General features: G+C 46.0%; 2 protein-coding genes across 4 annotated transcripts; both read left to right on the forward strand.

Moving 5' to 3' along the window:
- Window positions 1-8,030: 8,030 nt before the first annotated feature.
- On the forward strand, window positions 8,031-35,604 carry LOC139581801 (cysteinyl leukotriene receptor 1-like). 2 transcript variants are annotated; one of them, XM_071411981.1, is made up of 4 exons: window positions 8,031-8,103; window positions 23,525-23,607; window positions 32,912-33,097; window positions 33,321-35,604. In XM_071411981.1, the coding sequence occupies exons 2-4, from the start codon at window positions 23,527-23,529 to the stop codon at window positions 34,146-34,148; spliced, it is 1,095 nt and encodes a 364-aa protein (XP_071268082.1). In that variant the 5' UTR covers window positions 8,031-8,103; window positions 23,525-23,526; the 3' UTR covers window positions 34,149-35,604. The 2 variants fall into 2 exon arrangements, with proteins under 2 accessions (XP_071268082.1, XP_071268081.1); XM_071411980.1 differs by lacking the exon at window positions 8,031-8,103 and adding an exon at window positions 9,216-9,436.
- Window positions 35,605-39,136: 3,532 nt separating this feature from the next.
- On the forward strand, window positions 39,137-52,968 carry LOC139581803 (vesicle-associated membrane protein 7-like). Of its 2 annotated transcripts, none has more exons than XM_071411983.1 (8): window positions 39,137-39,503; window positions 39,965-40,152; window positions 40,277-40,334; window positions 48,096-48,233; window positions 51,413-51,500; window positions 51,618-51,685; window positions 51,792-51,884; window positions 51,991-52,968. In XM_071411983.1, exons 2-8 carry the CDS (start codon window positions 40,007-40,009, stop codon window positions 52,057-52,059), a joined length of 660 nt encoding a protein of 219 aa, XP_071268084.1. In that variant the 5' UTR covers window positions 39,137-39,503; window positions 39,965-40,006; the 3' UTR covers window positions 52,060-52,968. The 2 variants fall into 2 exon arrangements, with proteins under 2 accessions (XP_071268084.1, XP_071268083.1); XM_071411982.1 differs by having other exon boundaries at window positions 39,279-39,503; window positions 40,277-40,394; window positions 51,991-52,850.
- Window positions 52,969-58,357: the final 5,389 nt, after the last annotated feature.

The following is a 58,357-nucleotide window of genomic DNA, read 5'->3' on the forward strand; positions in this document are numbered from 1 at the left end:
GCTAACATCCTCTAACTACTGTAGCACACAGCAACGCTAACATCCTCTAACTACTGTAACACACGGCAACGCTAACATCCTCTAACTACTGTAACACACGGCAACGCTAACATCCTCTAACTACTGTGACACACGGTAACGCTAACATCCTCTAACTACTGTAGCCAACACACAGCGACGCTAACATCCTCTAACTACTGTAACACACAGCAACGCTAACGTCTTCTAACTACTGTAACACACAGCAACGCTAACGTCTTCTAACTACTGTAACACACAGCAACGCTAACATCCTCGAACTACTGCAGCACACAGCAACGCTAACATCCTCTAACTACTGTAACACACAACAACGCTAACATCCTCTAACTACTGCAGCACACAGCAACGCTAACATCCTCTAACTACTGCAGCACACAGCAACGCTAACATCCTCTAACTACTGTAACACACAGCAACACTAACATCCTCTAACTACTGTAACACACAGCAACGCTAACATCCTCTAACTACTGTAACACACAGCAACGCTAACGTCCTCTAACTACTGTAACACACGGCAACGCTAACATCCTCTAACTACTGTAACACACAACAACGCTAACATCCTCTAACTACTGTAACACACAGCAACCCTAACATCCTCTAACTACTGTAACACACGGCAACGCTAACATCCTCTAACTACTGTAACACACAGCAACGCTAACATCCTCTAACTACTGTAACACACAGCAACACTAACATCCTCTAACTACTGTAACACACAGCAACGCTAACATCCTCTAACTACTGTAACACACAGCAACGCTAACATCCTCTAACTACTGTAACACACAGCAACGCTAACATCCTCTAACTACTGTAACACACAGCAACGCTAACATCCTCTAACTACTGTAACACACAGCAACGCTAACATCCTCTAACTACTGTAACACACAACAACGCTAACATCCTCTAACTACTGTAACACACAGCAACGCTAACATCCTCTAACTACTGTAACACACAGCGACGCTAACATCCTCTAACTACTGTAACACACAGCGACGCTAACATCCTCTAACTACTGTAACACACAGCAACGCTAACATCCTCTAACTACTGTAACACACAGCGACGCTAACATCCTCTAACTACTGTAACACACAGCAACGCTAACATCTTCTAACTACTGTAACACACAGCAACGCTAACATCTTCTAACTACTGTAACACACAGCAACACTAACATCCTCTAACTACTGTAACACACAGCAACGCTAACATCCTCTAACTACTGTAACACACAGCAACGCTAACATCCTCTAACTACTGTAACACACAGCAACGCTAACATCCTCTAACTACTGTAACACACAGCAACGCTAACATCCTCTAACTACTGTAACACACAGCAACACTAACATCCTCTAACTACTGTAACACACAGCAACGCTAACATCTTCTAACTACTGTAACACACAGCAACGCTAACATCTTCTAACTACTGTAACACACAGCAACGCTAACATCTTCTAACTACTGTAACACACAGCAACGCTAACATCCTCTAACTAATGTAACACACAGCAACGCTAACATCCTGTAACTACTGTAACACACAGCAACGCTAACATCCTCTAACTACTGTAGCACACAGCAACGCTAACATCCTCTAACTACTGTAACACACGGCAACGCTAACATCCTCTAACTACTGTAACACACGGCAACGCTAACATCCTCTAACTACTGTAACACACGGTAACGCTAACATCCTCTAACTACTTTAACCAACACACAGCGACGCTAACATCCTCTAACTACTGTAACACACAGCAATGCTAACATCCTCTAACTACTGTAACACACAGCAACGCTAACGTCTTCTAACTACTGTAACACACAGCAACGCTAACATCCTCTAACTACTGTAACACACAGCAACGCTAACATCCTCTAACTACTGTAACACACGGCAACGCTAACATCCTCTAACTACTGTAGCACACAGCAACGCTAACATCCTCTAACTACTGTAACACACAGCAACGCTAACATCCTCTAACTACTGTAGCACACAGCAACGCTAACATCCTCTAACTACTGTAACACACGGCAACGCTAACATCCTCTAACTACTGTAACACACGGCAACGCTAACATCCTCTAACTACTGTAACACACGGTAACGCTAACATCCTCTAACTACTTTAACCAACACACAGCGACGCTAACATCCTCTAACTACTGTAACACACAGCAATGCTAACATCCTCTAACTACTGTAACACACAGCAACGCTAACGTCTTCTAACTACTGTAACACACAGCAACGCTAACATCCTCTAACTACTGTAACACACAGCAACGCTAACATCCTCTAACTACTGTAACACACGGCAACGCTAACATCCTCTAACTACTGTAGCACACAGCAACGCTAACATCCTCTAACTACTGTAACACACAGCAACGCTAACATCCTCTAACTACTGTAGCACACAGCAACGCTAACATCCTCTAACTACTGTAACACACAGCGACGCTAACATCCTCTAACTACTGTAACACACAGCAACGCTAACATCCTCTAACTACTGTAACACACAGCAACGCTAACATCCTCTAACTACTGTAACACACAGCAACGCTAACATCCTCTAACTACTGTAGCACACGGCAACGCTAACATCCTCTAACTACTGTAACACACGGCAACGCTAACATCCTCTAACTACTGTAACACACAGCAAAGCATTAAGACAGAGAGACAAAGTGGAAATGTTCTGCTAACCCGAATCCCGGACCAGGCCAGAAGGTTGTGTTGTTTCTGGACCAGGCCAGAAGGTTGTGTTGTACCCAGACCAGGCCAGAAGGTTGTGTTGTACCCGGACCATGCCAGAAGGTTGTGTTATACCCAGACCAGGCCAGAAGGTTGTGTTGTACCCAGACCAGACCAGAAGGTTGTGTTGTACCCGTACCAGGCCAGAAGGTTGTGTTGTACCCAGACCAGGCCAGAAGGTTGTGTTGTACCCAGACCAGGCCAGAAGGTTGTGTTGTACCCGTACCAGGCCAGAAGGTTGTGTTGTACCCAGACAAGACCAGAAGGTTGTGTTGTACCATGCCAGAAGGTTGTGTTGTACCCAGACCAGACCAGAAGGTTGTGTTGTACCCAGACCAGGCCAGAAGGTTGTGTTGTACCCAGACCAGACCAGAAGGTTGTGATGTACCCAGACCAGGCCAGAAGGTTGTGTTGTTCCTGGACCAGGCCAGAAGGTTATGTTGTAACAGAACAGGCCAGAAGGTTGTGATGTACCCGGACCAGGCCAGAAGGTTGTGTTGTACCCGGACCAGGCCAGAAGGTTGTGTTGTACCTAGACCAGACCAGAAGGTTGTGTTGTTCCTGGACCAGGCCAGAAGGTTGTGTTGTTCCTGGACCAGGCCAGAAGGTTATGTTGTAACAGAACAGGCCAGAAGGTTGTGATGTACCCGGACCAGGCCAGAAGGTTATGTTGTAACAGAACAGGCCAGAAGGTTGTGTTGTACCCGGACCAGGCCAGAAGGTTGTGTTGTACCATGCCAGAAGGTTGTGTTGTACCCGGACCAGGCCAGAAGGTTGTGTTGTACCATGCCAGAAGGTTGTGTTGTACCCAGACCAGACCAGAAGGTTGTGTTGTACCCAGACCAGGCCAGAAGGTTGTGTTGTACCCAGACCAGGCAAGAAGGTTGTGTTGTACCCAGACCAGGCCAGAAGGTTGTGTTGTACCCAGACCAGGCCAGAAGGTTGTGTTGTACCCAGACCAGACCAGAAGGTTGTGTTGTTCCTGGACCAGGCCAGAAGGTTGTGTTGTTCCTGGACCAGGCCAGAAGGTTATGTTGTAACAGAACAGGCCAGAAGGTTGTGATGTACCCAGGCCAGAAGGTTGTGTTGTACCCAGACCAGACCAGAAGGTTGTGTTGTTCCTGGACCAGGCCAGAAGGTTGTGTTGTTCCTGGACCAGGCCAGAAGGTTATGTTGTAACAGAACAGGCCAGAAGGTTGTGATGTACCCGGACCAGGCCAGAAGGTTATGTTGTAACAGAACAGGCCAGAAGGTTGTGATGTACCCGGACCAGGCCAGAAGGTTATGTTGTAACAGAACAGGCCAGAAGGTTGTGTTGTACCCAGACCAGACCAGAAGGTTGTGTTGTACCCAGACCATGCCAGAAGGTTGTGTTATACCCAGACCAGGCCAGAAGGTTGTGTTGTACCCAGACCAGACCAGAAGGTTGTGTTGTACCCGGACCAGGCCAGAAGGTTGTGTTGTACCCAGACCAGGCCAGAAGGTTGTGTTATACCCAGACCAGACCAGAAGGTTGTGTTGTACCCGGACCAGGCCAGAAGGTTGTGTTGTACCATGCCAGAAGGTTGTGTTATACCCAGACCAGGCCAGAAGGTTGTGTTGTACCCAGACCAGACCAGAAGGTTGTGTTGTACCCGGACCAGGCCAGAAGGTTGTGTTGTACCCAGACCAGGCCAGAAGGTTGTGTTATACCCAGACCAGACCAGAAGGTTGTGTTGTACCCGGACCAGGCCAGAAGGTTGTGTTGTACCATGCCAGAAGGTTGTGTTATACCCAGACCAGGCCAGAAGGTTGTGTTGTACCCAGACCAGACCAGAAGGTTGTGTTGTACCCGGACCAGGCCAGAAGGTTGTGTTGTACCCAGACCATGCCAGAAGGTTGTGTTGTACCCAGACCAGGCCAGAAGGTTGTGTTGTACCCGGACCAGGCCAGAAGGTTGTGTTGTACCCAGACCAGACCAGAAGGTTGTGTTGTACCCGGACCAGGCCAGAAGGTTGTGTTGTTCCTGGACCAGGCCAGAAGGTTGTGTTGTACCCGGACCAGGCCAGAAGGTTGTGTTGTACCCAGACCAGGCCAGAAGGTTGTGTTGTACCCGGACCAGGCCAGAAGGTTGTGTTGTACCCAGACCAGGCCAGAAGGTTGTGTTGTACCCGGACCAGGCCAGAAGGTTGTGTTGTACCCAGACCAGGCCAGAAGGTTGTGTTGTACCCAGACCAGACCAGAAGGTAAGTTGGATAAATACCATCTGAGCACAACACCATGTCAACAACGTCACAGTCCTACAAAGGCAAAGTGCATTAACTGCAAATCAAATCAAATCAAATTGTATTTGTCAAACACAACAGGTGTAGATCTTACTTTGAAATGATTAATTACAACCCCTTAACCAACAATGCAGTTCAAGAAATAGTGTTAAGAAAATATTTTTTTAAATAAGCTATAGTAAAAAATGCACTTAAAAAGTAAAACAATAAAATAACAATAATATAGGCTCTACTGTATACAGCGGGTGCAGGTTAGTCAATGTGCGGGTTACACGTTAGTCGAGGTCATTTGTACATGTAGGTAGGGGTAAAGTGAGTAGCAGCAGTGTAAAAACAAAGGGGTCAATGTAAATAGTCCGGGGGGCCATTTTAATTGTTCAGCAGTTCTTATGGCTTTGGGGTAGAAGCTGTTAAGGAGCCTTTTGGACCTAGACTTGGAGCTCTGGTACCTCTTGCCGTGTAGTAGCAGAGAGAACAGTCTATGACTTAGGTGGCTGGAATCGTTGATCATTTTTTGTGCCTTCCCTCTGACACCGCCTGGTATAGAGATCCTGGATGGCGGTGTTCTTACTCTGCTTATTTAGAACTCAACGGACTACTGGTCAAATCTCAAACCAAGTTTATTCACCCACTGGGTCAGCTGTTACTGGCCCAACGCTCTAACCACATCAATTATATTTATACCTTCCACTGGGCGGAGTCAACTCCTTGAACATCTAGACATCTCCGTTGCTAGGCAGAAACTTAAGTGATGCGTGTGTGTGACAAAATGAGATGTGTGTGTGTGTTCTTTCTCCCTTCATGTGACCTGACCTGATGCTGTGATGTGTGCGATTGTCCCAGATCCCAATGGTCGGTTATCCAGCACTTCATCCGGAAACGGAGAGAACTGGTATGATGTTCTGCTCAGGGAGGAGGCAAGGGCCTGGTCAATAAACTTCCCAGCGGCACCGACCCCAGGAGATGGATGATCATGTGGCTGTCCCTCTGCTCTAGCGGCTCCCGGGTTGGGATGTAGCTGACACCATTGAAGCTGGTGATGACCACACCAGGGCCCCAACTGTCTCCAACGGCGTCGCTCAGCCGCTGGGAGGCGTGTGGCCCCTACCTGGGCCCCTGCATGGGTTCAGGCTCAGACATGTCAACAAAGGATGGAGAGAGGCGAAGCAGGTTATCCAGAAAGATGGCCAACGCGATGAGAGCGTCCAATGAGAGAGTGTCGTCTCGGCATGCCAACTCCGTCTGGACCTCCTCGTTCAATCCTCTTCTGAATAAGGTGCGGAGCGCCGGCTCATTCCATCCGCTGGATGTTGCCACTGTACGGAAGGCGAGGGCGAACTCCGAAGCAGTCTGGTCCTCCTACCATAGTTGGAGTAGGTACTCACCCCCCTCTCTGCCACCCCTGATCGAAGACTCCTCTGAATAGAGCCATGAACCTCCCATAGGAACCCAGCTCCTCCTCTCCTTTCTTCCGGACGGCTGTAGTCCATTCCAACGCCTGCCCGGTCAACAGGGAAATAACCGTGGCAACCTTGGACCTCTCGTGGTGGGGGCTCCCGTTTGATGAGAAAAATAGAGGGAGCACTGGAGGATGAAGCCACGGCATTTGGATGGAGTCCCGTCATATTTGTCTGGAAGGGACAAACAGGCATCGCTAACCTGGGCGGACTGCTGAATGGGCTGGGGTGCTGGCTCGCTGTGTCGACTCATGGTAGAGGATCCTCGCTCATTGAAGAAGATCTAGAAGTTGAAGAATGCGGAGGACCTCATCCATCGCCGGCCACAGTTGCGCCAGGTGGTCGTGGTGTCGACCATCTGGGAGATGTCTCTGTTTGTCACACCCTGATCTGTTTCACCTGTTCCTGTGATTGTCTCCACCCCCTCCAGGTGTCGCTTATTTTCCCCAGTGTATTTATCCCTGTGTTTCCTGTCTCTCTGTGCCAGTTCGTCTTGTATGTTTAGTCAAGTCAACCAGTGTCTTTTTCCCGTACTCCTTTTGCTATTCTCTTTTTGATAGTCTTCCTGGTTTTGACCCCTGCCTGACTCTGGACTACTTTCCCGCCTGCCTGATCATCCTGCCTGCCCTGACCTTGATTCTGGCTGCCCTTCGGTACCTTTTACCTCTGAACTGGTTTTGACCCTTTTGCCTGTCCACGACCATTCTCTTGCCTTACCATATTGGATTAATAAATATTGTAAGACTCCAACCATCTGCCTCCTGTGTCTGCATCTGTGTCTCGCCTTGTGTCATGATACTGTTGGTTGCTGCTTCCATTTTACTTCCTTGTATTACTACTGCTGTATCATCAAATGAATTATCTAAGTGAGTCTCAGAAATTGCTAATATATGAATGTTATCTTATGTTAGCAAGTTATTGATTTCATGAACCTTATTTGTAAGGCTACATATATTGATATGGACTATTTTCAGCCCTTTCCTGGGTAGCTTATCAGAGATAGACATAATACTGAAAAGAGCAAACAAAACAAGAGAAAGACATACATTCCATTAATCAGTTGTTGTGTGTGTGTGTGTGTGTGATGCAGTGGTTGAAGCTACGAACTCAGAGGGAGGGAGGGAGGGAGGGAGGGAGGGAGGGAGGGAGGGAGGGAGGGAGGGAGGGAGGGAGGGAGGGAGGGAGGGAGGGAGGGAGGGAGGGAAGGAAGGTATATGTAAGAAAGGGAGAGAAAGAGGGAGAGTCAGGGAGTGAGTAAAAGAGAGAGGGAGAGAGAGGGTAAGCGAAAGAGGGAGAGTCAGAGAGCGAGTAAGAGAGAGTAAGAGAGAGAGAGAATAAGAGAGGGAGAAAGGGAAAGAGAGAGTAAGAGAGAGAGAGAATAACAGAGGGAGAAAGGGAAAGAGAGAGTAAGAGAGAGAAAGTGTGTGTGAGAGAGAGAGTCCGAGAGAGGAAGTGGAAGAGAGAGAGACCTAGGAGGAGCAGCAGCAGTAGTCTGAGGCTGATGCAGAGCAGCAGGTCCTGTCATCTATCAGGCAACAGTCTGCAGGTTACGGTAAGAAACTTTCTGTTTATATGAACAAACCTCTGGATACTGAATGGTATTAAATGAGTTACTTTATATTTACCCATTGATTGAGCTGCCCTTCTTTAACAGGGCTCCCTTTTGAAAAGTTTCAATAGGAAACCCTTAATCCACTGTTTGATAATCCCACTGTTTAAACTGGAGCTTCTTCCTCAGCAGCAAAGTGTCTGAGCAGAGATCACATGTCTAAGGCCATAAATATGTCAACACCTAAGGAGCTTACTGGTTCACACAGTGTTAGTAAACAAATCGGTTTGTATTTTTTTATTTAACTAGGCTAAGTCAGTTAAGAACAAATTCTTATTTACAATGACAGCCTACCGGGGACTGCCTTGTTCAGGGGCAGAACAACAGATTGTTTTACCTTGTCAGCTCGGGATTCAATCCAGCAACCGTTCAGTTACTGGCCCAACACTCTAACCACTAGGCTACCTGCCACCCCAGGTGTTTGGCTGGGCTGTGTGTGTGAGATTAGAAATGAAAGGTGTGTGAGTCTGACCTAGGACAGACAGACAGACAGACAGACAGACAGACAGACAGACAGACAGACAGACAGACAGACAGACAGACAGACAGACAGACAGACAGACAGACAGACAGACAGACAGACAGACAGACAGACAGACAGACAGACAGACAGACAGACAGACAGACTTAGAGATAGACAGACAGACAGACAGACAGACAGACAGACAGACAGACAGACAGACAGACAGACAGACAGACAGACAGACAGACAGACAGACAGACAGACAGACAGACAGACAGACAGACAGACAGACAGACAGACAGACAGACAGACAGACAGACAGACAGACAGACTTAGAGATAGACAGACAGACAGACAGACAGACAGACAGACAGACAGACAGACAGACAGACAGACAGACAGACAGACAGACAGACAGACAGACAGACAGACAGACAGACAGACAGACAGACAGACAGACAGACAGACAGACAGACTTAGAGACAGACAGACAGACAGACAGACAGACAGACAGACTTAGAGATAGACAGACTGCTGAGTTGCAGAACTGAGATGTGTTCAGATGGTGATATCTGATTGGTGGCTTTACAGCAGAGAGAAGAACCCTGATGATATCTGATTGGTGGTTTTACAGCAGTGTAGCAACGTATCATTTTAATGTCATATGTTGAATAATGTTGAACATCCTTTTACTGTCTGTATGTAATGTTGAACTGTTACGGAGTTTCTCTAAGCTCTCAATTCAGGGCGGCATGATGACAAAGTCTCATGACAAAATTTGCCCACAAGGGACCGCCGCACCACCTTCACAAGGTGAGTCCAGAAGTGTATTTTATGATGTTGTATAAATGATGTAATATGCCAGGGAGATATGTATACTATAGCTAAGAAAGTAATACTAAGTGTATGTAGTGTAGTAAGCTGTTAGTAGCCCGTGTGCCTCACCCTAATAATTTGGTCTATTTTCACCAACACATTACTGCAAACACATCGTTTGTGGCCGGTGTGTGCTTGTTTGCCAACTTTTTCTGTACAGCTTTGACAGTGCTTCTGATAGTAGTGGTGGCGCCTGGCACATGCAAATTCAGCACACACAACATTCTATAATAGAATTGTGTTATTTGACGTGTCAAATTAAACGGTGTTCAATGTGCCTCACCTTAATAATTTAGTCTACTTACACCTCTTAATTTCGAATACTGCTCTAACTTGGTGGTGCACATGTACCCTATAGCCTGTTTTAGAGAAATGTCATCATTGAATATTGTAAGAGCTTTCATTTTCTGTTTAAATGCCCCCTTTATTTATCCTACGGTTCTGACTTGTTGTACAGAGAGAACACTGTAATAATGGCCCATGTTCTGAATTCTGTCCCTGTACATTTCAAAAGTGCTGAACACATAGTTATATTGACTACGTCCGTTGTCGCTCGCTCATTAATGTCTTAATCGAAATTACGGATGGCCTCTTATCCGCTTGTCGTAGCCTCATGCCATAATTTGTACATCTCAATTGTCAGTAGAAACCACATTTGTTGAAGTAAGTCAGCCATATCAGCTCTGGTTTTTTAAAAGCCAGTAAATGAGGCTGAATGAAGTGTTTGGCTGCCAGACAAGGCTCCTCTGATAACCAGGTGTAGCAGTGGTAAGGTGTTGGGACTTTATGTAGGTCCTAATATTGGCATCCATATAGGGTCAGTCTGGGGTCAGTCTGGGGTCAGTCTGGGATCAGTCTGGGGTCAGTCTGGGGTCAGTCTGGGATCAGTCTGGGATCAGTCTGGGGTCAGTCTGGGGTCAGTCTGGGATCAGTCTGGGGTCAGTCTGGGGTCAGTCTGGGGTCAGTCTATCATACAATGCATCCATATGGGGTCAGTCTGGGGTCAGTCTGGGGTCAGTCTGGGGTCAGTCTGGGGTCAGTCTGGGGTCAGTCTGGGGTCAGTCTGGGGTCAGTCTATCATACAATGCATCCATATGACAGAGGGAGACACATTCATAACTAGAGTGCAGAACAACAACCCAAAATGATTTACTAAAACACTACAGGTGTTAATTTAACCAAATGATTTACTAAAACACTACAGGTGTTCATTTAACCAAATGATTTGCTAAAACACTACAGGTGTTCATTTAACCAAATGATTTGCTAAAACACTACAGGTGTTCATTTAACCAAATGATTTACTAAAACACTACAGGTGTTCATTTAACCAAATTATTTACTAAAACACTACAGGTGTTCATTTAACCAAATGATTTACTAAAACACTACAGGTGTTCATTTAACCAAATGATTTACTAAAACACTACAGGTGTTCATTTAACCAAATGATTTACTAAAACACTACAGGTGTTCATTTCATCTGTTTGGGGCGGCAGGTAGCCTGGTGGTTAGAGCGTTGGGCCAGTAACCAAAAGGTTGCTGGATCGAATACCCCGAGCTGACAAGGTAAAAATCAGTCCTTCTGCCCCTGAACAAGGCAGTTAACCTACTGTTCCCCTAAACAAGGCAGTTAACCTACTGTTCCCCTAAACAAGGCAGTTAACCCACTGTTCCCCTAAACAAGGCAGTTAACCCACTGTTCCTAGGCCGTCACTGTAAATAAGAATTTATTCTTAACTGACTTGCCTAGTTAAATAAAAATAAAACAAATCAAAGGACTTTATTGGCATGGTGAACGTGTTTACATTGTCAAACCAAGAGAAAGTGTCATAAACCTTAATCTTACTGCATTTGCTGTACAACGATTTTTCTATTGTGTTATTGACTGTACGTTTGTTTATTCCATGTGTAACTCTGTGTTGTTGTTTTTGTCGCACTGCTTTGCTTTATCTTGTCCAGGTTACAGTTGTAAATGAGAACTTGTTCTCAACTGACCTACCTGGTTAAATAAAGGTTTATATATATAATATATAAATACCTGGTTAAATAAAGGGTTAGGGTTATATATATATAATATATAAATACCTGGTTAAATAAAGGGTTATATATATAATATATAAATACCTGGTTAAATAAAGGGTTAGGGTTATATATATAATATATAAATACCTGGTTAAATAAAGGGTTAGGGTTATATATATATAATATATAAATACCGGGTTAAATAAAGGGTTAGGGTTATATATATAATATATAAATACCTGGTTAAATAAAGGGTTAGGGTTATATATATAAATACCTGGTTAAATAAAGGGTTAGGGTTATATATATAATATATAAATACCTGGTTATATAAAGGGTTAGGGTTATATATATAAATACCTGGTTAAATAAAGGGTTAGGGTTATATATATAATATATAAATACCTGGTTAAATAAAGGGTTAGGGTTATATATATAATATATAAATACCTGGTTAAATAAAGGGTTAGGGTTATATATATATAATATATAAATACCTGGTTATATAAAGGGTTAGGGTTATATATATAATATTTAAATACCTGGCTAAATAAAGGTTAATTAAATAAAATAATAATAAAAGTGTCCCTTCACACCTAGGTACGATACCATGTGACCTCACTGGACTAGAAAATCACTGCTCCCCCTTCTCTCTCTTAGCCTCTCTTATCCTGTTGGATCTCTCTCTTGCTCTCTCTTAGCCTCTCTTATCCTGCTGGACCTCTCTTAGACAGCTGCCTCTGATTGAGAACCATACCCGGCCAAACACACAGAAATAGAAAACATAGAACACAAAACATAGAATGCAGACCCCAACTCAAGCCCTGACCAAACCAAAATCGAGACATAAAAAGGATCTCTAAGGTCAGGGCGTGACAAATTGTTTAATTTGTCTGGGAGCAAGAATTTGCCTGTCCGCGACAGGGCTGGTTTTCTTTTTGTTAAGAAAAAGTTTTAGTTTTGTTAGTGTCGTGTCTTTGGCTATGCCGGATTAAGTTTTATGACATGCTATTCTATAAAATACTTTCTCCGTAATTAATATGACCTGATTGAACTAATCATGTAAATGTAATTAACTAGAGAGGGACACCACGAAATAATATTTATGGAGCTGTTATCTTCCGAATAAACTCTTAAAGATTTAGTAATATTTTACATCCATAGCAGTCAATATTAATCGTCATCTTATTCAGTCTCATCTGAAAGTTGTAAATTCTTGTTTATCTGCAAGAATCCTGGCTAACAAGTTGAATCAGCAATACAAAATTGGGTTTAATTATTTATTTACTGAATACCTAACTAATCACACAGAATCACACATACACAATTAAATCATAACTTGATTACAAATTGCTGTCATAAAGGAAAACGTCCCTAGCGGGCGGAACAGATATGACAGCTTGTTACACAAAGGAAAGGGGGCTGGATTTTAGTGAAAGAGCGGGAGACTGGAACAGAGGCGAAGCTGTGCTATCATAAATACAGTATCTTATGCATTCTAAATTACCGCCCATTTGGAAAAGGAAAATGCAATAAATATTTACTCTGAGCTGCGCTTCAGTAGGTTGGTGGTAGATGGAAGACCGTATCGCCAAACCGAGTCCTCTGTCCTTTAAAGAATGTCTCTGGTGGTCACTGGATACGTTGGAGTAACGTTGTGTGTAGTAGACGGGATACTCTGACTGTCCTTCCTAACCTGCGTTTGTAGCAGCTGTTGCTCAACAGCTAGGGAGGTATCACTTCTGTAGTGAATCCGAGTTCAAAGTTCATACCATTCACAACCAAAGCTCACGCTGATGTTGGCTTAGTTCTGTAGTTATTATCTGAACCATTCTGACATAGGACCGTCGTCCTCGGAACAGAAGGTTATATTTTTGACAATGGCTTATATAGTGGAGGGAGAGGGGTGTGTCTGAAAAGTTTATAACCCATCTCTTCACAGGGGCGGGCCACTGGTTGAGCAGAGGCCCAAACTTATGAAAACCCAAATCTCTCATTTGGAAGCTAAAATTACATTTAATCTCTTCACAAATAATTTTATATTCAAACATTTGAATTAAACAACAATTCCATGTGAATCCGATACCTCTGATTTTTAGACTTTCTACAGTAGAGTTTATGTCATTCTATCATTGATGAGAATGTGTCAGAGGGCAACCGAACGGACATAATATACCTTAAGTACCACCGCATATGTTCAGTTGGTCGGATTACCAGAATATAGTTCATTTCCCCCCAACTTCTGATGCTCCCAGAATCTCTATGTTAACCAAAGGGGCTGTCTAATGTCACATCAGTAGAGTAGGGAGAGGAACGGAGGAGGGGGGAAAGAGGTATTTATGACTGTCATAAACCTACCCCCAGGCCAACGTCATGACACTAGTAAGATGTTAGGGGCCAAGCAGACAGGTCTGGAAGTCATGTGTGTTGTAAGAGCCTTCACAAAAGCCCACAAGGTACCGATGGACCTCGGACATACTCTTTACCAAGAGATCGAGCTATTCCCCTTGGGGCAACGTTACAGGAAACCAGGGCACAAATGAAATGGGGCCGAACAATCAATTGTAGTTAAACCACCAGGAGGACCAGTGTTCTGGTCTACAGCTAACATTGTAGTTAAACCACCAGAAGGACCAGTGTTCTGGTCTACAGCTAACATTGTAGTTAAACCACCAGGAGGACCAGTGTTCTGGTCTACAGCTAACATTGTAGTTAAACCACTAGAAGGACCAGTGTTCTGTCGTGTATAGTTTATTTAACTTAAATGTAGTTTATATTGTTTATATTGTTTCCCTTCTCTGTCCTGCTGATATTTGCACAACTTCACTTGGAAACCTTCTTGGCAGAAACTTCAGTCAAGCACACAAGCACACACAGACACACACACACGCACAGACACACACACACACACACATACGCACACACACATACACATACACTTCCTTGTACCTGAGCAGGATGTTTGTCTGTCTTATATTTCCCAGCTGTTTACTGAAAAACTGTAATCTCAGAGGTGAAACAAAATAACTAAAATGAAAAGTGTCAGGTGTTTAACATAGTTACTAACAGCATGTAGCTACAAACAGGATGTAGCTACTAACAGGATGTAGCTACTAACAGGATGTAGCTACTAACAGCATGTAGCTACTAACAGGATGTAGCTACTAACAGCATGTAGCTACTAACAGCAGGTAGCTACTAACAGGATGTAGCTACTAACAGGATGTAGCTACTAACAGCATGTAGCTACTAACAGGATGTAGCTACTAACAGGATGTAGCTACTAACAGCATGTAGCTACTAACAGGATGTAGCTACTAACAGGATGTAGCTACTAACAGGATGTAGCTACTAACAGCATGTAGCTACTAACAGGATGTAGCTACTAACAGGATGTAGCTACTAACAGCATGTAGCTACTAACAGGATGTAGCTACTAACAGCATGTAGCTACTAACAGCATGTAGCTACTAACAGCATGTAGTTACTAACAGCATGTCTGTCAGGTGTTTAACATAGCTACTAACAGGATGTCTGTCAGGTGATTAACATAGCTACTAACAGGATGTAGCTACTAACAGGATGTAGCTACTCAACTTCCGGCGCCGAAAAGAGATGGCCGCCTCGCTTCGCGTTCCTTGGAAAATATGCAGTATTTTGTTTTTTTATGTGTTATTTCTTACATCGGTACCCCAGGTAATCTTAGGTTTCATTACATACAGTCGGGAGGAACTACTGAATATACGATTAACGTCAACTCATCATCGTTCCTACCAGGAATATGACTTTCCCGAAACGGATCCAGTGTTTTGCCTTCCACCCAATACAATGGATCTGATCCCAGCCGGCGACCCTGTGCGACGCCGTAAAAGGGGAAAACGAGGCGGTCTCGTGGTCAGGCTTCGGAGACGGGCACATCGCGCTCCACTCCCTAGCATACTACTCGCCAATGTCCAGTCTCTTGACAATAAGGTTGATGAAATCCGAGCACGGGTAGCATTCCAGAGAGACATCAGGGATTGCAACGTGCTCTGCTTCACGGAAACATGGCTAACTCAAGAGACGCTAACGGAGTCGGTGCAGCCAGCTGGTTTCTTCATGCATCGCGCCGACAGAAACAAACATCTTTCTGGTAAGAAGAGGGGCGGGGGGGTATGCCTTATGATTAACGAGACGTGGTGTGATCATCATAACAACACACAGGAACTCAAGTCATTCTGTTCACCTGATCTAGAACTCCTCACAATCAAATGTCGACCGCATTATCTACCAAGGGAATTCTCTTCAATCATAATCACAGCCGTATATATTCCCCCCCAAGCAGACACATCGATGGCCCTGAACGAACTTTATCTGACTCTTTGTAAACTGGAAACCACACACCCTGAGGCTGCATTCATCGTAGCTGGGGATTTTAACAAGGCTAATCTAAAAACAAAACTCCCTAAATTCTATCAGCATATCGATTGTGCTACCAGGGCTGGAAAAACCCTAGATCATTGTTATACTAATTTCCGCGACGCATATAAGGCCCTCCCCCGCCCCCCTTTCGGAAAAGCTGACCACGACTCCATTTTGTTGATTCCAGCCTACAAACAGAAACTAAAACAACAAGCTCCCGCGCTCAGGTCTGTTCAACGCTGGTCCGACCAATCTGAATCCACGCTTCAAGACTGCTTCGATCACGCGGATTGGAATATGGTCCGCATTGCGTCCAACAACAATATTGACGAATATGCTGATTCGGTGAGCGAGTTCATTAGGAAGTGCATTGACGATGTCGTACCCACAGCAACGATTAAAACATTCCCAAACCAGAAACCGTGGATTGACGGCAGCATTCGCGTGAAACTGAAAGCGCGAACCACTGCTTTTAACCAGGGCAAGGTGACCGGAAGCATGACCGAATACAAACAGTGTAGCTATTCTCTCCGCAAGGCAATCAAACAGGCTAAGTCCCAGTACAGAGACAAAATCGAGTCGCAATTCAACAGCTCAGACACAAGAGGTATGTGGCAGGGTCTACAGTCAATCACGGATTACAAAAAGAAAACCAGCCCCGTCGCGGACCAGGATGTCTTGCTCCCAGACAGGCTAAACAACTTTTTTGCCCGCTTTGAGGACAATACAGTGCCACTGACACGGCCCCCTACCAAAACCTGCGGGCTCTCCTTCACTGCAGCCGAGGTGAGTAAAACATTTAAACGTGTTAACCCTCGCAAGGCTGCAGGCCCAGACGGCATTCCCAGCCGCGTCCTCAGAGCATGCGCAGACCAGCTGGCTGGTGTGTTTACGGACATATTCAATCAATCCTTATCCCAGTCTGCTGTTCCCACATGCTTCAAGAGGGCCACCATTGTTCCTGTTCCCAAGAAAGCTAAGGTAACTGAGCTAAACGACTACCGCCCCGTAGCACTCACTTCCGTCATCATGAAGTGCTTTGAGAGACTAGTCAAGGACCATATCACCTCCACCCTACCGGACACCCTAGACCCACTCCAATTTGCTTACCGACCCAATAGGTCCACAGACGACGCAATCGCAACCACACTGCACACTGCCCTAACCCATCTGGACAAGAGGAATACCCATGTGAGAATGCTGTTCATCGATTACAGCTCAGCATTTAACACCATAGTACCCTCCAAACTCGTCATCAAGCTTGAGACCCTGGGTCTCGACCCCGCCCTGTGCAACTGGGTCCTGGACTTCCTGACGGGCCGCCCCCAGGTGGTGAGGGTAGGTAACAACATCTCCACCCCGCTGATCCTCAACACTGGGGCCCCACAAGGGTGCGTTCTGAGCCCTCTCCTGTACTCCCTGTTCACCCACGACTGCGTGGCCATGCACGCCTCCAACTCAATCATCAAGTTTGCGGACGACACTACAGTGGTAGGCTTGATTACCAACAACGACGAGACGGCCTACAGGGAGGAGGTGAGGGCCCTCGGAGTGTGGTGTCAGGAAAATAACCTCACACTCAACGTCAACAAAACAAAGGAGATGATTGTGGACTTCAGGAAACAGCAGAGGGAGCACCCCCCTATCCACATCGACGGGTCAGTAGTGGAGAAGGTGGAAAGTTTTAAGTTCCTCGGTGTACACATCACGGACAAACTGAATTGGTCCACCCACACAGACAGCGTTGTGAAGAAGGCGCAGCAGCGCCTCTTCAACCTCAGGAGGCTGAAGAAATTCGGCTTGTCACCAAAAGCACTCACAAACTTCTACAGATGCACAATCGAGAGCATCCTGTCGGGCTGTATCACCGCCTGGTACGGCAACTGCTCCGCCCACAACCGTAAGGCTCTCCAGAGGGTAGTGAGGTCTGCAGAACGCACCACCGGGGGCAAACTACCTGCCCTCCAGGACACCTACACCACCCGATGTCACAGGAAGGCCATAAAGATCATCAAGGACAACAACCACCCAAGCCACTGCCTGTTCACCCCGCTATCATCCAGAAGGCGAGGTCAGTACAGGTGCATCAAAGCAGGGACCGAGAGACTGAAAAACAGCTTCTATCTCAAGGCCATCAGACTGTTAAACAGCCACCACTAACATTTAGCGGCCGCTGCCAACATACTGACTCAACTCCAGCCACTTTAAAAATGGGAATTGATGGAAATTATGTAAAAATGTACCACTAGCCACTTTAAACAATGCCACTTAATATAATGTTTACATACCCTACATTACCCATCTCATATGTATATACTGTACTCTATATCATCTACTGCATCTTGCCATCTTTATGTAATACATGTACCACTAGCCACTTTAAACTATGCCACTTTATGTTTACATACCCTACAGTACTCATCTCATATGTATATACCGTACTCTATACCATCTACTGCATCTTGCCATGCCGTTCTGTACCACCACTCATTCATATATCTTTATGTACATATTCTTTATCCCTTTACACTTGTGTGTGTGTATAAGGTAGTAGTTGTGGAATTGTTAGGTTAGATTACTTGTTGGTTATTACTGCATTGTCGGAACTAGAAGCACAAGCATTTCGCTACACTCGCATTAACATCTGCTAACCATGTGTATGTGACTAATAAAATTTGATTTGATTTGAACAGGATGTCTGTCAGGTGTTTAACATAGCTACTAACAGGATGTAGCTACTAACAGGATGTAGCTACTAACAGGATGTAGCTACTAACAGGATGTAGCTACTAACAGGATGTCTGTCAGGTGTTTAACATAGCTACTAACAGGATGTAGCTACTAACAGGATGTAGCTACTAACAGCATGTAGCTACTAACAGGATGTAGCTACTAACAGCATGTAGCTACTAACAGCATGTAGCTACTAACAGGATGTAGCTACTAACAGGATGTAGGTACTAACAGGATGTAGCTACTAACAGCATGTAGCTACTAACAGGATGTAGCTACTAACAGGATGTAGCTACTAACAGCATGTAGCTACTAACAGGATGTAGCTACTAACAGGATGTAGCTACTAACAGCATGTAGCTACTAACAGGATGTAGCTACTAACAGCATGTAGCTACTAACAGCATGTCTGTCAGGTGTTTAACATAGCTACTAACAGGATGTAGCTACTAACAGGATGTAGCTACTAACAGGATGTCTGTCAGGTGTTTAACATAGCTACTAACAGGATGTAGCTACTAACAGGATGTAGCTACTAACAGGATGTAGCTACTAACAGGATGTCTGTCAGGTGTTTAACATAGCTCTAACAGGATGTCTGTCAGGTGTTTAACATAGCTACTAACAGGATGTAGCTACTAACAGGATGTAGCTACTAACAGCATGTAGCTACTAACAGCATGTAGCTACTAACAGGATGTAGCTACTAACAGCATGTAGCTACTAACAGGATGTCTGTCAGGTCAGGTGTTTAACATAGCTACTAACAGGATGTCTGTCAGGTGTTTAACATAGCTACTAACAGGATGTAGCTACTAACAGGATGTAGCTACTAACAGCATGTAGCTACTAACAGGATGTAGCTACTAACAGCATGTAGCTACTAACAGCATGTAGCTACTAACAGGATGTAGCTACTAACAGGATGTAGCTACTAACAGGATGTAGCTACTAACAGCATGTAGCTACTAACAGGATGTAGCTACTAACAGGATGTAGCTACTAACAGCATGTAGCTACTAACAGGATGTAGCTACTAACAGGATGTAGCTACTAACAGCATGTAGCTACTAACAGCATGTCTGTCAGGTGTTTAACATAGCTCCTAACAGGATGTAGCTACTAACAGGATGTAGCTACTAACAGCATGTAGCTACTAACAGGATGTAGCTACTAACAGCATGTAGCTACTAACAGCATGTAGCTACTAACAGCATGTCTGTCAGGTGTTTAACATAGCTCCTAACAGGATGTAGCTACTAACAGGATGTAGCTACTAACAGGATGTCTGTCAGGTGTTTAACATAGCTACTAACAGGATGTAGCTACTAACAGGATGTAGCTACTAACAGGATGTAGCTACTAACAGGATGTCTGTCAGGTGTTTAACATAGCTCTAACAGGATGTCTGTCAGGTGTTTAACATAGCTACTAACAGGATGTAGCTACTAACAGGATGTAGCTACTAACAGGATGTAGCTACTAACAGGATGTAGCTACTAACAGGATGTAGCTACTAACAGGATGTAGCTACTAACAGCATGTAGCTACTAACAGCATGTAGCTACTAACAGGATGTCTGTCAGGTGTTTAACATAGCTACTAACAGGATGTAGCTACTAACAGGATGTAGCTACTAACAGCATGTAGCTACTAACAGCATGTAGCTACTAACAGGATGTAGCTACTAACAGGATGTAGCTACTAACAGCATGTAGCTACTAACAGGATGTAGCTACTAACAGGATGTAGCTACTAACAGCATGTAGCTACTAACAGGATGTAGCTACTAACAGCATGTAGCTACTAACAGGATGTAGCTACTAACAGGATGTAGCTACTAACAGCATGTAGCTACTAACAGCATGTAGCTACTAACAGCATGTAGCTACTAACAGGATGTAGCTACGAACAGCATGTAGCTACTAACAGGATGTAGCTACTAACAGGATGTAGCTACTAACAGGATGTAGCTACTAACAGGATGTAGCTACTAACAGGATGTCTGTCAGGTGTTTAACATAGCTACTAACAGGATGTAGCTACTAACAGGATGTAGCTACTAACAGGATGTAGCTACTAACAGGATGTAGCTACTAACAGGATGTAGCTACTAACAGGATGTAGCTACTAACAGGATGTAGCTACTAACAGGATGTCCATTAGGTGTTTAACATTTCTGCATGGATTTCGGGCTGAGTCGTGTGTGTCAATGAAATATAATCCTACTCAGACGCGATCTGCCTACAACAAAATCTCTTGCATAGTTCAATTAGTTTCGGTGTGTTGGATTGAAAGTGGATAATATTGCGTTGACTGGATCCAAATTGCCGCAGTGAAGGGAAACGTTGATAGTGTGAACAGGGAAACGTTGATAGTGTGAACAGGGAAAACTATAGAACTGTGGTCACCAACCTTTTATGAGATCAAAATGCAAATCTTCCGCTCAAATTTATTTTCAACATGACTTAAAATATCTAAGCCTATGCAACATTAACAATTTAAAACCAGTTATGTAGCGATGATGTTTGTGCAGTGAGCTATAGGCACAATACATTATCACCACATACTGGCTTTGATAGAACTGCCCTGCCAATGCATTGTTGCTCGAGGAAGATTTGAGGTAATCTATATGATCACACTGGTAATTGATCCGTTGTTGTATTACTTGTGAGGTACAGCTGAGTGAGAAAATATTTAAATAATTAGCTTTTGAATCATATTTTACTGGGCTGATGGTGCATCTGATGGTCAGCAGAGGGAGAGAGCAGCAGATGGTCAGTCTCAGCAGAGGGACAGAGCAGCATCTGCTGCTCTCTCCCTCTGCTGAGACTGACCATCTGCTGCTATGTCCCTCTGCTGAGACTGACCATCTGCTGCTCTCTCCCTCTCCCTCTACTGACCATCTACTGCTCTCTCCCTCTGCTGAGACTGACCATCTGCTGCTCTGTCCCTCTGCTGAGACTGACCATCTGCTGCTCTCTCCCTCTGCTGAGACTGGCCATCTGCTGCTCTCTCCCTCTCCCTCTACTGACCATCTGCTGCTCTCTCCCTCTGCTGAGACTGACCATCTGCTGCTCTCTCCCTCTGCTGACCATCAGATGCACCATCAGCCCAGTAAAATATGATTCAAAAGCTAATTATTTAAATATTTTCTCACTCAGCTGTACCTCACAAGTAATACAACAACGGATCAATTACCAGTGTGATCATATAGATTACCTCAAATCTTCCTCGAGCAACAATGCATTGGCAGGGCAGCTCTCTTCATGCCTTCTGTCTTCATCTCTCTTCATGCTGTCTGTCTTCCTCTCTCTTCATGCTGTCTGTCTTCCTCTCTCTCCATGCTGTCTGTCTTCCTCTCTCTCCATGCTGTCTGTCTTCCTTTCTCTTTATTCTGTCTGTCTTCCTCTCTCTTCATGCTGTCTGTCTTCCTCTCTCTTCATGCTGTCTGTCTTCCTCTCTCTCCATGCTGTCTGTCTTCCTCTCTCTCCATGCTGTCTGTCTTCCTCTCTCTCCATGCTGTCTGTCTTCCTCTCTCTTCATGCCTTCTGTCTTCCTCTCTCTCCATGCTGTCTGTCTTCCTTTCTCTTTATTCTGTCTGTCTTCCTCTCTCTTCATGCTGTCTGTCTTCCTCTCTCTTCATGCTGTCTGTCTTCCTCTCTCTCCATGCTGTCTGTCTTCCTCTCTCTCCATGCTGTCTGTCTTCCTCTCTCTCCATGCTGTCTGTCTTCCTTTCTCTTCATGCCTTCTGTCTTCCTCTTTCTTCATGCTGTCTGTCTTCCTCTCTCTCCATGCTGTCTGTCTTCCTCTCTCTTCATGCTGTCTGTCTTCCTCTTTCTCCATGCTGTCTGTCTTCCTCTCTCTTCATGCTGTCTGTCTTCCTTTCTCTTTATTCTGTCTGTCTTCCTCTCTCTTCATGCCTTCTGTCTTCTTCTCTCTCCATGCTGTCTGTCTTCCTCTCTCTCCATGCTGTCTGTCTTCCTCTCTCTTCATGCTGTCTGTCTTCCTCTCTCTCCATGCTGTCTGTCTTCCTCTCTCTCTATGCTGTCTGTCTTCCTCTCTCTTCATGCCTTCTGTCTTCCTCTCTCTTCATGATGTCTGTCTTCCTCTCTCTCCATGCTGTCTGTCTTCCTTTCTCTTTATTTTGTCTGTCTTCCTCTCTCTCCATGCTGTCTGTCTTCCTCTCTCTCCATGCTGTCTGTCTTCCTCTCTCTTTATTCTGTCTGTCTTCCTCTCTCTTTATTCTGTCTGTCTTCCTCTCTCTTCATGCTGGCTGTCTTCCTCTCTCTTCATGCTGTCTGTCTTCCTCTCTCTCCATGCTGTCTGTCTTCCTCTCTCTCCATGCTGTCTGTCTTCCTCTCTCTCCATGCTGTCTGTCTTCCTTTCTCTTCATGCCTTCTGTCTTCCTCTTTCTTCATGCTGTCTGTCTTCCTCTCTCTCCATGCTGTCTGTCTTCCTCTCTCTTCATGCTGTCTGTCTTCCTCTTTCTCCATGCTGTCTGTCTTCCTCTCTCTTCATGCTGTCTGTCTTCCTTTCTCTTTATTCTGTCTGTCTTCCTCTCTCTTCATGCTGTCTGTCTTCCTCTCTCTTCATGCTGTCTGTCTTCCTCTCTCTTTATGCCGTCTGTCTTCCTCTCTCTCCATGCTGTCTGTCTTCCTCTCTCTTCATGCTGTCTGTCTTCCTCTCTCTTCATGCTGTCTGTCTTCCTTTCTCTTCATGCCGTCTGTCTTCCTCTCTCTTTATTCTGTCTGTCTTCCTTTCTCTTCATGCCGTCTGTCTTCCTTTCTCTTCATGCCGTCTGTCTTCCTCTCTCTCCATGCCGTCTGTCTTCCTCTCTCTTCATGCTGTCTGTCTGTGTTACAGATATGGATCTAGACGAGTTTGACAACGTGACTCTGAGGTACAACATCACCAACTGTCCATCTATCGATGAATTCCGCAACCAGGTAACCGTATGTCTCCCTATCTGCCCCCCCCTCATGCATAGGCCAGATGCCCACTCATTGATATGCTTCTATTCTATGGGAAAGCTGTGCAATGACAGATACCACTAGCCAATCAATCTAACAGAAGCAGCATGTTCAGAGTAATCATGGTCCATGTTGTGAACAGGCATGGGTCTATATAAGGAACTGTACAGTATTTCAAATAAGGATGACTGTACATCGCTTTGCATAAGTGTCTGCAAAATGACATAGCTACCATATATTCATTACATGGCGAAAAACCAGACCTCTTACCTGAAAATAGATGACCCTCACTGAAACCCTTAAAGAGTTGCAGTCTGTTTTGGAATGGGTGGCCAGTAATAAACTGGTCCTGTACATCTGTTACGTACGCCTCTTGGCGTACGTCTCTGCCTCTGCTACAACTCAACTCCCCGTGGAGTGGAAAAGGTACGTGATGTTAGGTCCGGGGGATGGACGACAGAGGCAGAGAAAAATACTGTTTACAGGGAATTTATTATTCCTAACACGGTATTGTGGGGAAAAGGGGCTGGACGGAACCAAAGCAAAGAAAGTAAAAGTTTGAGTCCCCTCTCCTACCTTACCTGCCTACCCACCTAATCTTTTAGCACCACCTGGCGCGCTAACTAAAATACAGGGGACGGTCCCCCCGGGTCTTACCTAGTGTGCATAGACAGAGTAAATACTACAGGTTATGTATGCCCACATGCCTCTTGCCTAAACACTCCCAAGGCGCGGTCCCCTTCCCCACCCGGGAACAAATAAAATAATTACTAACTTAAAGTGAACAATTTCAATAATCACAAACACTAAGTCCTATTGGCAGACACATCCCTCAGGAGTAGCTGGTCCTATTGGCAGACACATCCCTCAGGAGTAGCTGGTCCTATTGGCAGACACATCCCTCAGGAGTAGCTGGTCCTTTTGGCAGACACATCCCTCAGGAGTAGCTGGTCCTATTGGCAGACACATCCCTCAGGAGTAGCTGGTCCTTTTGGCAGACACATCCCTCAGGAGTAGCTGGTCCTATTGGCAGACATCTCCCTCAGGAGTAGCTGGTCCTATTGGCAGACACATCCCTCAGGAGTAGCTGGTCCTATTGGCAGACACATCCCTCAGGAGTAGCTGGTCCTATTGGCAGACACATCCCTCAGGAGTGGCTGGTCCTATTGTCAGACACATCCCTCAGGAGTAGCTGGTCCTATTGGCAGACACATCCCTCAGGAGTAGCTGGTCCTATTGGCAGACACATCCCTCAGGAGTAGCTGGTCCTATTGGCAGACACATCCCTCAGGAGTAGCTGGTTCTATTGGCAGACACATCCCTCAGGAGTAGCTGGTCCTATTGGCAGACACATCCCTCAGGAGTAGCTGCTACAGAATACTTTCATAGACTAACAACCAACACAGGACATCCAAGAAGCTCTCCCTTCCTAACAAAAGACCACTGGCTTTCATCCAGCTGTAGAAGGAGTTGGTCATTGAAGACAGCTGTTTCCCCTGATGAGAGGGAGGGCTCAGAGCTCCAATCATTGATGAGGCCGACCAATCAGCTGCTTGAAGAATCCAGGATTCCCTGGATTTTGTAAGGCATTCCAAGACGATGGCGCAGAGTACATAAAAGCCCTTTTACCAAATTCAGTTTGGACATTTGGAACAGTTAGCAGGATAAAGTCTAGCGAACGAAGAGAGTACCCACCACATTTCTGAACAATAAAAATGCATTAATAAAATGGTAGTAATCCCAAAATGGCTTTGTAAATAAACGTGTACCAGTGACTGAGCCTACGAGTGACTCGAGAAGGCCAGCCAACCCTGGTATACAAAGTGCAGTGATGCGTAAGGGTTTTGCAGTTTATAATAAATCTCAATGCTCCATGGTAAAGAGTGTCAATTGATCTGAAACACTGAGCGGAAGCATTCATATATAAAATATCTCCATAGTCTAGTAAAGGCATAAATGTAGCTGATACTAGCCTCCTTCTGGCTTCAAAAGAAAAACAGGCCTTTTTCCTAAAATATGATCCCAACTTTTTTTGTAAATTCTTGAATATGCAATGTAAAAGAGGCAGTCGTTAATTCAAATTCCAAGATATTTATGAGGTTACAACCTCAATCTCCTTGCCCTGACAGGTAGTAATAGGTGAAAGGTTCAGAGGTCTATTTCTTGCTTTAGAAAACACCATTAGTTTAGTTTTGTCAGTATTGAGGATAAGCTTCAATTGACACAAGGTATGTTGAACAGTATAAAAAGCAGTTTGCAAATTCTGGAAAGCTTTTATAAGAGACGAGGCACAACAATAAATAACAGTATCATCAGCATAAAAGTGAAGTTGCACATTTTGCACAGTTTTGTCAAAATTATTTATATAAATAGTGAATAAGAGGGGACCAGGTACAGAGCCCTGGGGCACACCATTAAGGACAGACAATTTAATAGACATGAGCCCATCAAATTGAATGCACTATCAGACAGATAATTAGCAAACCATGCAACTGCATGCTCCGAAGGGTCTTCGCTCGACAATCTCTGCCTCAGTATAGCATGATCAACTGTATCAAAAGCCTTAGAGATCAATAAAAAGTGAGACACAGTACTGTTTTTTTGTCAAGGGCTTCAGTGATATCATTTAAATCCTTTGTGGCTGCTGTAATTGTGCTCTGCCTCTTCCTGAAGCCCGATTGGTACATTGATCAAATAAATTGAGTATATAAAAACTATTTTAGCTGTTCAAATCAAATCAAAATCAAATCAAATGTATTTATATAGCCCTTCTTACATCAGCTGATATCTCAAAGTGCTGTACAGAAACCCAGCCTAAAACCCCAAACAGCAAGCAATGCAGGTGTAGAAGCACGGTGGCTAGGAAAAACTCCCTAGAAAGGCCAGAACCTAGGAAGAAACCTAGAGAGGAACCAGGCTATGAGGGGTGGCCAGTCCTCTTCTGGATGTGCCACTAACAAGGGTTTCAAGTATTTTCACCAGGGGTGACAGCTTTGAGATTGGCCTATAATTATTTCAAACAGTTGGATCTCCCCCTTTTAAAAGTGGTAGGGCAAATGCTGATTTCCAGATCTTTGGAATTTCATTACATTCCAGGGTTAGATTGAACAGATATTTACGTGGTTCAGCTATGAAATCGGCTGCCAGTTTTAAAAAGCAGGGATCCAAAAGGTCAGGACCTGCAGGCTTTCTCTGATCTAAGGATTTCAGGGCTTTATGTACCACCTGCACTGAGAATGGCAAAAAGCTAAAAGTTTGACCAGCTCTCACTGGTTCATCCACACAGGGTTGGACAGAGACAGAGGACACTGGTTCATCCACACAGGGTTGGACAGAGACAGAGGACACTGGTTCATCCACACAGGGTTGTATAGAGACAGAGGACACTGGTTCATCCACAGGGTTGGACAGAGACAGAGGACACTGGTTCATCCACACAGGGTTGTACTGAGACAGAGGACACTGTTTCATCCACACAGGGTTGGACAGAGACAGAAGACACTGGTTCATCCACACAGGGTTGGACAGAGACAGAAGACACTGGTTCATCCACACAGGGTTGGACAGAGACAGAGGACACTGGTTCATCCACACAGGGTTGGACAGAGACAGAGGACACTGGTTCATCCACACAGGGTTGGACAGAGACAGAGGATACTGGTTCATCCACACAGGGTTGTACAGAGACAGAGGACACTGGTTCATCCACACAGGGTTGGACAGAGACAGAGGACACTGGTTCATCCACACAGGGTTGGACAGAGACAGAAGACACTGGTTCATCCACACAGGGTTGGACAGAGACAGAGGACACTGGTTCATCCACACAGGGTCTGTACAGAGACAGAGGACACTGGTTCATTCACACAGGGTTGGACAGAGACAGAGGATACTGGTTCATCCACACAGGGTTGGACAGAGACAGAGGACACTGGTTCATCTACACAGGGTTGGACAGAGACAGAGGACACTGAATCAAACAGCCTACCAGATGAGCCAAAGTGCTCATTGAAACAATTCAGCATTTCAGTTTAGTAATATACAGCAACAGAGTCCTTCAATACACATGACAGTAATTCATTAACATTACTGTTACCAGACATAGACTTAATAGCCTTCCAAAACGTTCTAGGGTCATTCAGGTTATCAGTTGTAAGACATAAAATATTCAGACTTGGCCTTCCGGAGAAGAAAAGAACACTTGTTTCTTAGCTGCCTAAAAATAAGCCAATCAGCATCAGAACATGATTTCCTTGCTTTAGCCCAGGCTAGATTACGGTCGTGAATAATACAAGACAGCTCAGAAGAAAACCATGGATTATCCCTCCCTTTAACTCTGAACCTGTGGAATGGGGCATGTTTGTTTACTATTCGGAGAAAACCATGGATTATCCCTCCCTTTAACTCTGAACCTGTGGAATGGGGCATGTCTGTTTATTATTTGGAGAAAACCATGGATTATCCCTCCCTTTAACTCTGAACCTGTGGAATGGGGCATGTTTGTTTACTATTTGGAGAAAACCATGGATTATCCCTCCCTTTAACTCTGAACCTGTGGAATGGGGCATGTTTGTTTACTATTCGGAGAAAACCATGGATTATCCCTCCCTTTAACTCTGAACCTGTGGAATGGGGCATGTCTGTTTATTATTTGGAGAAAACCATGGATTATCCCTCCCTTTAACTCTGAACCTGTGGAATGGGGCATGTTTGTTTACTATTTGGAGAAAACCATGGATTATCCCTCCCTTTAACTCTGAACCTGTGGAATGGGGCATGTCTGTTTATTATTTGGAGAAAACCATGGATTATCCCTCCCTTTAACTCTGAACCTGTGGAATGGGGCATGTTTGTTTACTATTTGGAGAAAACCATGGATTATCCCTCCCTTTAACCCTGAACCTGTGGAATGGGGCATGTCTGTTTACTATTTGGAGAAAACCATGGATTATCCCTCCCTTTAACTCTGAACCTGTGGAATGGGGCGTGTTTGTTTACTATTTGGAGAAAACCATGGATTATCCCTCCCTTTAACTCTGAACCTGTGGAATGGGGCATGTCTGTTTACTATTTGGAGAAAACCATGGATTATCCCTCCCTTTAACTCTGAACCTGTGGAATGGTGCGTGTGTGTTTACTATTTGGAGAAAACCATGGATTATCCCTCCCTTTAACTCTGAACCTGTGGAATGGGGCATGTCTGTTTACTATTTGGAGAAAACCATGGATTATCCCTCCCTTTAACTCTGAACCTGTGGAATGGGGCGTGTGTGTTTACTATTTGGAGAAAACCATGGATTATCCCTCCCTTTAACTCTGAACCTGTGAAAAACATCATAGACATAAGGTGCATCAGAGAAGAAAATACACAGGGGGGTATACAACAGCCAATCACAGATACAGAGAGCAGAGGGGGGTATACAACAGCCAATCACAGATACAGAGAGCAGAGGAGGGTATACAACACGCGGTAGCAGAGAGAACAGTCTGTAACTTAGGTGATTGGAGTCTTTGCCAATTTTTAGGTCCTTCTTCTGACACCACCTGGTATAGAGGTCCTGGATGGCATGGAGCCAAGCCCCAGTGCCTCGCGGTCGGATGCCACGCAGTAGGTGCCATACCAAGCGGTGATGCAGCCAGTCAAGATGCTCTCAATGGTGAAGATGTAAAGTTGAGGATCTGAGGGCCCGTGTCAAATACTTTCTAACCTCGTAAGGGGCACTGTCGTGCCCTCTTCACGACTGTGTTGGTGTGTTTGGACCATGATACATCCTTAGTGACGTGAACACCGAGAAACTTGAAGCTCATGACCTGCTTTACTACAGCCCTGTTGATGTGAATGGGGGAATGCTTGGCCCTCCGTTTCCTGTAGTCCACGATCAGCTCCTTTGTCTTGCTGACATTGAGGGAGAGGTTGTTATCCAGGCACCACAGTGCCAGGTCTCTGACCTCCTCCCTATAAACTGGCTCACCGTCGTCAGTGATCAGGCCTACCACTGTTGTCGTTAGCAAACCAGGTTTCTACTACGGTGTAATAACAGGTGTATCTATTGTTACCAGGCGATTCTGTCTCTCCAGGTGTATCTATTGTTACCAGGTGATTCTGTCTCTCCAGGTGTATCTATTGTTACCAGGTGATTCTGTCTCTCCAGGTGTATCTATTGTTACCAAGTGTTTCTGTCTCTCCAGGTGTATCTATTGTTACCAAGTGTTTCTGTCTCTCCAGGTGTATCTATTTGTTACCAAGTGTTTCTGTCTCTCCAGGTGTATCTATTTGTTACCAGGTGTTTCTGTCTCTCCAGGTTTATCTATTGTTACCAGGTGTTTCTGTCTCTCCAGGTGTATCTATTGTTACCAGGTGTTTCTGTCTCTCCAGGTGTATCTATTGTTACCAGGTGATTCTGTCTCTCCAGGTGTATCTATTGTTACCAGGTGATTCTGTCTCTCCAGGTGTATCTATTGTTACCAGGTGATTCTGTCTCTCCAGGTGTATCTATTGTTACCAGGTAATTCTGTCTCTCCAGGTGTATCTATTGTTACCAGGTGATTCTGTCTCTCCAGGTGTATCTATTGTTACCAGGTGATTCTGTCTCTCCAGGTGTATCTATTGTTACCAAGTGTTTCTGTCTCTCCAGGTGTATCTATTGTTACCAGGTGATTCTGTCTCTCCAGGTGTATCTATTGTTACCAGGTGATTCTGTCTCTCCAGGTGTATCTATTGTTACCAGGTAATTCTGTCTCTCCAGGTGTATATATTGTTACCAGGTGTTTCTGTCTCTCCAGGTGTATCTATTGTTACCAGGTGATTCTGTCTCTCCAGGTGTATATATTGTTACCAGGTGTTTCTGTCTCTCCAGGTGTATCTATTGTTACCAGGTGATTCTGTCTCTCCAGGTGTATCTTTTTGTTACCAGGTGATTCTGTCTCTCCAGGTGTATCTATTTGTTACCAGGTGATTCTGTCTCTCCAGGTGTATCTATTTGTTACCAGGTGTTTCTGTCTCTCCAGGTGTATCTATTGTAACCAGGTGTTTCTGTCTCTCCAGGTGTATCTATTGTTACCAGGTAATTCTGTCTCTCCAGGTGTATCTATTGTTACCAGGTGATTCTGTCTCTCCAGGTGTATCTATTGTTACCAGGTGATTCTGTCTCTCCAGGTGTATCTACTTGTTACCAGGTGATTCTGTCTCTCCAGGTGTATCTATTTGTTACCAGGTGTTTCTGTCTCTCCAGGTGTATCTATTGTAACCAGGTGTTTCTGTCTCTCCAGGTGTATCTATTGTTACCAGGTAATTCTGTCTCTCCAGGTGTATCTATTGTTACCAGGTGATTCTGTCTCTCCAGGTGTATCTATTGTTACCAGGTGATTCTGTCTCTCCAGGTGTATCTATTGTTACCAGGTGTTTCTGTCTCTCCAGGTGTATCTATTGTTACCAGGTGATTCTGTCTCTCCAGGTGTATCTATTGTTACCAGGTGATTCTGTCTCTCCAGGTGTATCTATTGTTACCAGGTGATTCTGTCTCTCCAGGTGTATCTATTTGTTACCAGGTGATTCTGTCTCTCCAGGTGTATCTATTTGTTACCAGGTGTTTCTGTCTCTCCAGGTGTATCTATTGTTACCAGGTGTTTCTGTCTCTCCAGGTGTATCTATTGTTACCAGGTGATTCTGTCTCTCCAGGTGTATCTATTGTTACCAGGTGATTCTGTCTCTCCAGGTGTATCTATTGTTACCAGGTGATTCTGTCTCTCCAGGTGTATCTATTGTTACCAGGTGTTTCTGTCTCTCCAGGTGTATCTATTGTTACCAGGTGATTCTGTCTCTCCAGGTGTATCTATTGTTACCAGGTGTTTCTGTCTCTCCAGGTGTATCTATTGTTACCAGGTGATTCTGTCTCTCCAGGTGTATCTATTTGTTACCAGGTGATTCTGTCTCTCCAGGTGTATCTATTGTTACCAGGTGATTCTGTCTCTCCAGGTGTATCTATTTGTTACCAGGTGATTCTGTCTCTCCAGGTGTATCTATTGTTACCAGGTGTTTCTGTCTCTCCAGGTGTATCTATTGTTACCAGGTGTTTCTGTCTCTCCAGGTGTATCTATTGTTACCAGGTGATTCTGTCTCTCCAGGTGTATCTATTTGTTACCAGGTGATTCTGTCTCTCCAGGTGTATCTATTGTTACCAGGTGTTTCTGTCTCTCCAGGTGTATCTATTGTTACCAGGTGATTCTGTCTCTCCAGGTGTATCTATTGTTACCAGGTGATTATGTCTCTCCAGGTGTATCTATTGTTACCAGGTGATTCTGTCTCTCCAGGTGTATCTATTTGTTACCAGGTGATTCTGTCTCTCCAGGTGTATCTATTGTTACCAGGTGATTCTGTCTCTCCAGGTGTATCTATTGTTACCAGGTGATTCTGTCTCTCCAGGTGTATCTATTTGTTACCAGGTGATTCTGTCTCTCCAGGTGTATCTATTGTTACCAGGCGATTCTGTCTCTCCAGGTGTATCTATTGTTACCAGGTGATTCTGTCTCTCCAGGTGTATCTATTTGTTACCAGGTGATTCTGTCTCTCCAGGTGTATCTATTGTTACCAGGTGATTCTGTCTCTCCAGGTGTATCTATTTGTTACCAGGTGATTCTGTCTTTTCAGGTGTATCTATTGTTACCAGGTGATTCTGTCTCTCCAGGTGTATCTATTTGTTACCAGGTGATTCTGTCTCTCCAGGTGTATCTATTGTTACCAGGTGATTCTGTCTCTCCAGGTGTATCTATTTGTTACCAGGTGATTCTGTCTCTCCAGGTGTATCTATTGTTACCAGGTGATTCTGTCTCTCCAGGTGTATCTATTGTTACCAGGTGTTTCTGTCTCTCCAGGTGTATCTATTGTTACCAGGTGATTCTGTCTCTCCAGGTGTATCTATTTGTTACCAGGTGATTCTGTCTCTCCAGGTGTATCTATTGTTACCAGGTGATTCTGTCTCTCCAGGTGTATCTATTTGTTACCAGGTGATTCTGTCTCTCCAGGTGTATCTATTGTTACCAGGTGATTCTGTCTCTCCAGGTGTATCTATTGTTACCAGGTGATTCTGTCTCTCCAGGTGTATCTATTGTTACCAGGTGTTTGTCTCTCCAGGTGTATCTATTGTTACCAGGTGATTCTGTCTCTCCAGGTGTATCTATTTGTTACCAGGTGTTTCTGTCTCTCCAGGTGTATCTATTGTAACCAGGTGTTTGTCTCTCCAGGTGCATTCTACTGTCTGTAACCAGGTGTTTGTCTCTCCAGGTGTACTCTACGGTGTACTCTATCATCACGGTGTTCGGCCTGGCCGGTAATGGTTTCGCCCTGCTGGTTCTGGTTAAAACGTTCCGTCAGCGTTCTGCGTTCCACATCTACATGTTGAACCTGGCCGTGTCCGACCTGCTGTGTGTCTCCACGCTGCCGCTACGGGTCCTCTACTACGTTAATAAGGTAGGACTATTTCTACTTCTTGTTTTCGGGGGGGTTGTGCTCTGTAACAGCATTTTGGCCGAACTCAATCAAAGGTGAGTTGTCGACAAGCGCATTTCACTTGACTTTTACATGTAATTTACTGTCTTTAAAAGGCACATTGTCGACAATGCACCTTTGAATGAATTCCGGTCTTTGAGATGTATTAAAATAGATTATTGTTGTTTTTGACCCTCTCCCTCAGGGTCATTGGAACCTGGGAGACTTCCTGTGCAGGGTTTCGTCCTATGCCCTCTACGTGAACCTCTACTGCAGCGTGTTCTTCATGACCGCCATGTCCGTCACACGCTTCCTCGCCATCGTGTTCCCCGTGCAGAACCTGCGCCTGGTCTCAGAGCGTCGCGCCCGTCTGGTGTGTGTCTGTATCTGGGTGTTCATCTGCACTGTCTCCTCCCCCTTCCTCATGACTGGTCAACATCTCCACCCAGCCACCAATAAGACCAAGTGCTTCGAGCCTCCAGAGCGCAAAACAGGGGGCGGGCTTAACAAGCTCATCATGCTCAACTACTTATCATTGGCTGTGGGCTTCGTCCTTCCCTTCCTGGTCATCCTGCTGTGCTACGTCGGGATCATTCGGGCCCTGCTGTCACGGCAACATACTGCACAGCGCCAGAAGGGGGCAGGGTCTAAGGCTATCCGAATGATCGTCATTGTGATGCTGGCGTTCCTGCTGTGCTTCATGCCGTACCACATCCAGCGCTCCGTCCACCTCAGCTTCCTGTCCCAGACTGCCACTTCCTGTTCAGAGCTGGTGTACATGCAGAAGAGTGTGGTGGTGACACTCTGTCTGGCTGCCTCCAACTCCTGCTTCGACCCCCTGCTCTACTTCTTCTCTGGAGAGGGCTTCAGACGACGCCTGTCAAGCTTCAGGTCCACTATCAGGAAACAACCGCAGAGACAGGGGGCACAGCCACCGCTGAGGAGGGGAACAAAGAGAGAGAGAGAACGGGTCCTACCCAGCACAGCAGAGACAGAGAGCACAGTCACCACTGGGGAGGGGAACAAGCTATAGGGGGGAGAGAGAAAGAGAGTTCCTCTGTCCAGTGTTCTTTTTGCCCATCTTAATCTTTTCTTTTCATTGGCCAGTCTGAGATATGGCTTTTTCTTTGCAACTCTGCCTAGAAGTCCAGCATCCCAGAGTCGCCTCTTCACTGTTGATGTTGAGACTGGTGTTTTGAGGGTACTATTTAATGAAGCTGCCAGTTGAGGACTTGTGAGGCGTCTGTTTCTCAAACTAGACACTGCAATGTACTTGTCCTCTTGCTCAGTTGTGCACCGGGGCCTCCCACTCCTCTTTCTATTCTGGTTAGAGACAGTTTGCGCTGTTCTGTGAAGGGAGTAGTACACAGCGTTGTACGAGATCTTCAGTTTCTTTGCAATTTCTCGCATGGAATAGCCTTCATTTCTCAGAACAAGAATAGACTGACGGTTTTCAGAAGAAAGGTCTTAGTTTCTGGCCATTTTGAGTCTGTACCCACAAATGCTGATGCTCCAGATACTCAACTAGTCTAAAGAAGGCCAGTTTTACTACTTCTTTAATCAGACAACAGTTTTCAGCTGTGCTAACAATTGCAAATGGGTTTTCTAATGATCAAATTGCCTTTTAAAGTGCTAAACTTGGATTAGCTAACACAACGTGCCATTGGAACATGCCATTGGAACACAGGAGTGATGGTTGCTGATAATGGGCCTCTGTACGCCTATGTAGATATTCCATTAAAAATCAGCCGTTTCCAGCTACAATAGTTATTTACAACATTAACGTGTCTACACTGTATTTCTGATCAATTTGATGTTATTTAAATGGTCAAAAAAATTGCTTTTATTTCAAAAACAAGGACATTTCTAAATGACCCCACCACTTTTGATCAGTGGTGAATACAACTTCTTTACACTCTCTTAGGATAATTCATTCCAACAATTTTAAAGTTAACAGCAGGTATTTTGCATGTAAGTTTAAGTATTTTGATATCTTCACAAATCTACAAACAGACGTTTTACATCCTGTAACGTCTGCTTCCAACTCCTCAAACACCTAGATCCCCTGAACGCAGCTCTCTCTGCAGATCCCAATCACCTGAATTCTAATCACCTGGTCACACACCTGTATGTATTACACACTTTTTAGTTCTTTGCACCCCATCACTGTGAGGTATTGTTTGTTTTGTGACACACGTCTTTCAGAGCTCTGTTTTTCCTGTGATTTACTCCTCCCGTGTATGATAGTTTATCTGCCTCACTAACGACGCCCTTTGCCTATTCCCTGCCTGTACCTTAGCCTATTTGATTTCCTGTTATCTACCTATTACCTGATCTCCCGGATGACGTTACTAGCCTTTTCCCTGCCTGTACTGTTGCCCTTTTGGACCTCCTGTGTATGACCTTCTGCCTGCCCCTGGACCCAGCTACCTGCCTCCTCCTGTGGTCCTTTGCAATAAACACCTGCTGAGCCCTGCGCTTGAAACCAGCTCTCTGTCTCCCTCGTGTTCATTACATGTATATATCAATAATTTGGCTGTACGTATGTTTAGATATAGGCCTATTGTAAATGTGTATTGTTGCGTCACTATCTATATTTACACTATCTCAGTACAAACAATTTTAACCTACGTATTATTTTGACAGATCAGCACAGCAATTGATAAAATAGGACCATGTTTGAAACAAGTGGTTCTGAGCTTATGTCAATATTACACAGATAAGCTACCAGTTCCAGAAATCAGGAATGCAGACAGACTCTTTATCTGAGCTACTGTGTCCAACACACCACCACCTGCTGTTATGTTGTTACTTACTGACCCCAGAAATATGTTATTATGATCATTTTTTCAATTACATATTTTTTTTTAAATAAAGTTTTAAGGAAATACAGGCATGCACTGCGTTACAAGACAAAACAGATCAATCAAGCCTGATGGTCTTGTAAGGTTGCTTTCATTTAATACAAAAGAAGCATGAAAAGGTAACGTGATGGGATACTGTCGTACTGTGGTGTGTGAAGAATCCATCAATGTGGTTTGCAGACAGTACAAATGATTGTGTGAGAACCTCTAATAGTATGAATTAGGATGTATGAGGAGGTTTGGATCCTAAGCAACCTGCCTACACATAGATTGAAGTACAATAGAACAACATAGCTACTGTAGTAGGTCAAAGCTGTGTGCTGGAAACCCTTGGTAGAGAATAGGTGGAATAGGCATTTTGGTGCTCATGGGAATTTCCTATATTTCAGACCAGTGCCTATTCTCACTTAAAATGTCGTTTTCTGTTTTTAATGTACGTACACTCAGTGGCCAGTGTGTTCGGTTTACTCATCTAGTACTGGCCCTTTGCTCCAGAACAACCTGACTTCTTTGGGCCATGGATTCTACAAGGTGTAGTGTTCAAACATTGCTCAGTTGGTATCAAGGGACCTAACGTGTGCCAGAAAAACATTCCCCACACCGTTACGCCACCAGCCTGTACCGGTGGACACCGGGCAGGATAGGGACATGTACTCATCCTGACTCTGCCATCAGCAACATGAACTGCGATTCGTGGGACTAGGCGATGTTTTTACACTCCTCAGTTGTCCAGTGTTGGTGATGGCCACTGGAGCTGCTTCTTCTTGTTTGTAGCTGATAGGAACCCGGGGTGGTCGTCTGCTGCAACGGTCCATTTATGCTGAGATGATGTTCTGCACACCACTGTTGAACTGTGCCGTTATTTGGCTGTTTGTGGCCCGTCTGTTAGTTTACATAAGAGATTTTCCTCCGACCTCTCTCTTCAACGAGCTGTTTTTGCCCACCGGGCTGCTGCTGACTCTATGCTTGTTTTGTTTGTCGCACCATTCTCGGTAAACCCTAGACACTGTCTGAAAATCCCAGGAGGACGGCCATTTCTGAGAAACTGGAACCGGAGCGCATCGCACCGACAATCATGCTCAAAATCGCTTAGGTAACGGAATGCCTAAATGCCTGTCTGCCTGCTTTATATAGCAAGCCACGACCACGTGACTCACTGTCTGTAGGAGCGATGTCATTATCGTGAAAGGTACCAGTACCTGATAAACTGAGTGTGTATATTGTATATAATGGAGGTGTGTGTGTGTTGGTGTGTGTGTGTGTGTGTGTGTGTGTGTGTGTGTGTGTGTGTGTGTGTGTGTGTGTGTGTGTGTGTGTGTGTGTGTGTGTGTGTGCGTGCGTGCGTGCGTGCGTGCGTGTGTGTGTGTTCTGATGAGATGTATTTATTATTGTTCAGTGTCTTATACCAGTATGTGAATAAAGGTTCAACTGAACTGTCTGGTAACTATCATCATATGAATGGTTGGGGAACACCTAGTGGCCAGCGTATGACACTGCATGTAACAACCACTAACTCATAGTAGTCTACAGTGTACACACCAGTCAGTCAGCATATAGAAGTCTTTAATTCCCTCAGTGGTCAGAGAACACGGTGAGGACAGAAGAATGGGTCAGAGGTCACGGTGAGGAGAGCAAGTATAGATGGATAGAGGAAGACTACAGCAGGATCACTTGCTCAATCACACACAGCTTAATGTGAGCTCACATTTTTTTAACCACACTCACACCTCTCTGTTCACCGTCTGTCCTGGCCTGTCTCCCCCTGTCTGGTACAGGTACCTCCACCACACTCACCCCTCTCTGTTCACCGTCTGCCCGGGCCTGTCTCCCCCTGTCTGGTACAGGTACCCCCCCCCCCCCCCTCTCTGTTCACCGTCTGCCCGGGCCTGTCTCCCCCTGTCTGGTACCTGTACCCCCACTACACCAAACTCACCCCCCCCCCCTCTCTCTCTCCCAAGCATTCGCTCCCCTCAAGCACTGTTGGGGCGAGTGACTCTGCACTTACAATGGCTAGCCCCAAGTCGTTATAATTTTTTTTTTAAATGCATTTTGCTATTTGCTTCATGACTCCTGCATACTTTGTTGACTACAAACTTTCTTTACCCAACTGTGGGACAGACTATGTTTGTTTCATGTTATTCAATGCTATTCAACCGATCACTGCCCGCACCTACCCACCCGTCTAGCATCACTACTCTGGACGGCTCTGACTTAGAATTTGTGGATAACTACAAATACCTAGGTGTCTGGTTAGACTGTAAACTCTCCTTCCAGACTCACATTAAGCATCTCCAATGCAAAATTAAATCTAGAATCGGCTTCCTATTCTGCAACAAGCATCCTTTGCTCATGCTGCCAAACATACCCTCGTAAAACTGACCATCCTACCGATCCTCGACTACGGCGATGTCATTTACAAATTAGCCTCCAACACTCTACTCAACAAATTGGATGCAGTCTATCACAGTGCTATCCATTTTGTCACCAAAGCCCCATATACTACCCACCCCCAAAGCCAATTCCTCCTTTGGTCGCCTTTCCTTCCAGTTCTCTGCTGCCAATGACTGGAACGAACTGCAACAATCTCTGAAGCTGGAGACTCTACCTCCCTCACTAGCTTTAAGCACCAGCTGTCAGAGCAGCTCACAGATCAGTGCACCTGTACATAGCCCATCTGTAAACAGCCCATTCATCTACCGCATAACCAATACTGTATTTATTTATCTTGCTCCTTTGCACCCCAGTATCTCTACTTGCACATTCATCTCCTGCACATCTACCATTCCAGTGTTTAATTGCTATATTATAATTACTTCACCACCATGGCCTATTTATTGCCTTACCTCCCTTATCTCACCTAATTTGCACTCACTGTATATAGATTTCTTTTGTTCTACTGTATTATTGATTGTATATTTGTTTATTCCATGTGTAACTCTGTTGTTGTATGTGTCGAACTGCTTTGCTTTATATTGGCCAGGTCGCAGTTGCAAATGAGAACTTGTTCTCGACTAGCCTACCTGGTTAAATAAAGGTGAAATAAAACATTTGAAAATCATTACAAGTGTTAAAACGTGTTCCAGGTAAGATGAGTTGAACCGTTTGGCCTTCCGTAGGCAATTAGGATCTCACTAGCGTGCTTGGCTCTGCCCACTATGACTAATGTTTTCTTATTGGAAACGACAGGCAGTGGTCTATCTTGGTTTAGATATACATCTTTGGTTACATCTCTCAACTGCGTTGCTTCCTGTTTCGTCGCGTAAATGTGAGATAAATTGAAAAATACGTGACGTTAGTAAGAGACACAACCAGAAAGTAGTTGTACACAAAGAAGTGTTGTTCAAATATTTATCATGCATATTCATTGTAAGCAGTAGTTCCTAGTCCAAAATAACCACATTTCCCTGGATGGAACCGGAGAAAGCTTTGAATGATCTGGAAAGCAGAAGTCATTCGATAGGATTATCGAAACCGTTGTTTAAATGTTGAAAACACATCGTTTTGAAGACTGCAGAGCCTCGCAGGTGTGTATAATGATGCTTTATTGTTTGTTACTGCCAACAAAACATTTTAACTGGTCGTAGTATCGCTAACGATGAGGTACCATGATGATCGTAATCTTAGGTACCCAGGATGCTGTAAGTTTACCACAGTTATACTGACCAGCCAGCAACATAACGTTACTTAGCTACAGTACTTTTATTCAGAACAAAAACGGTCATGTAAAGTTAGCCACGGTGGTGAATCTCTTGCTGATGTCACCAGACGTTCACCTTGCAGGCAAACGGCTAGCTAGTGCATTGGATTTGGTTGGTTAGTTAGTTAGCTAGCCTAGTTAGCTACATGTCAGTGTTGTTGATCTTAACAATGTCGTTGTTGACCTGGCTACTATTCATTGCCTACCTCGCCACTAGCTTAGTGGTGAAACTATCTTAACCCACCATTTCACTCTATCCCTCTCTCCATTGTTGTCCTTCACTCTCAGTGAATCCCTGACCAGCTGTCCTCCCTGACCGTGTCCACAACCATGGCGATCCTGTTTGCGGTGGTTGCCCGCGGCAGTACCGTCCTGGCGAAGCATGCGTGGTGTGGCGGTAATTTCCTGGAGGTGACAGAACAGATCCTAGCTAAGATACCATCCGAGAACAACAAGCTCACCTACAGCCATGGCAGGTAGGGTTAACACTCAGACAGCCACACAACCTGGAGTTGGATAGTCCTGTTCTACTTGTACTGTATATATGTTAGTGTGAACGTGAAGATCAAATCTGACTGAGTATCTTGTCTTCTCCTTCAGCTATCTCTTCCACTACATCTGCCATGACAGAATCATATACCTCTGTATCACTGATGATGTGAGTATACAGGCTTTAGTCTGCCATGACAGAATCATTTACCTCTGTATCACTGATGATGTGAGTATACAGGCTTTAGTTTTAATGTGTGAGTATGTAGTGTGCTTTGGTGTATCTCTGTATCTTGAGTCATTTGCAATTCTATATGGATGTGCTGCAGTATTTTTTAGTCAACTGTTAACCCCTTAGAGTTGATGTCCGCGCACCCACTGAAATCTAATTAGCATTATATATAAATCACATCAACATCGGGCAATTTAATCTGCGGTGAAAAGTGGCCAAGCCACAGCGGTGTTTGTCAGTGCATGAGACTTCCTGAAAATCAGTCTTCTCACAACAACGTCTGTAGCATCTGAACGGTTTGGCCTATAAAAATAATGACCACAATATGTAAAGATGAGACTCTTACGAACACGATGGCGTTCTCCATTTGGCTCTACGACCCCCATGTCTGGGGTCCGTACCGCCGGTCTGACAACTTCAATCTGTAGCTTCAGAACAGTTTGCACTACACAATAATATGACCCCACTATGGAAAGGTGATACTTTCACGAACCCGTTGGTTGGTTTGATCTAGGACACCCACAAGTGTACAAAACATTAACAACACCTTCCTAATATTGAGTTGCTCCCCCCTTTGCCCTCAGAACAGCCTCCATTTGTCAGAGCATGGACTCTACAAGGTGTTGAAAGCGTTCCACAGGGATGCTGGCCCATTTTTGACTCCAATGCTTCCCACTGTTGTGTCAAGTTGGCTGGTAGTGGATCTCTACTCCAAATAGCTCGTTCCATCTCATCCCACAGATGCTCAATTGGATTGAGATCTGGTGACTGGGCAGGCCACTGCAGTAAGCTGAATTCACTGTCATGCTTGTGGAACCATTCCTGTATAGTCCTGGCCTTGTGGCATGGGGCTTTATCCTGTTGACAAATGATCCACTGCTGCTGTGAAGGGATGCTCCTGATTGGCATTGATGTTCAGATATCTTGTGGCATTCAAACGTTGCTCCACCTTTTATCAAGGGGCCCAATGTGTGCCCTGAAAAACACCACCAGCCTGCAATGTTGACACGTGGAATGATGGATACATGTACTCATGGTATTCTCCATAGCCAAGTCCTCTCATCACAACATGATGGATACATGTACTCATGGTATTCTCCATAGCCTTGTCCTCCCATCACAACATGATGGATACATGTACTCATGGTATTCTCCATACCCAAGTCCTCCCATCAGAACATGATGGATACATGTACTCATGGTATTCTCCATACCCAAGTCCTCCCATCAGAACATGATGGATACATGTACTCATGGTATTCTCCATACCCAAGTCCTCCCATCAGAACATGATGGATACATGTACTCATGGTATTCGCCATACCCTAGTCCTCTCATCACAACATGATGGATACATGTACTCATGGTATTCTCCATACCCAAGTCCTCCCATCAGAACATGATGGATACATGTACTCATGGTATTCTCCATAGCCTTGTCCTCCCATCACAACATGATGGATACATGTACTCATGGTATTCTCCATACCCAAGTCCTCCCATCACAGCATGATGGATACATGTACTCATGGTATTCTCCATACCCAAGTCCTCCCATCACAGCATGATGGATACATGTACTCATGGTATTCTCCATACCCAAGTCCTCCCATCACAGCATGATGGATACATGTACTCATGGTATTCTCCATACCCAAGTCCTCCCATCACAGCATGATGGATACATGTACTCATGGTATTCTCCATACCCAAGTCCTCCCATCACAGCATGATGGATACGTGTACTCATGGTATTCTCCATAGCCTAGTCCTCCCATCACAACATGATGGATACATGTACTCATGGTATTCTCCATAGCCAAGTCCTCTCATCACAACATGATGGATACATGTACTCATGGTATTCTCCATAGCCTTGTCCTCCCATCACAACATGATGGATACATGTACTCATGGTATTCTCCATACCCAAGTCCTCCCATCAGAACATGATGGATACATGTACTCATGGTATTCTCCATACCCTAGTCCTCTCATCACAACATGATGGATACATGTACTCATGGTATTCTCCATACCCAAGTCCTCCCATCAGAACATGATGGATACATGTACTCATGGTATTCTCCATAGCCTTGTCCTCCCATCACAACATGATGGATACATGTACTCATGGTATTCTCCATACCCAAGTCCTCCCATCACAGCATGATGGATACATGTACTCATGGTATTCTCCATACCCAAGTCCTCCCATCAGAGTGAAACAGCAGGAACCAGGATTCATCAGACCAGGCAATGTTTTTCAAATTCTCCAGTGTCCTGTGCTTTCGTTCCTTTTTAGTTTTTTACTGAAAGAAGTGTAACTCTTTAAGGTCGTTGGCTGCCGTACCCCATTAATGTCAAGGTACGACGAGTTGTGCATTCTTTTATGGGTCTTTGGCACCAATGTTGTACTGGACTGTCAGTTGACTAACTGTAGCCTACTACCATACCCCATTCAAAGGCACTTAAATATTTTGTCTTGCCCATTCACTCTCTGAATGGTACACATACAGAATCCATGTCTGAATTGTCTCCAGGCTTAATCTTTCTTTAACTTGTCTCCTCCCCTTCGTCTACACTGATTGAAGTGGCTTTAACAAGTGACATCAATAATGGATCATAGCTTTTACCTGGATTCACCTGGTCAGTCTGTCATGGACAGAGCAGGTGTTCTTCATGTATTCTACACTCAGTGTATATGGAAGTAGTTTAGCCCCCCCCCCCCCCCCCCCCCCAAAAAGAAAATTGACAAATATATATATATAAGACAGAAATTATTTTAGTTTTTCTCCGATATAGGACAGACCCTTTAAAACCTCCTTTTTGATCATTTGTTTGACTTTGTTTTTCCATGTATGAATCTGTTATCCAATGTGTTTCTATGGGCTAATAGCAGTAAGGAAAATCAATGTTTCATAAAACATGTTTTATACCTAAAGGGTCTAACTTAACCCCCCCCCCCCCCAGAGTCCTAAAGGGTCTAAATTACCCCCCCTAGAGTCCTAAAGGGTCTAAATTACCCCCCCCCCCCCCAGAGTCCTAAAGGGTCTAAATTACCCCCCCTAGAGTCCTAAAGGGTCTAAAGTAACCCCCCCAGAGTCCTAAAGGGTCTAAAGTAACCCCCCCAGAGTCCTAAAGGGTCTAAGTAACCCCCCCAGAGTCCTAAAGGGTCTAAGTAACCCCCCCAGAGTCCTAAAGGGTCTAAGTAACCCCCCCAGAGTCCTAAAGGGTCTAAGTAACCCCCCCTAGAGTCCTAAAGGGTCTAAATTACCCCCCCTAGAGTCCTAAAGGGTCTAAATTACCCCCCCTAGAGTCCTAAAGGGTCTAAATTACCCCCCCTAGAGTCCTAAAGGGTCTAAATTACCCCCCCTAGAGTCCTAAAGGGTCTAAATTACCCCCCCTAGAGTCCTAAAGGGTCTAAATTACCCCCCCTAGAGTCCTAAAGGGTCTAAAGTAACCCCCCCCCCCAGAGTCCTAAAGGGTCTAAAGTAACCCCCCCCCCCAGAGTCCTAAAGGGTCTAAAGTAACCCCCCCCCCAGAGTCCTAAAGGGTCTAAAGTAACCCCCCCCCCCAGAGTCCTAAAGGGTCTAAAGTAACCCCCCCTAGAGTCCTAAAGGGTCTAAAGTAACCCCCCCCCCCAGAGTCCTAAAGGGTCTAAAGTAACCCCCCCCCCCAGAGTCCTAAAGGGTCTAAAGTAACCCCCCCAACCCAGAGTCCTAAAGGGTCTAACGTAACCCCTCCCCAGAGTCCTAAAGGGTCTAAAGTAACCCCCCCCAGAGTCCTAAAGGGTCTAAATGAACCCCCCCTAGAGTCTTAAGGATTAAGGTCTGTATGTCTGTCGGGACTGCAGTGTGTATTGTCTGTCTGTCTGTCGGGACTGCAGTGTGTATTGTCTGTCTGTCTGTCGGGACTGCAGTGTGTATTGTCTGTCTGTCTGTCGGGACTGCAGTGTGTATTGTCTGTCTGTCTGTCGGGACTGCAGTGTGTATTGTCTGTCTGTCTGTCGGGACTGCAGTGTGTATTGTCTGTCTGTCTGTCGGGACTGCAGTGTGTATTGTCTGTCTGTCTGTCGGGACTGCAGTGTGTATTGTCTGTCTGTCTGTCGGGACTGCAGTGTGTATTGTCTGTCTGTCTGTCGGGACTGCAGTGTGTATTGTCTGTCTGTCTGTCGGGACTGCAGTGTGTATTGTCTGTCTGTCTGTCGGGACTGCAGTGTGTATTTTCTGTCTGTCTGTCGGGACTGCAGTGTGTATTGTCTGTCGGGACTGCAGTGTGTATTGTCTGTCGGGACTGCAGTGTGTATTGTCTGTCGGGACTGCAGTGTGTATTGTCTGTCGGGACTGCAGTGTGTATTGTCTGTCGGGACTGCAGTGTGTATTGTCTGTCGGGACTGCAGTGTGTATTGTCTGTCGGGACTGCAGTGTGTATTGTCTGTCTGTCGGGACTGCAGTGTGTATTGTCTGTCTGTCTGTCGGGACTGCAGTGTGTATTGTCTGTCTGTCTGTCGGGACTGCAGTGTGTATTGTCTGTCTGTCTGTCGGGACTGCAGTGTGTATTGTCTGTCTGTCTGTCGGGACTGCAGTGTGTATTGTCTGTCTGTCTGTCGGGACTGCAGTGTGTATTGTCTGTCTGTCTGTCGGGACTGCAGTGTGTATTGTCTGTCTGTCGGGACTGCAGTGTGTATTGTCTGTCTGTCGGGACTGCAGTGTGTATTGTCTGTCTGTCGGGACTGCAGTGTGTATTGTCTGTCTGTCGGGACTGCAGTGTGTATTGTCTGTCTGTCGGGACTGCAGTGTGTATTGTCTGTCTGTCGGGACTGCAGTGTGTATTGTCTGTCTGTCGGGACTGCAGTGTGTATTGTCTGTCTGTCGGGACTGCAGTGTGTATTGTCTGTCTGTCGGGACTGCAGTGTGTATTGTCTGTCTGTCGGGACTGCAGTGTGTATTGTCTGTCTGTCGGGACTGCAGTGTGTATTGTCTGTCTGTCGGGACTGCAGTGTGTATTGTCTGTCTGTCGGGACTGCAGTGTGTATTGTCTGTCTGTCGGGACTGCAGTGTGTATTGTCTGTCTGTCGGGACTGCAGTGTGTATTGTCTGTCTGTCGGGACTGCAGTGTGTATTGTCTGTCTGTCGGGACTGCAGTGTGTATTGTCTGTCTGTCGGGACTGCAGTGTGTATTGTCTGTCTGTCGGGACTGCAGTGTGTATTGTCTGTCTGTCGGGACTGCAGTGTGTATTGTCTGTCTGTCGGGACTGCAGTGTGTATTGTCTGTCTGTCGGGACTGCAGTGTGTATTGTCTGTCTGTCGGGACTGCAGTGTGTATTGTCTGTCTGTCGGGACTGCAGTGTGTATTGTCTGTCTGTCGGGACTGCAGTGTGTATTGTCTGTCTGTCGGGACTGCAGTGTGTATTGTCTGTCTGTCGGGACTGCAGTGTGTATTGTCTGTCTGTCGGGACTGCAGTGTGTATTGTCTGTCTGTGTGTCGGGACTGCAGTGTGTATTGTCTGTCTGTCGGGACTGCAGTGTGTATTGTCTGTCTGTCGGGACTGCAGTGTGTATTGTCTGTCTGTCGGGACTGCAGTGTGTATTGTCTGTCTGTCGGGACTGCAGTGTGTATTGTCTGTCTGTCGGGACTGCAGTGTGTATTGTCTGTCTGTCGGGACTGCAGTGTGTATTGTCTGTCTGTCGGGACTGCAGTGTGTATTGTCTGTCTGTCGGGACTGCAGTGTGTATTGTCTGTCGGGACTGCAGTGTGTATTGTCTGTCGGGACTGCAGTGTGTATTGTCTGTCGGGACTGCAGTGTGTATTGTCTGTCTGTCGGGACTGCAGTGTGTATTGTCTGTCTGTCGGGACTGCAGTGTGTATTGTCTGTCTGTCGGGACTGCAGTGTGTATTGTCTGTCTGTCGGGACTGCAGTGTGTATTGTCTGTCTGTCGGGACTGCAGTGTGTATTGTCTGTCGGGACTGCAGTGTGTATTGTCTGTCGGGACTGCAGTGTGTATTGTCTGTCGGGACTGCAGTGTGTATTGTCTGTCGGGACTGCAGTGTGTATTGTCTGTCTGTCGGGACTGCAGTGTATATTGTCTGTCTGTCGGGACTGTAGTTTGTATTGTCTGTCTGTCTGTCGGGACTGCAGTGTATATTGTCTGTCTGGACTGCAGTGTGTATTGTCTGACTGTCTGTCTGGACTGCAGTGTGTATTGTCTGTCTGTCTGTCGGGACTGCAGTGTGTATTGTCTGTCTGTCGGGACTGCAGTGTGTATTGTCTGTCTGTCGGGACTGCAGTGTGTATTGTCTGTCTGTCTGTCGGGACTGCAGTGTGTATTGTCTGTCGGGACTGCAGTGTGTATTGTCTGTCTGTCTGGACTGCAGTGTGTATTGTCTGTCTGTCTGTTGGGACTGTAGTGTGTATTGTCTGTCTGTCTGTCTGTTGGGACTGTAGTGTGTATTGTCTGTCTGTCTGTTGGGACTGTAGTGTGTATTGTCTGTCTGTCTGTTGGGACTGTAGTGTGTATTGTCTGTCTGTCTGTTGGGACTGCAGTGTGTATTGTCTGTCTGTCTGTCTGTCGGGACTGCAGTGTATATTGTCTGTCTGTCGGGACTGCAGTGTGTATTGTCTGTCTGTCGGGACTGCAGTGTGTATTGTCTGTCTGTCGGGACTGCAGTGTGTATTGTCTGTCTGTCGGGACTGCAGTGTGTATTGTCTGTCTGTCGGGACTGCAGTGTGTATTGTCTGTCTGTCGGGACTGCAGTGTGTATTGTCTGTCTGTCGGGACTGCAGTGTGTATTGTCTGTCTGTCGGGACTGCAGTGTGTATTGTCTGTCGGGACTGCAGTGTGTATTGTCTGTCGGGACTGCAGTGTGTATTGTCGTGTCGGGACTGCAGTGTGTATTGGTCTGTCGGGACTGCAGTGTGTATTGTCTGTCTGTCGGGACTGCAGTGTGTATTGTCTGTCTGTCGGGACTGCAGTGTGTATTGTCTGTCTGTCGGGACTGCAGTGTGTATTGTCTGTCTGTCGGGACTGCAGTGTGTATTGTCTGTCTGTCGGGACTGCAGTGTGTATTGTCTGTCGGGACTGCAGTGTGTATTGTCTGTCGGGACTGCAGTGTGTATTGTCTGTCGGGACTGCAGTGTGTATTGTCTGTCTGTGTGTCGGGACTGCAGTGTATATTGTCTGTCTGGACTGTAGTTTGTATTGTCTGTCTGTCTGTCGGGACTGCAGTGTATATTGTCTGTCTGGACTGCAGTGTGTATTGTCTGACTGTCTGTCTGGACTGCAGTGTGTATTGTCTGTCTGTCTGTCGGGACTGCAGTGTGTATTGTCTGTCTGTCGGGACTGCAGTGTGTATTGTCTGTCTGTCTGTCGGGACTGCAGTGTGTATTGTCTGTCGGGACTGCAGTGTGTATTGTCTGTCTGTCTGGACTGCAGTGTGTATTGTCTGTCTGTCTGTTGGGACTGTAGTGTGTATTGTCTGTCTGTCTGTTGGGACTGTAGTGTGTATTGTCTGTCTGTCTGTTGGGACTGTAGTGTGTATTGTCTGTCTGTCTGTTGGGACTGCAGTGTGTATTGTCTGTCTGTCTGTCTGTCTGGACTGCAGTGTGTATTGTCTGTCTGTCTGTTGGGACTGTAGTGTGTATTGTCTGTCTGTCTGTTGGGACTGTAGTGTCTGACTGTGTTAACTGTCTGCTAGGACTTTGAGCGGTCACGTGCGTTCAGCTTCCTGGGAGAGGTGAAGAAGCGTTTCCAGACCACATATGGTTCCAGAGCTCAGACAGCTCTTCCCTACGCAATGAACTCAGAGTTCTCCTCCACTCTGATGGCTCAGATGGTGAGACACACACACACACACACACACACACACACACACACACACACACACACACACACACACACACACAACCCACCCACCATCTGATCAGGGAGTGTGTGTGTGTGTGTGTGTGTGTGTGTCTGCTGCACCACCCCCCCTGCCCCTCTCCCTCCTATGACACTCAAAATTGAGCTCTGGTGCATCCTGTTTCCATTGATCATCCTTGAGATGTTTCTACAACTTGATTGAAGTCCACCTGTGGTAAATTCAATTGATTGGACATGATTTGGAAAGGCACACACCGGTCTATATAATGTTTCACAGTTGACAGTGCATGTCAGAGCAAAAGGAATTGTCCGTAGAGCTCAGAGACAGGATTGTGTCGAGGCTCAGATCTGGGGAAGGGTACCAAAACATTTCTGCAGCATTGAAGGTCCCCAAGAACACAGTGGCCTCCATCATTCTTAAATGGAAGAAGTTTGGAACCACCAAGACTCTTCCTAGAGCTGGCCGTCTGGCCAAACTGAGTAATCGGGGGAGAAGGGCCAGGGAGGTGGTCAGGGAGGTGACCAAGAACCCGATGGTCACTCTGACAGAGCTCTAGAGTTCCTCTGTGGAGATGGGAGAACCTTCCAGAAGGACATCCATCTCTGCAGCACTCCACCAATCAATAAAATATAGGACAAAACACACATCACGACAAGAGAGACAACATAACACGACATAAAGAGAAACCTAAGGAAACAGCATGGTAGCAACACAACATGGTACAAACATTATTGGGCACAGACAACAGCACAAAGGTCAAGAAAGCTAGCTACAATACATCAGGCAAAGCAGCCACCTCTGTCAGTATGAGTGTCCATGATTGAGTCTTTGAATGAAGAGATGGAGATAAAACTGTTCAGTTTGAGTGTTTGTTCCAGCTCGTTCCAGTCGCTAGCTGCAGCGAACTGAAAAGAGGAGCGACCCAGGGATGTGTGTGCTTTGGGGACCTTTAACAGAATGTGACTGGCAGAACGTGGGTTGTATATGGAGGATGACGGCTGCAGTAGATATCTCAGATAGGGGGGAGTGAGTCCTAAGAGGGTTTTATAAATAAGCATCAACCAGTGGGTATACAGAGATGACCAGTTTACAGAGGAGTGCAGTGATGTGTCCTATAAGGAGTATTGGTTGCAAATCTGATGGCCGAATGGTAAAGAACATCTAGCCGCTCGAGAGCACCCTTACCTGCCGATCTATAAATTATGTTTCCGTAACCTAGCATGGGTAGGATGGTCTTCTGAATCAGGGTTAGTTTGGCAGCTGGGGTGAAAGAGGAGCGATTACGATAGAGGAAACCAAGTCTAGATTTAACTTTAGCCTACAGCTTTGATATGTACTGAGCGAAGGACAGTGTACCGTCTAGCCATACTCCCAAGGACTTGTATGAGGTGACTACCTCAACCTCTAAACCCTCAGAGGTAGTAATCACACCTGTAGGGAGAGGGGCATTCTTCTTACCAAACCACATGACCTTTGTTTTGGAGGTGTTCAGAACAAGGTTAAGGGCAGAGAAAGCTTGTTGGACACTAAGACATCTTTGTTGTAGATTATTTAACACAAAATCCGGGGAGAGGCCAGCTGAGTATAAGACTGTATCATCTGTATATAAATGGATGAGAGAGCTTCCTACTGCCTGAGCTATGTTGATGTAAATTTGAGAAGAGTGTGGGGCCTAGGATTGAGCCTTGGGGTACTCCCTTAGTGACAGGCAGTGGCTGAGTGGAATAAGGCTGTAACGTAACAAAATGTGGAAAAAGTCAAGGGGTCTGAATCCTTCCCGAATGCACTGTGAAGCACTTTAAAACAAAGGTTTTAAATGTGTAAGTGTCTTAGACATATATAACGTATAGCTAATTGTTTATAAAACACTAAAGTGCTGTTTCACCGCAACAAACTTTCTGCTTTCTTCTTCCTGCTTGCTTATTTCACTCTTTCATCTAAACATTTGGTCTGTTAAAAATGTAAGTGAACTCGCATGTCATCTGACATAATCCCAGGCAATTTTGTGGGCTTTACATTAGAGATGAGCTATTTTTACATGGTTTTAGGTACATTATAAGCATTACTGAACAAAGAGCCGTTTAGGAGCCGTTTAGGAGCCGTTTAGGAGCCGTTTAGGAGCCGTTTAGGAGCCGTTTAGGAGCCAGCTCACTGAACAGACTCAGAATGCTAATAGCAGGGGAGATTAGAAACACACATCCGTCTTAAAGGGCCAGAGCAGGGGTCTTACAGCGACGGGGCTGAACGGATTATGGCTGTGGGGAAGCTGGAGGAAGGGTTAGTGGATAAAAGACTGGACTGAAAGGAGGTTGAGTAAGGCAGGAGGGGCTCGTAAGGGGAACATGACAACTTTGCCTCTGGGGGAACTCTGAGCACATGACCACACCACTGAAAACACACATTCCATCTGTGTGTTAGTGAGGACTGTCTGTGTGTTAGTGAGGACTGTCTGTGTGTTAGTGAGGACTGTCTGTGTGTTAGTGAGGACTGTCTGTGTGTTAGTGAGGACTGTCTGTGTGTTAGTGAGGACTGTCTGTGTGTTAGTGAGGACTGTCTGTGTGTTAGTGAGGACTGTCTGTGTGTTAGTGAGGACTGTCTGTGTGTTAGTGAGGACTGTCTGTGTGTTAGTGAGGACTGTCTGTGTGTTAGTGAGGACTGTCTGTGTGTTAGTGAGGACTGTCTGTGTGTTAGTGAGGACTGTCTGTGTTTTAGTGAGGACTGTCTGTGTGTTAGTGAGGACTGTCTGTGTGTTAGTGAGGACTGTCTGTGTGTTAGTGAGGACTGTCTGTGTGTTAGTGAGGACTGTCTGTGTGTTAGTGAGGACTGTCTGTGTTTTAGTGAGGACTGTCTGTGTTTTAGTGAGGACTGTCTGTGTGTTAGTGAGGACTGTCTGTGTGTTAGTGAGGACTGTCTGTGTGTTAGTGAGGACTGTCTGTGTGTTAGTGAGGACTGTCTGTGTATTTTGTTTACCTTCAGTCACATGAACACCATACCACTGATCCTCTCATTCTCTGTCTCCCACTCCCCCTCTCTCTCCTTCTCTCTCTTTCTCTCTCTCTCTCTCTTTCTCTCTCTCACTCTCTCTCTCTCTCTCTCTCTCTCTCTCTCTCCCCCTCCCTCTCTCCCCTCTATCCTCTCTGTGTCTCTAGAAGCACCATTCCTGTCCTCCATCAGATCGCCTGGCTGAGACTCAGCTGCAGGTTGACGATCTGAAAGGCATCATGGTGCACAACATCGGTGAGATAAGACTCCAATCCTACATCCACCACTGTATTAGGGGCTCGGGGAGAGGTGTCTAGTGTCTGAGGATCCAGTGTACTTTAGTTTCTTGGGTTTACTCTGTGTTTCCTACAGACTTGGTGGCTCAGAGGGGAGAGAAGTTGGAGTTGCTGATTGATAAAACAGAGAACCTGGTCGGCTCAGTGAGTCACATTCTAATCTACTACAATTACTCAACTATACACCGACTATCCTACTACTACGCCTATAACCCAGCTCAGAGCATCACTAACTTCCTCTCTCCTCCAGTCTGTGAGTTTTAAGACCACCAGTCGTAACCTGGCCAGAGCTATGTGTATGAAGAACCTCAAACTGACTGTCGTCGTGGTGGTGGTGTCACTGGTAGGTACTGTCTGTCTGTTCACCTGTGTGTGTGTGTGTGTGTGTGTGTGTGTGTGTGTGTGTGTGTGTGTAAAATAGTCTGAACTATGTTCTGTGTTCTCGTCAGGTGGTCCTGTATGTAGTTGTGTCTGCAGCCTGCGGAGGACTCAGCTGGCCCAACTGCATCAGGAAATAAGAGGGGGCGAACGGGGAGAGAGGGGGAGGAAAAGAGGAAGCAAGAGAAAGAAGACAAGACAGCGGACCCACGGGGAAAATAATCCCTCTTCTCTCCTGTCTCTCCTCTTGTCTTCCAGTCAGCAGGGAGGAGAGTGTCTTCTATTGGACAGGATGGTGACACCACAAGGCATCCAGATAGTGGAGATTTAACAACGTTGGGATTGTCTTGCTTTCTGTTCCTAAACAAGAGAATGAGGTGTGTTTATCTGTCCAAAGACTTGTGATTGTTGCATATGCAGCCTGAAGATATTGTGCTAGTGGAATTCAGGAAGTCCTCCATACTGTCCTCCAGACCATGGTCCTCTCACCCAGGGCTCTACAGGCCTAACAAACAGCTGTCCTCCATACTGTCCTCCAGACCAGACCATGGTCCTCTCACCCAGGGCTCTACAAGCCTAACAAACAGCTGTCCTCCATACTGTCCTCCATACTGTCCTCCAGACCAGACCATGGTCCTCTCATCGTGCTGTAGAGGGATGGCCAACCCAACCCAGGTCCTGGAGAGATACTGGCTGTGCAGGCTTTTGCTCCAACCTTACCCCTCTCCAGCTCCAGATTGTCAGTCCAGCAGATTAAGCCACTGGACCAGCATGCATCTGTACCCAGACATAGACATTTAGATGTCTGTAATATGTCTCTCTGTGTACCTGTAAGTAGGGCTGGGCGATATGGCCAATACATCATATCATGGTATTTTTCACATTTGTGATGGTATTTAATGTTTTTGATTAATAAAAGTTCTACATTTGCTTTATGAGTAGTGACCCTAGGGTGGCAACACATACATTCTACATTATTTCAATGGGTTCTCCATTCGGATTGTTTTATACTGTTCAATTAAACTTCAAACTAAAATCATTTCCATCAATTTCTGCATTTCCTGAACTCATTTCCACATTACCACGATATGTGAAAAAATACTAGGCCTTATTTTTAACCAAATTGCGAGTTAGATCAAAACACTTTTGGAATCATGGAAATATAATGTTTATAATTCTATAGTTAGAATATAAATACTGGTGGGCACTTTGATTACAGTGTTGTTTGACAATGAATGAAAATGCCATGGATGAGTTATTGTGACAGGGTAGGAACCAAAGTGATGTTCAGTGTTTCCTAGGGGACCTTATAATCTTTGGCTACATTAAATCTTTATTCATATAGCCAACATATTCATGCTTCGCCTATTCCTCTAATTTAGAAGATACTGTTGCACAAGCAACATGCTGATGTAAGCCTCTACAGGACAGGCTGTATTAGCTAGCTACGTTTGCTCTGACTCTTTTATTAAAGCCACAGTCAACTTAGTGTATGTAAACTTCTGACCCACTGGAATTGTGATACAGTGAAATAATCTGTCTGTAAACAATTGTTGGAAAAATGACTTGTGTCATGCACAAAGTAGATGTCCTAACCGACTTACCAAAACTAGTTGGTTGACAAGAAATTTGTGGAGTGGTTGAAAAACGAGTGTATGTAAACTTCTGACTTCAACTGTATGTGTGATAACCATTGTATGCTTCCAATGTGCAATGGGGGAAACGTACTGGTTAAATGGAGATGTACTGTTTTAGTTCTCAGGCTGAGAACTGTCTGGACCTGCTGATAGTGACCCAGCCTCAAGGACGAGGTAGTAGAGGGAGAAACCAGTCTAGACATGTTTTACTCATCTTAGATACTGTGTATCTAATCCAATGCAACAATGTTAAGATGTGATTGATGGTTGGTTGTTTAAAGAGTGTTGTCTCCTGTTTCGCCACACAGATCTTTACTATAGACTACCGAGTTACTCTGTATGTGTCTGTCTGCAATTGCATTTTATTACTAAAGAGTTTTATGAAGGAGGGGTCTACAAACAAACAAGAATAAAGGAGGTGAGCCTGACATGGTGATGAACACCCCTGCTCCTACAGCGCCCCCAAGTGGACCTGCGCTGCGACCACAGCCCATAGTTTCTTATGTACATTTTCCCGCTCAGACGTATTGGAACCCACAACCTTGGGGCTCACCCAGAATGCTATGCAATGCTGACGGTGTGGACAAGTTGGACACATGAGGAACCAATGTCCACAAAATCCTCATTATCAAGTATGGGCTACAACACCTGGAGTGAACCGAAGAGGGAGAGGAATTTCAGAGGAGGAAACCAACAACAAGGTGGATATCAGCAGCAACCCTGAACCTATGGAGGACCTCCCCAGCAGGCAGGTTACCAGCCTGGTCCTGGCCAAGGAGGACACAGGAAATCAACCACAGAGAGGGGGAAGAGGAGGTGTCCGGCCACAAGGAAATCAACCACAGAGAGGGGGAAGAGGAGGTGTCCGGCCACAAGGAAATCAACCACAGAGAGGGGGAAGAGGAGGTGTCCGGCCAAAAGGAAATCGACCACAGAGAGGGGGAAGAGGAGGTGTCCGGCCACAAGGAAATCAACCACAGAGAGGGGGAAGAGGAGGTGTCCGGCCACAAGGAAATCGACCACAGAGAGGGGGAAGAGGAGGTGTCCGGCCACAAGGAAATCAACCACAGAGAGGGGATAGAGGAGGTGTCCGGCCACAAGGAAATCAACCACAGAGAGGGGGAAGAGGAGGTGTCCGGCCACAAGGAAATCGACCACAGAGAGGGGATAGAGGAGGTGTCCGGCCACAAGGAAATCAGAACACCAACAGTTCCTCTCTTCCTGACGATCAGCAATGAAGTGGACCAGACCCTTTCCTCCAGTCTCCCCAGTACATATTCGAAGATGGGAAAAAGGACCCAATAATCAAACCTCAGGTACATGGAAGAACTATCCCATTGACACTGGAGCCCACAGTTTTTGGTTAGGTGCACCAGCCTCTCTCTCATATATATATATATCAAACTACAGGGAAAAACATGCAGCGTTTGGTATTGTGACAGTTGATAGAACCACTCACATACAACAACCATTACCAGACACTTTCTCAGGTCAACAGGCTGAACTTTTGGCACTAACCACTGCCTGTAAAATGGGAGAAGGGAAAAGGGTTACAATTTTCTCTGATTCTGCTTGTGCAATATGGGTTTGTCTCTCCTGGTGTGTGGAGGAGTAGGGGGTTTGTCTCTCCTGGTGTGGAGGAGTAGGTGTTTGTCTCTCCTGGTGTCTGGAGGAGTAGGGGTTTGTCTCTCCTGGTGTGGTGTCTGGAGGACTAGGGGTTTGTCTCTCCTGGTGTCTGGAGGAGTAGGGGTTTGTCTCTCCTGGTGTCTGGAGGACTAGGGGTTTGTCTCTCCTGGTGTCTGGAGGAGTAGGGGTTTGTCTCTCCTGGTGTCTGGAGGACTAGGGGTTTGTCTCTCCTGGTGTCTGGAGGAGTAGGGGTTTGTCTCTCCTGGTGTGGTGTCTGGAGGACTAGGGGTTTGTCTCTCCTGGTGTCTGGAGGAGTAGGGGTTTGTCTCTCCTGGTGTGTGGAGGAGTAGGGGGTTTGTCTCTCCTGGTGTGGAGGAGTAGGTGTTTGTCTCTCCTGGTGTCTGGAGGAGTAGGGGTTTGTCTCTCCTGGTGTGGTGTCTGGAGGACTAGGGGTTTGTCTCTCCTGGTGTCTGGAGGAGTAGGGGTTTGTCTCTCCTGGTGTCTGGAGGACTAGGGGTTTGTCTCTCCTGGTGTCTGGAGGAGTAGGGGTTTGTCTCTCCTGGTGTCTGGAGGACTAGGGGTTTGTCTCTCCTGGTGTCTGGAGGAGTAGGGGTTTGTCTCTCCTGGTGTGGTGTCTGGAGGACTAGGGGTTTGTCTCTCCTGGTGTGGTGTCAGGAGGAGTAGGGGGTTGTCTCTCCTGGTGTGTGGAGGAGTAGGGGTTTGTCTCTCCTGGTGTGGTGTCAGGAGGAGTAGGGGGTTGTCTCTCCTGGTGTCTGGAGGAGTAGGGGGTTTGTCTCTCCTTGTGTGGTGTCTGGAGGAGTAGGGGGTTTGTCTCTCCTGGTGTGTGGAGGAGTAGGGGGTTTGTCTCTCCTGGTGTGGAGGAGTAGGTGTTTGTCTCTCCTGGTGTGGAGGAGTAGGGGGTTTGTCTCTCCTGGTGTGGTGTCAGTAGGAGTAGGGGGTTTGTCTCTCCTGGTGTGGTGTCAGGAGGAGTAGGGGTTTGTCTCTCCTGGTGTGGTGTCAGGAGGAGTAGGGGTTTGTCTCTCCTGGTGTGGTGTCAGGAGGAGTAGGGGGTTGTCTCTCCTGGTGTGTGGAGGAGTAGGGGTTTGTCTCTCCTGGTGTGGTGTCAGGAGGAGTAGGGGTTTGTCTCTCCTGGTGTGGTGTCTGGAGGAGTAGGGGGTTGTCTCTCCTGGTGTCTGGAGGAGTAGGGGTTTGTCTCTCCTGGTGTCTGGAGGAGTAGGGGTTTGTCTCTCCTGGTGTGGTGTCAGGAGGAGTAGGGGTTTGTCTCTCCTGGTGTGGTGTCAGGAGGAGTAGGGGTTTGTCTCTCCTGGTGTGGTGTCAGGAGGAGTAGGGGGTTGTCTCTCCTGGTGTCTGGAGGAGTAGGGGGTTTGTCTCTCCTTGTGTGGTGTCTGGAGGAGTAGGGGGTTTGTCTCTCCTGGTGTGTGGAGGAGTAGGGGGTTTGTCTCTCCTGGTGTCTGGAGGAGTAGGGGTTTGTCTCTCCTGGTGTGTGGAGGAGTAGGGGGTTTGTCTCTCCTGGTGTGGAGGAGTAGGGGTTTGTCTCTCCTGGTGTGGTGTCAGGAGGAGTAGGGGTTTGTCTCTCCTGGTGTGGTGTCAGGAGGAGTAGGGGTTTGTCTCTCCTGGTGTGGTGTCAGGAGGAGTAGGGGTTTGTCTCTCCTGGTGTGGTGTCTGGAGGAGTAGGGGTTTGTCTCTCCTGGTGTGTGGAGGAGTAGGGGGTTTGTCTCTCCTGGTGTGGAGGAGTAGGGGGTTTGTCTCCTGGTGTCTGGAGGAGTAGGGGGTTTGTCTCTCCTGGTGTGGTGTCTGGAGGAGTAGAAGTTTGTCTCTCCTGGTGTGTGGAGGAGTAGGGGTTTGTCTCTCCTGGTGTGTGGAGGAGTAGGGGGTTTGTCTCTCCTGGTGTGGTGTCTGGAGGAGTAGGGGTTTGTCTCTCCTGGTGTGTGGAGGAGTAGGGGGTTTGTCTCTCCTGGTGTGGTGTCAGGAGGAGTAGGGGTTTGTCTCTCCTGGTGTGGTGTCAGGAGGAGTAGGGGTTTGTCTCTCCTGGTGTGGTGTCAGGAGGAGTAGGGGGTTGTGTCTCCTGGTGTGTGGAGGAGTAGGGGTTTGTCTCTCCTGGTGTGGTGTCAGGAGGAGTAGGGGTTTGTCTCTCCTGGTGTGGTGTCTGGAGGAGTAGGGGGTTGTCTCTCCTGGTGTCTGGAGGAGTAGGGGTTTGTCTCTCCTGGTGTCTGGAGGAGTAGGGGTTTGTCTCTCCTGGTGTGGTGTCTGGAGGAGTAGGGGTTTGTCTCTCCTGGTGTGGTGTCAGGAGGAGTAGGGGTTTGTCTCTCCTGGTGTGGTGTCAGGAGGAGTAGGGGGTTGTCTCTCCTGGTGTCTGGAGGAGTAGGGGGTTTTTCTCTCCTTGTGTGGTGTCTGGAGGAGTAGGGGGTTTGTCTCTCCTGGTGTGTGGAGGAGTAGGGGGTTTGTCTCTCCTGGTGTCTGGAGGAGTAGGGGTTTGTCTCCTGGTGTGTGGAGGAGTAGGGGTTTGTCTCTCCTGGTGTGTGGAGGAGTAGGGGGTTTGTCTCTCCTGGTGTCTGGAGGAGTAGGGGTTTGTCTCCTGGTGTGTGGAGGAGTAGGGGTTTGTCTCTCCTGGTGTGTGGAGGAGTAGGGGGTTTGTCTCTCCTGGTGTGGAGGAGTAGGGGTTTGTCTCTCCTGGTGTGGTGTCAGGAGGAGTAGGGGTTTGTCTCTCCTGGTGTGGTGTCTGGAGGAGTAGGGGTTTGTCTCTCCTGGTGTGGTGTCTGGAGGAGTAGGGGTTTGTCTCTCCTGGTGTGTGGAGGAGTCGGGGGTTTGTCTCCTGGTGTCTGGAGGAGTAGGGGGTTTGTCTCTCCTGGTGTGGTGTCTGGAGGAGTAGAAGTTTGTCTCCTGGTGTCTGGAGGAGTAGAAGTTTGTCTCTCCTGGTGTGTGGAGGAGTAGGGGGTTTGTCTCTCCTGGTGTGTGGAGGAGTAGGGGGTTTGTCTCTCCTGGTGTCTGGAGGAGTAGGGGTTTGTCTCTCCTGGTGTGTGGAGGAGTAGGGGTTTGTCTCTCCTGGTGTGGTGTCTGGAGGAGTAGGGGTTTGTCTCTCCTGGTGTCTGGAGGAGTAGGGGGTTGTCTCTCCTGGTGTCTGGAGGAGTAGGGGGTTTGTCTCTCCTGGTGTGGT

The sequence above is a fragment of the Salvelinus alpinus genome, chromosome 7 (genome assembly GCF_045679555.1).
Source record: "Salvelinus alpinus chromosome 7, SLU_Salpinus.1, whole genome shotgun sequence".
Taxonomy (NCBI): Eukaryota; Metazoa; Chordata; class Actinopteri; order Salmoniformes; family Salmonidae; genus Salvelinus; species Salvelinus alpinus.

Bases quoted from the DNA above. Each gene is read 5' to 3' on its own strand.
- LOC139581801 (XM_071411980.1), top strand. From the start codon at position 9,298: ATGTTGAACATCCTTTTACTGTCTGTATGTAATGTTGAACTGTTACGG. The intron at 23,608-32,911 runs GTAACCGTATGT...TTGTCTCTCCAG, and splicing joins TCGATGAATTCCGCAACCAG to GTGTACTCTACGGTGTACTC. The intron at 33,098-33,320 runs GTAGGACTATTT...CCTCTCCCTCAG, and splicing joins TCCTCTACTACGTTAATAAG to GGTCATTGGAACCTGGGAGA.
- LOC139581803 (XM_071411982.1), top strand. From the start codon at position 40,007: ATGGCGATCCTGTTTGCGGTGGTTGCCCGCGGCAGTACCGTCCTGGCG. The intron at 51,686-51,791 runs GTGAGTCACATT...TCTCTCCTCCAG, and splicing joins CAGAGAACCTGGTCGGCTCA to TCTGTGAGTTTTAAGACCAC. The intron at 51,885-51,990 runs GTAGGTACTGTC...TGTTCTCGTCAG, and splicing joins TCGTGGTGGTGGTGTCACTG to GTGGTCCTGTATGTAGTTGT.